The sequence below is a fragment of the Vombatus ursinus genome, unplaced genomic scaffold (assembly GCF_900497805.2).
Source record: "Vombatus ursinus unplaced genomic scaffold, bare-nosed wombat genome assembly UNPS02014813.1, whole genome shotgun sequence".
Lineage (NCBI taxonomy): Eukaryota > Metazoa > Chordata > Mammalia > Diprotodontia > Vombatidae > Vombatus > Vombatus ursinus.
Genome location: NW_020954591.1, coordinates 9,857,223 through 9,929,311, shown reverse-complemented (window position 1 = coordinate 9,929,311; position 72,089 = coordinate 9,857,223). Strand labels below are relative to the sequence as shown.

The following is a 72,089-nucleotide window of genomic DNA, read 5'->3' as shown; positions in this document are numbered from 1 at the left end:
AAGGATATGACAGATGACAGCAGGATCATGGCCCTAAAATTGGAAGGCACTTTGGAGGCTCTCTAATCCAACCCTCTTATTTTACATATGAAGAAACTGAGGCCTAGAGCCCTTAAGTGAGCCTTTGCCTAAAGTTATCCAGGTGATTATGTGACAGAGCTAGGAATTGAAAGCATGTCCTCTGACTCCAAATCTTGGGCTCTTTCTACTGTGCCATTTTTATGTTGGTTTCAACAGTTAACTTCATCTGTATAACTCCCAAGTCTACACAATCTAGCTTTAACTTCTCACCCTTGTATCCATGTTTCCAACCACCTATAACACAGCTATGTTTGATTGACATGCCTGAACTTGACAATGGGAACTTACCATTGTGGACATAGAATTTATCATTGTCCTCTCAAATTCTATTCCGGCTCTTATTTCTTAGATGAGGTCTGTCTGGAGACAAATGACTACCTTTAAAGACATGTAGTCGTGATGTTGGGATAATAATACCTGACATTTATGTAGCACTCTCTCTGGGTTCACTTGTCCAATTCACACACTTGGCAAGGTTGGGTTCCCAGAGAAGCAACTGCTATCTCATGTTTTAAGGGTAACCCTATGGGTGACTACTCCTAATATGGTAGCTCATAAGCCCCTGGATGTAAGGGTGTGCCGTGTTAAGGACTTTAGGAAAGTTGAATGTTGTAAGGCAGTATAGAGACAGTGAAATGCAAGGGTGTTTACCTTTTCAGGTACAAATGAAACATGGGACTGGAAGCTCCAGTAGATCAATTATATATGAATATATGAAAAGGGCAAAGAAGACAATGAATTTGCCCCCCCCGGGGGGGCACAGACTACCTCAATAACTTCTCTCCCTCCACCCCAAGCTCTCTTATTTGCATAGCCCCAGTAGAGATCTGTAACTTTATGGTTACCATAAGTTAGGGTATGGTTCCTCCCTGAACGAAACCAGCTCTGAACCAAGAATTGTTGAGAAAGACAAGCCATACCTCAATCCTTTCTTGGAAGTAATAAATGTCAGATTCTGAGGAAGCCAATCTCTAGAAGGTCCTATCAATCCCAAATTAAAGGTCTTTCTCCTCCTTGAAAGAGCACAGTGACACCCAGGCAAGTTTAAAGTTGGAGGTGATTAGACATGTGCAGAGAGATTCAAGAGAGTACAGGTGAGCCACACCTATCTGGCTGAAATGCCATGCCCTTTAAGGAATAAGTCCAACTGAATACTAAGAAATTCATCCGCCACTGACATCAACACCCTGTTCCACGGTCAACTTTGTGAAAACTCTCTGGATAGAAAGGACATTGAGATCCTGAAGTTCTAGATTTGTAAGTTGCCTTGGCCATGTTCCTTACACATATGCCTTATTTCCAACCCCCACCCTCCTCTTCTATTCTGTTGGGAGAACATGCCCCAAGTTTTTGGAGGGAGTGTTTTGTAACTCCTTTTCTTTTTAAAATCAATCATGTTTATTTTTTTTCAATTTTTTAACATTTTTATTTAAAGTTTTGAGTTCCACATTCTATCTCTCTCTCCCTCTTCTCTCCTGTCCCTGAGACAGTAAGCACTCAGATATAGGTTATACATGTGCAATTATGTAAAACATTTCCATATTAATCATTTTGTACAAGAAGACTTGAAAAAAAAGAATGAAAGAAAGTGAAAAATAGCATGCTTCAGTCTGTATTCAAACAATATCAGTTCTTTCTTTGGAGGTAGATAGCATGCTTCATCATTAATCCTTTGGAATTGTCTTGAATCATATTGCTGAGAACAGCTAAGTCATTCACAATTCTTCATCAAACAATATTGCTGTTACTCTGAACAACGTTCTCCTGGTTCTGTTCACTTCATTTTGCATCAGTTCATGTAAGTCTTTCCAGGTTTTTCTGAAATCATCCTGCTTGTCATTTTTTTTTTTTTTTTTTTTTTTCCTAGGGTTAAGTGACTTGCCCAGGGTCACATGGCTAGTGTCAAGTGTCTGAGGTCGGATTTGAACTCAAGTCCTCCTGACTTCAGGTCGGTGCTCTATCCACTGCACCACCTAGCTGCCCCTGTTTGTCATTTCTTATAGCAGAAATATTCCATTAAAATCATATACCACAGCTTGTTTAGTCATTCTCCAATTGATGGGCATCCCTTTGATTTCTCATTCTTAGCACCACAAAAAAAGTTGCTATAAATATCTTTGTACAAATAGGTCCTTTCCCTTTTTTATGGATGTCTTTGGGATATAGACCTAGCAGTGGTATTGCTGGATCAAAGGGTATGTACAGTTTTGTAGCCCTTTGGGCATAGTTCCAAAGTGCTCTCCAAAATGGTTGGATCTTCACAGTTCTACCAAAAGTGCATTAGTATCCCAGTTTTCCCACATCCCCTCCAACATCCAACATTTTCCTTTTTTGTCATATTAACCAGTCTGACAGGTGTGAGGTGGTACCTCAGTTTAACTCCTATTTTTTTTTTCTTGAGGATTTTTTATTTGTTGCTTTTCCTTTTTTTTATTAATTTATTTTTAGTTATCAGCAATCACTTCCATAAACTTTTGAGTTTTAAATTTTTCTCCCTCTCCCTTCCCACCTCCCTCCCCAAGACAGCACACAATCTGATATAGGCTCTACATATATATTCATATTAAACATATTTTCACATTAGTCATATTGTAAGGAAGAATGAGAACCAATAGGAGGAACCACAAGAAAGAGGAAACAAAACAAAACAGAAGGAAAAAAAGCAAATAGTGTGCTTTTTGATCTGCATTCAAACTCCATAGTTCTTTCTCTGGATGTGGATAGCATTTTCCATCATGAGACTTTTGGAGATGTCTTAGATCCTTGCATTGCTGAGAAGAGCTAAGTCTATCAAAGTTAGTCATCCCGCAATGTGACTGTTACTGTGTACAATGTTCTCCTGATTCTGCTCCCTTTTAACTCCTACTCTTGCTATGAAATTTGAATAAATATCTTTTCTAAGAGCTCATTAAGTCTACTGGCTGATTGTTAATGGAAAATACATCGGTAGGGGCTTATGAGCCACAGGGTTAGGACGAGTCACACACAAGGTTACTTCCAGGACTTGAGGTCTCCTCTCTGATTGGAGGGCTGGAGAGCGAAACACTAAACTCCTATAAAGCTTTCCTTTATAGAGGGCAGGGAGCTGTATTTTCCAGTTCACTCTCCTTCCATCTGCAGCTCTGTTTGGTTTAAATTCCAAGGAACAAGATGCCTTCACGCTGGGTACCCCTGGAGATTCCCCATCCTCTCCACTGTTCAGCTTCCTTCTGTCTGTTGTCTTCCCCATTAGATTATAAACTTGACTGCAGGGACTGTTTTTCTTTTCTTATTTGTGTCCCCAGGGCTTAGCACAGTGCCTGGCTCATGCTAGGCCCTTAATAAATGTTCGCTGAATTGAGGGTAGCTGGGAACTGAGGGGAGAGAGACTGCATTTAGAATAGAATCTGAATTAGGAGGTGGCTGAGGGAGCAGAGAGTCTTTGAAGGTTTGTAAAACCCTTTACACAATCCTAGTTGAGTTTCATAACCACCTTGTGAGGTAGGTAATACAGGCTCTCTGCTGCCTGAATCAGGCGTTTTCTCCATTTTGCAGCTGAGCGATTTTAGAGGCTAAATGATTTGCCCAGGGTCATGTAGCTAGCACGTCTCAGAAGCAGGATTCAAACACAGCTCATCCCAATTCCTACTCTTTATCTCCTATGCCTTGATGCCTCTCAGGCACAGATACTTTGGTGTGAGAGAGTCTTCCATCATTCTTTCTGTAGCCCAGAATCCCCTTGATAAAAATGTAGGAAGTCAAATGCAAAAAGATTTTTGTTATGCCCTCCATTTCCAAAAAATTACATGTCACCCACTCACAAATATAATAATAAAAGAAGAGCTTTTATTTTGGTAGGGTTTCAAAAGATACACAAATAAAAAGCTCGATATAGAACTTGATAACTACTTTGATTTATACTTTATTTATAATATATAATTACATTTTTGTTCCCAAAATCATGTTGTATCATTTTATATCTTGTATGTACCTATCTAAATGTGTGACCTCTCCTACCCCTTGCTCTGAATAACAGAGCCTGAAACAAGAGTGGGGAACCTTCAGCCTCAAGGCCTCAAAGGCCCACACTTGAGGACCTAGAGAGCCACATGTGGCCTCGAGGCCGCAGGTTCCCCACCCCTGGCCTGACGTATTATAGGCACTTAATACATGCTTGTTGATTAAATGACTGACGTAAACTCTCTGAGCTTCAGTTTCCTCATCGGCAAATAATACCTGTAGTACTAATTGCACAGGATTATTGTTAGACTCAAATGAGATAATATAAGTAAAGCACTTAAAATGTCAGTTATTATTAGCTAGACCCCCATGTGGTATTCCAGCAAATTACTTTTGTCACTTTAAAATATAAATATAACAAACCATATAACATAATAAATATAATTATAACTACAATACCGTATTAATAATATAGTATGGATATATAGATATAGATATAGATATAGAATATAGGAGGCAGCTAGCTGGCTCAGTAAAGTGCTGGGCTTGGAGTCAGTAAGACCTGAGTTCAAATCCAGCCTCAGATAGTCACCGGCTGTGTGACTCTGGGCAAGTCACTTAACCTTTGCCAGCCTAATCCGGAGAAGGAAATGGCAAATGACTCTAGTCTTTGCCTAGGAAAGCTCTTATGGGGTCACAAAGAGTTGGACACAACTGAACAACAATGATCTCAATATTATTTACCTTTTTCTTCCTTAGGGAGAGTTGGTTAATTTGGCGGTTCAGGTCATACTGATCTGTCTGATAAGTCAGAAACGAACACAAGGTAGTTAATGGGAGTTAATATTTTCAAGCCTCTAAAAGCACGGGCCCTAGAGTGAGGAAGACCTGAGTTCAAATCCAGTCTCAGACCAGACATTTGACACTTACTAGCTGTGTGACCCTGGGCAAGTCCCTTAATCCCAATTGCCTGGAAAAAAAAAAAAGAATGAGGAGTTGAGGGTGACATTGAGGCTATAAATGGGTCCCTGGAAGGATGGTGGCACCTTCAAAAAAAATAGAGAAGTTTGGAAAAGGACTGGAAATAAAAATGGCACAATGGATAGGAAATCAGACTTGGAGTCAGGAAGACTCATTTTCCTGAGTTCAGATCGCTTCAGACACACTTACTAGCTGTGTAACCCTGGGCAAGTCACTTAATCCTGCTTGCCTCAGTTTCCTCATCTGTAAAATGTGCTGGAAAAGGAAATGGCAAACCACTCCAGTATCTTTGCCAAGAAAACCCCAAATGGGGTCATGGAGAGTTAGGGCCAACTGAAAAGTGACTAAATAACAACAGCAAATAATGTGTTCTATCTGGGCATGTTGAGTTTGAGATACTTACAGGGCATCCAGTTTAAAATATCTAATAGGCACTTGGTGCTAGTTGATTAGAGCTTGCTCAGGATAGAAAATAGAGTTAGATATATAGAGCTGAGGCCATCAGCATAGAGATGATAATTAAACCTTTTGAGTGTAATTGCCTAAAGTGGCACAGCTTGTGTTAGAGGCAGAATTTGAACACAGTCCTCATAAATATGGGTCCAACCCCATCCCCTACACCATGATGCTAGTTTGGCATATATGGTGTAATTAATGGGGAAACCCATAACCCTATAATATTTCAATAGTTGTTTACTAACTGCATTCACTTTACCATGCTAGACATATTCAGCTTCAATATTTTTTGGGGGGGGAGGGGGAAATGATTTACTAGAGCAGTTTTAAAAAATGGCCCAAAGAGAATGTCAAGTTTGAAGGAAGGCTCATAGAGGCTTGAAAATATTAACTCCCATTAACTACCTTGTGTTCGTTTCTGACTTATCAGACAGATCAGCATGACCTGAACCGCCAAATTAACCAACTCTCCCTAAGGAAAAAAAAGGTGAATAATATCGAGATCATTGTTGTCATAAATCTACCTGTCCTTAAAGGCTCCCATAGCCAAGCCAACAGGGTACATTTCTGCCTACACTATCACCATTGCCAGCTGAATGTGGGCCAGCTAGGGTGTAGAACACTGAAAAAGGGGTCTATGCTCTCCAATAGCTTTTACAGTCTAAAAGTTTCAGGTTATAATTGGATTTTGCCCCACAAATTCTACTCCACCTAGGCTGTGCATGAAAAGCTGAGGGATCCATTTTTCCTCCATCGAATTGACCATTTCAGTCAATAACTAATTCCTTTATGAAAGCTTACTTCTTAAATTTATATGCTAAACAGTCCCTGCCCTCAAGAAGCTTTCATTCCTATGGGGAGACTATAGAGTAGTCTGAGAGAAGTGCTTTGATTAGGGAAATCTCTGCGAGTGGAGCCTTGAGGGAGTTGATTGACACTTCCTTGGGTGAGCCAGCCATTAGAGATTTACAAAAACAAGTCAAGGGCCTAGTTATTATTTACTTATTTTTCAGGCAGGATAAAGTGACTTGGCCAGGGTCATACAGCTAGTAAGTCTGGATTTGAACTCAGGAAGATGAGTCTTTCTGACTCCAAGCCTGGCAATCTATCCACTGCACCATCTATCTGCCCTAAAAATATGTCAAACAATGTCACTGTTCTCACTAACTTTATTGTTTTGAAAATATAATTATCTTTCATAAAAAAATTATTTAACATGTGATGTTAATTATTATTTTAAATGAAAAAATATTTAAAATTCTATCTGTTTTAATTTCTAGTATAGTAAATATCAGTAGATACAACCCACATAAACAAAAGCTGTTTGGGGGCCTCAATACATTTTAAGAGTGTAAAGGAGCCCTGAAACCAAAAAGTTTGGGAATCACTGTATAGAGCACAAATGATGTTGGTGTGGCCTCTGAGATCCCAGGCTCATCTCTATATCCCAAAGACCTAAGGGGAGGATAATGTTAGTAAACTTTACTCTCTTGGATACTGTTATGATCTGGCATAATTAGTCACCTAATTTAGTTAAATTCATTTATTAATAATTTTTATTTTCCCTTTTGCACAGAAGAAGGCTACCTCTTACTAGCAATATAAATGTGTACAAGTCACCTCCCTGGGCCCTAGGGAGGACTTTAGCAAGGCACCAACTATATATAGCTACACAGTCTTACTTTAACCTATTGACATTTATCTATCTCTGTGACTCAACTTCATAATATCAGAACAATTTAATGGACCGACTACCTTTTGCATGCAGGTAGAAGGCCAACTGGTAGAAGGAGGAGAATTTGAGAGTTAAGATAACCTAGAAAATCACCCAAGTATATTAAAACACAAGTGACTCTTAAAACTCAATGGGGCTTAAATCTTTGGTCTCTGTTACCTTATTTCTTCCGGGTATTGGTTTATTTGATTCTTTGTTTCTTCAGGCCAAGACCTATCCAGCAGTTCACAGAAACAATTTATGATAGCCCCTGGAGACAGGTAGGGCTACCTTTCTGTATCTACAAGGCTATAGAGTTAATATTCTAAATTAAGATCTTCTCTAGGGAGTGGCTGATTGGCTGAAATAACTCTCAGGCAACAGAAAACTTGAAGTAGGAGATAACCTTGGAGGAAATAGATATATTTGTTAACACTTGTTTGAAATTTAGTTTAAAAAAAAAAAAAGATTTTTGTAAAGATGAAAAGGTAGGTATGTGGGCCAGTATTTATTGATAACCTCACAATCGCCTGTTTTGGTAATACTAACTTGACATTTTTTTCTCATTGTTTGGTATCTTCTCCTTTTTTATATATCTTGAAGGTCCATGAGTACCTGCACAATTGAGTCTCCTTCAATATGAACCTCTTCTCTTCTGCACGTAATCAGCCTGGCCTAGCTACTCTTGTTACTTTTCTTTAGAGAAAACCAGTGGCTAAAGAATGCCTGTTGTCCAAGGAAGGACACATAATTGGATGAAGAGCCCAGAGAGCTGGTCCAGCAGTTCACATATCTTGGCCAGAACCTGGGCTTAGATTTGAATAGAAGGAAGAGAGTGGGCTGAATTGCATTTGGCAAATGGAACAGTATTTTCCAAGACCCCAGACTTCTTCTTGAAATGAAATCTCATCTTTTAAACATCAGTATTCTTCTTGGTGATGCTGTATAATGAATCATGGAACACCAAAGAATAAAAATTGTACCTTCCCCAAAGGGCAATGGAGAGAACCCCTGAGGGGCATAAATAGGCTGTGGTATATTGCCATCAATGAATGAAATCATAACATAAATATCATTGAGGAGATGAAAAGGAGACTCAAAAAAGAGATGGGGCCAGTGTAGAGTGAGAGATAACAGATGAACAACCCAGATGCTACACTGGTACTCTTCTAAGAGATCTCAAGAAACATTTTCCACAATCATTTTGGACTTATTTTGGCTTTTCCATTATGCCCCCAGGTACCTAATCATTTCGGGAAATCTTGTCATCCTGCAGAACAGCCATTTCCTCATTTCCCACCTGATTGCACTTTACTGCTTCATCACACCTTGGAAGCTACCTTCTCCCCTTTTCAGTTTCTTTTTGTGTGTTGTCTTCCCCCATTAGATTATAAACTCCTTGAGGGCAAGGATTGTCTTTCTATTTAGTATTTGTATCTCAGCACTTAGCACAGTGCTGGGCACATAGTAGGTGCTTCATACATGTTTATTGACTGACTGGCAAGAGAGGGGCCACTAACATGCTTGATGAGTTCCCTGGTGAGGATTTAGGGGACAATATAGACACGAATTGTACCACATGAGGAGAGGATGGATTGCCATTTGTGCTATTGGAGGAAATTCCCAGACTGATGAGACCACAGCTACATTGAAATTCTGAAATTGAAGGTTGGGTAATCTCTTGTGAAGCTACCATGTGAAGCTCATACTGAACCATTCTTGGCTAGGTATTGCAAGGTAGGGGGATGAGGAGGGTCGCTAGAAGGGGGCAACTAGACCAATATCACAGCAACTTTCATTTTCCTACCAAACCAGCCACCACAAAGGAAGAATTAGCTTCATTTTAAGAAAGCATATATTTTCTATTTTATAGGAACTACTTAATATAATTGTGAGATGGGAGGATAAACTGGTTCGCCCTTGCTTCATACCACTTATTTGAGGGCTCAAGGTATCATACTACTGTAAAGCAGACCATCTATACATAGGAAACCCATGCTCCCTCCCAACCCCCAGACCATTTTAGGGCAGGTATGAAAGTCAATACGTACCCTTAAGACAACTAATTTTTCCCCAAGCATTGCAGAAGAGTAGAGTTATATTTAGCTAGCTAGCTAGCTATCCACACGTACATATCCATATGTGACAGGGTGTTGGAAGACGCCTACATCACCTGACATGAAGGCACTAGGGGAAGATATCCTGTTCTCCCCTACCATGTGGGAGGGAATAGCCTTTTTCGATTGCATACATAGCCAGAACAGGCTGTATCTTTAATACCACCAGACTGGGACTGTTTTTTTTTTTTTGTTTTTTGTTTTTTGCTGTCTTTCCCGTGAGCTCTTTCTTGCTGGCATCCAGAGAGGGCGAAGGTTTACCCACAGCCCTGGCACCGTGAATTGAGCTGGTGGGAGAGGAAAGGCTATCTTCCCTCTTCCCCTTTTTAGGCCTCGTAGCTCTCAGAAATGAGCCTGGGGTTTCTGTATGTTCTCTTTCATTTGTCCTTCTTAGCTTTTAGGTGCAAGAGGTAATCCCACTGGAGCCAGGATTCCTGGCTGGATATCATAGCCAACAACCTGGCTGGGAAGCTCTGAGAAGCCAGGGTACCTGAGACTACAGCCCAAGGGGACTTTGGGCCTGGAATTTGGGGCTGTGCTATATAGAAACTGAGCTAATGTGATCCCTTTCCCTTCCCCAATAATGAGGTCATGGGGGGAGATTATGCTCCATGTATTGGGAAGTGTTTGTACATTTGTTATTATACCTTTAAAGTAAATACTCTTTTGTAAAAGCTAACCTGACTCATAATTTAACTCGTAAATTAAATGGGACTGAGGTACAGAGGACATCCTACAATGGGGGAACACCATCTTGAGAGCTGGAGCCAATGGCAAAGAGCCTAGATACTGCCAAATCCCCTTAAGGGTATGGGGGAACCTTGGAGAAGTGGGAAGGGGTAATGTAACCTACCTGGCTTTCAGGCAGTGAGGACCAGGGTAATCACACACACGTATGTGTATATATATGATGTATATTTTATATATATACCCATATATACATATAATCTCTATTATATATATACATACATATGTATATATGGAGACTATACATATATACACACATAGAAAAAGTACATGCACACCCATACATATTTGCATGTGTATGTATTCTCTTCTCAGATCTCATTCTTTTTGAGGTCTATCTAGTGTTGGACAGTGTACCCTCCATCTTTTTAGATACTCTACACTGTATCCTTCCTATGTTTTCTTGATTCTGCTCAGTCATGTTTCTCTCCTTAGCCATCTAATCAGTTATCCTCAGCCTCCTTTGTTCTTTCATTGTCCATTCCCTTCCCCCACAGCTCCATCCTCCGTTCTCTCTTTTCTCCTCTCTCTTGCTCCTTGTGAAGCCCTCTCTATGAGCTGCCTGGCCCTTTCGAGGTATTGTGTGCTTTCCATAACCAGTTCTCTGTACCTCCCCAACTTTCCAACCATGGATGATGGCAGAGAAACTACTGAAAAAAATGAATGAGTTCTAATTTCACTTTAGGGATTGTTTCTTGTTTTGTTTTAAAGTCAGCATTACCTGTGATGCTCTATAAATAGCACTAATATTTTGTACTTGGGACCACGGCCAAAGGGGAAAATGGGATTTTTACAATGAGCACTAAACTCAGGAAGGAAGTTCTTAAGGAAACCGTAGGAAAGGCTTGGGAAAAGTATAAGAAAAGGCTATTTCTAAGAGCTTAGAGATGTGGGTTTTACCTGGATCCTAGGATTTAAAGCTATAAAGGATCTTACAGCTTATTTCAATACTTCTCATTTTACAGATGGAGAAACTGAGGCATGGAAAGGTGAAGTGATTTCCCTAAAGTCACATAGAGCAAATAGAGCCAGGATTCTGATACAGTTCCTCTAACCTCAGATCATTATACCATCATTATATGTCAGTTGTCTCCTTGGGCAAATAAAGTTACCTCTCTGTACCTCAATTTTCCCATCTCTAAAGATGGAATAATAATGAACACTTATAGAAGCAGGCTTGATGATAAATACATAACATTTACAGGCAGACACCAACTTTTTCATCAGCCTGTGTTTCCTTACCAATAGTACATAAGTAAGAAAGTAAAATCAATATTTTGTCCTCCTATCCTGGCACAAATCATTACTGGCCTCAGGTAAAGACACTCTCTACCAGGCTATTTACAAGGGAATTTTGAAAACTGTGGCCAGAGGCAGCAGCAACAGGGCTGATGCTGGCTCTTTTCCAGAGAAGTTGCCTCCAGATACAGCTGTCCTGGGCTATTTGCAGCTCCTCACATCCTGCAGGGGCCAAAGCTTTTGAGGCTGTGAATGGAGAGGGAGAGGGAGTTGACTGGAGAAACTGGGAGAGAGGTCAGGGTCTTGACCAGGCCAGGAAATGGCCTGAGGAAGTTATGTTTGTGATTTCAGCTAGTAAAGGCCCTGGGGGAGCCCTGTGATTCGCCTGCCCAAGTGGGCCGCAGAGAATCAGTCAAACTCCAATCTAGTGCTAAAGAAAGAAGTAAACTCAATAAGATAAAAATCACAATAAACCCAGGTTCCTAAATCTAGTCCATTGTCCTACCTACTAATCGGCCAGCTTTTGGGGATCAGAAAACTAGCTAGATCATACAAGGCAGAAAATTAGCTGTCATAAATACACTGTAGGAAATCTGGATTTCCTGGAAGAATTTTCCATAGTTTCGTTCAGTTGTGTTCTTTGTGACCCCATGGACCAAATCACACCAATACTGGCCGTGGGGTTTTCGTGGCAAAGATACTGAAGTGGTTTGCCATTTCCTTCTCCAGTGGATTAAGGCAAACACAGGTTTGTGACTTGCCCAGGGTCACACAGCTAGTAAGTGTCTGAGGCCAGATTTTAATTCAGTTCTTCCTGACTCTATCCACTGAGCTACCTTGCTGCTTCTTCTATAGTTTAGGACAACACAATTTTCTAATGCATAGCTTAGAGATTCAGGCTGAGTACCAGGATTTATTATTTAACTTTAACACCATAACAAATATATGCTGTTGTTGTTTCATGGAATATTTGAAAAGTTTATTTTGAAGAGAAACTGACACGTAGAGAAAGATTGTTATGTGGGAGAATAATGGCATCATGGGTAGGTAGAGTGTTGGCCTTGGGAGTCAGAAACAGCTGGGTTCAAATCCTGCCTCTGACAGTAAAAGGCAAATTATTGAACCTGCAACAATCTGTTTCTCTTTTATAAAACGGGAATAATATTACCTTTCATAACTACTTCATAGGATTATCTTAAGGCTCACATGAGGTGTAAAGGATATCACAAAATTTAAAGTGCTACGTAAATATCACCTGTTGTAATCTGAATCTGAATATATCACTTTAATAAAAATTCACAATAGTGAGCATCAGTTTTTTTTTAGCCTAATCTCTGATTTCATTGATTTGGAAACTCCACTCCAGCTCCATCCAATGATGCAGATTTTTAACTTAGATTTTAGGGAGTTGCCTGGGAGTGCTGGAAAGTTAAATGATTTGCCCATGATAACACAGCAAGTCTTTGTCAGAAGAAGGACTTGAACTCAGCTCTGATGGATTTTACCTCCACAATATACATAGAACCATCTATTACAGCAAATGGAGAAGTTTTGAAAGCTGTGGATAAGTTCACCTAATTTGGTAGCGTACTTTCCAGGGACGTACATATTGATAATGAGGTTGATACATGCATTGCCAGAGCTAGCTCAGTGTTTGGGAGTTTCCAAAGGAAAGTATGTGTGCCGGTCGCGCCGTGCACTCTCCTTCTAACAGGAGCAGGCTGCCAAGGTCATACTTACCAGTCTTCAGAGCCCACCTGGATAAACACAGAGACAAGCCGATCACAAGGTGCAAACACTCGAACTTTATTCAGAGGCCATCACAGCAAGGCCAAGCAGGAAAGCACGAGCAAGAGAGCAGGAGCAAGAGAGAGCGAGCTCCGACCCCTACCGCCCCTATATACCTTCCTAGCCCCTCCTCCTCAGCCCGCCTACTCGTGCTTGATTGTAGGATCAAATACCGGAAGGGGATGTCTGGGGTTAGCACTGCACCAAGGGAGAGGACGTGACAAAGGAAGCTAGGCCCGGATACTGGAAGGAGACGTCTGGGGTTAGCGCTGCACCTAGGGAGAGGACTAGACAAAGGGAGCTCGTTCTCTGCCATCCCACTCCCACATGGCACAGCCCCCTGCCTCAGGAGCACATGCTCCAGCTACTTCCCCGTATCCTGTTCCTATCCCAGTTCCACAACTCCACATGGCACAGCCCCCTGCCTCGGGAGCGTGAGCTCTGGTTACTTCCTAATATCCAGTTCCTGCCCCATCTTGCCACAACTTTCACTTGGCAGTAGTCAACATCAGACAATCTCTCACAAGTATGGGCCAAAAAAAAACATGTATGGGAGAGAAGAAAAGAGACTGACTACCAAACTGAAAGTCTACAAAGCTATTGCGCTGACCTCGTTGTTGTATGCCAATGAAACCTGGACGGTATACCAGTGCCATGCCAGGAATCTGAATCACTTTCATTTGAACTGTCTTAGGAAGATTCTGAAGATGACCTGATCTTCAGGCAGGGTAAGACATCAGACACTGAGGTCTTTTCTTTTCTTTTCTTTTTTCTAATTTAATTTATTTATTTTTAGTTTTCAACATTCACTCCCACAAGATTTTGAGTTTTAAATTTTCTCCCCCTCCCCCTTCTTCCCTCCCACCCCACACCCCAGACAGCATACAATCTGATATAGGCTCTGCATATACATTCATGTTAAGCATATTTTCCCATTAGTCATGATGTAAAGAACAATTAGAACTAATGGGAAGCACCATGAGAATGAAGCAATAAAACAAAACAACAAAGGAAAAGGAGAGCAAATAATATGCTTCCATCTGTATTCAGACTCCATATTTCTTTCTCTGGGTCTAGATAGCAATTTCCATCATGAATCTTTTGCAATTGTCTTAGATTCTTGCACGCTGTGAAGAGCCAAGTCTATCAAAGTCCGTCATCCCATCATGTAGTTGTTACTATATACAATGTTTTCTGGTTCTGCTCATTTCACTCTGCATCAGTTCATGTAAGTCTTTCCAAGTTTTTTTGAAGTCTGCCTGCTTATCATTTCTTATAGCACAATAGCATTCCATTACATTCATATACCACAACTTGTTCAGCCATTCCCCAATTGATGGGCATCTCCTCAATTTCCAATTCTTTGCCACCACAGAAAGAGCTGCTATAAATATTTTTGTACATGTGGGTCCTTTTCCCATTTTTGTGATCTCTTTGGGATACAGCCCTAGAAGTGGTATTGCTGGGTCAAAAGGTATGAACAATTTTATAGCCCTTTGGGTTCCAAATTGCTCTCCAAAATGGTTGGATCATTTCACAACTCCACCAACAATGTATTAGTGTTCCAATTTTCCCACATTTTCTCCAACATTTGTCATTGTCCTATTTTGTCATGAGGTCTTTTCTTGAACTAAACTGCCAAGCATTCAAACCCTGCTTCAGAAAGCTCAGCTCTGGAGAACTCACACGGCAGAAGTGCTCACATGGTGGTCAGAAGAAGTGATACAAGAACACTCTCCAGGTCTCGTTTAACTTTGGAATTGATTGTGTGACATGGGAGACACTGGCACAGGATGGCTCATCACGGCATGCCCACGTCAGGGAAAGTGCTGTGCTCTATGAGCAAAGCAGAATTGAAAGAGCTCAAAGAAAACGCAGGATGTGCAGATTTAGAGATTCTATCCCAAATGTCCACATGGACTACTCGTGCCCTGTGGGAGAGCATTCCAGCCATAGTCAGACACTGAAACTTGACTATAGCATAGTGATGTCATTTTGATCCTCTTTTTGAGAATGAAAGACAACCACCATATTTTTCCTTTTCTTTTTACTCACCTGGCCACCAGCCTAGCTCAAGTTCTTATCAACCTTTTGTTGGAATTGTTGAACTAATTGAACTAATTCCTGTCTCCCCTCTTCACCCTAATCTTCATGTAGATGAGGAAGTGATATTCCTAAAGCATCAGTCTGATCCCTGCTGAAGAAACTACAGAGGCTCCCTATGCCTCTGGAATGAAATACAAATTACTCTGTTTGGCATTTAGAGAGATTCTCAACCTGGTTCAAACCTACTTTTCCAGCCTTATTATACATTATTCACAGTTCATTCCAGTCAAACTGGCCTTGCTTTTACTTATACACACCGTCCATCTCTAGTCTCTGTGCTTTTGTCTCCCATGCCTAAAATGCACTCCCTCCTTATCTCTGATTCCTAGAATACCTGGCTTCCTTTAAAGCTTATCTCTTTCATCGTCAAAGTTTTCCTGATAGAAAGCTGTTAAGATCTGTTTCCCAAATTACTTTGCATTTGTTGTGCATACATTTGTATATATTTCTAAGTATACATGTCTTTCCCAATCCAAGTTCTTTGAGGGCAGGAATTATTTCATTTTTGTCTTTGTATCTGTCCTCAGCACCTAGTACAGCTCCTAGCATATTGTTGTTGTTGACTCTTTGTGACCCCATCTGGGATTTTCTTGGCAGAGATACTTGAGCGGTTTGTCGTTTCCTTCCCTGGCTCATTTTACAGATGAGGAAACTGAGGCAAACAGGGTTAAGTAACTTGCCCATGGTCACACAGCTAGTAAGTGTCTGAGGTTGCATTTAAACTCAGATCTTCCTAACTCCAGACCTAATTCTCTATCCACTGTGCCATCTAGCTGCCCTCTTAACATATAGTAGGAGCTTAATAAGTGCTTGTTGATTGGTTGAAGGATTAATTGATGACTGATTCCAAGGCTGATCTACTATCTACTATGCTATACTGCTTCTCTACATCAATACAAATAAATACAGAAATTCAGAAAAACTCAGTGACAGCACCAACTGTGGTGGCATTGAAAATTCGGTTGGTAAAGGTAGATTTGATATTACTTAATAGGAATATCATTAAGTCTTTAATGAAGTAAGATTTAACTCTGTTGAAGACTGTCCCCTGAATTTGAATGTCTTATCCAGTTCAATTCAGCAAATATTTATTTAGCACCTACTATGTGCAAGGCACAGTGCTAGATTCTGGGTAAATGCAGACAGAAATGAAAAAAGTCCCTGCCCTCAAGAAACTTAGATTCTACTGGGCAGGTAGAACACAGACACAGATAAATAAATACAAGATAATCTGAAAATAAAGAAGGGCTTGAAGAGAAGGAGGCCCCTGACCTGAGCTTCAAAGGAAGAAAAGGATGCTAGTTATTGGATATGAAGAAGGAGTACATTCTAGGTATGAGAGACAGCTTGTGTAAATGCATGGAGGTAGGAGATTGAAAATATCCATTTCAGGGATCAGCCGAGCTAAGAGTCCAATTTGGCTGTTGAAGTTCCAGACTAGGTTGTTGGCTGGTTTTCTTCCTCAGAAGCATATCAGATAGCAAGAAAAACAGCTCGTTCGACATAGTCATTTTTTGTCATTAGTTCCTACATTTGATGGTGTTATGAATATAACAATAAATAGAGAACATACAACAGTGGTCATTTTTAGCTGGAGTTGTGCAAAATGAAATGGCAAACAGTCCTGGCTCTGGAGTATGGAAAGGAAAATGGAGAGGGCATGGGTGCATATCCCTACAGGTGAAAATTGGGCTTAGCAATGGATAATGACTGACCTAAGTTTGAACAATGGAAATTTGTACTGAAGTGGTTCTGGAAGTGTGAAAACTTAAGGGAAGTCCAGAGACAGTGGAGAAATTAATTTCAAACAGAATCTCCAATGTGAACTATAATTCCATGATACAAACTCATGATACTGCGCCAAATGTACACAGGTACATAGCAGAGGGAGAGAGAAAGTACCTCCAAGACAAAGTTTATGTCACAAAATTCAACATTTATGTAATTATGGAAAGAAATTAAAAACTGTCACACAACTGATGTTTGTAGATGTTTTTTACCAGTCTTGAAGATCTTCAAACAAAGTCCCAGGAAATTAGAGAGGTGATGAAACAATTTCTAGAATCACCAAGGAAATGTGTCCGACAAACTACTCCTGAAACAGGAATTGCAAAATTAAGTGCTCATTGCATTTTAAAGAGGGCAAAATTCAAAAGCTTCTTTCCAAGATTAGCATTTGTCCTGAATGAAGATGATTCTGATTGAAGGGTTGAATTTTGTGAATGGTTTTATTAAAAGGACTCACTGTTTGTCAATAAGATCATTTGGAGTGATGAAGCAATGTTTAAGCACAGTAGCATAATTAACTGTCAATTCTACATACTGGTCAACAGAGGATTCACATATTACTGGGGAAGGGCTTATAATTTTACCAAGTCATAAAGTGTTTTCTGGATTAATGTTCAAGGTTTTAATCAGACCGTTCTTTTTGATCAGGAGCAGCTAGGTGATGAAGTGCTAGGCCTGGGGTCAAAAAGACTCATCTTCATGAGTTCATATCTGACCTCAGACACTGTGAACCTGGGGAAATCACTTAACTCTGTTTGCTTAAGTTTCCTCATCTGTAAAATGAGCTGGAGAAGGAAATGGCAAACCACTCCAGTATCTTTGCCAAAAAAAAAAACAAAACTCAAATGGGGTCACGAAGAGTCAGAACACAACTGAAAAGAACAATAACAATTTTTCATCAAAGTTACTAGTCTTCTATACCTCAACAATATTCAGAAATCACTTGTGCCACAACCTTTTCAGCTATTTGAGGATAAGGATAATTTTTGAAGTATTTTAATATTTAATTTTTTCTCAATTACATGTAAAAACAATTTTTAATATTTGTTTTTTAAATTTTTGAGTTCCAAATTCTCTCCTTCCCTCCCTTTCCCTCTTCCTAAGAAGGCAAGCAATTTGATATAAGTTATACATGTGCAGTCATGCAAAACATATTTCCATATTAGTCATGTTGTGAAAGAAAACACAGACCAAAAAAAACCCAAAGAACAATAAAAAGTTTTAAAAAGTATGCTCGATATGTATTCAGATGCCATCAGTTCTTTCTATAAGGAGGATTTTAAATTTCCAGCAATATGAAGCACTTCTCCATTTCCATCTTGATGCCAGGACTTACTTTGATGAAACTCTTCCAAACAGATGGATTGGACCAAGAGGCAAGGTTGAGTACTCTGCACATTCATTTGATCTAACAACACTTAATTATTACTTATAGGAGTAGCTTCAAGACAAAGTTTGTCACAAAGCTCAACATTTGTGTAATTGTGGAAAGAAATGAAAGAGAACTGTCACATAACTGATGTTTGTAGATGTTTCTTACCAATATCAACAATGCCTCAATGAGAATGGAGGACATTTTAAAAACTTGAGATAATACATCATCTAAACAGAAAATATATAATGATTTTATATCCAATCTTTATTACAATATTTACTCTATCATAAAAGTATTAAATTAAAGAAATAAACACAACTGTTATTAACAACAAAAAAAAAGGATTCTCTTTCCCCAAAATAAGATCCTTGAGATCATAGTTCATTTGTACATATTATGATGCAGTTTCCTCATTTTAAAAAAATTAGCCTCAAAAACATGGAAAGGCTTGCATGAAATAATGAAGAGAGAAAGGAGCAGAACCAAGAGAACATTGTATACATTAATAGCAATATTGTTTGAAGAATAACTGTGAACCAACTACCCTATTTTGAATATTACACATATTCAAATTAACTACAAAGGACCTATGAAGGCTATCCACCTCCAGAGAAAGAACTGCTAAATAGAAACGTGTATAGTATGATTTGTATATGTATATGCGTATGTGTATGCATATGTGTATGTATATATATATATGTGCATATACATATATACACACATATATCTCTGTGTATGTTGTGAAGGGAATTATGATTTTCATATTAATATGTATAATGAATATATCAATAATACAGATTTTTCAAAAAATCAATACATACACACAAATATTTGTGTCAAATATTGGTCTTCTCTAGTGTGAGGTGGAGAGGGAGGGAGAGTGTTCAGTACTTAAAAATGTAACAAAAAAGTAAATTAAATCAAATTTTTAAAACTAACCTCATGATATTTCTACTGATTTTGAAGATAATTTGTCAACTGGGGGCAGCTAAGTGGTGCAGTGGATAGAGTACCAGCCCTGGATTCAGGAGGACCTGAGTTCAAATCCGGCCTCAGACACATAACAATTACTAGCTGTGTGACCCTGGGCAAGTCACTTAACCCCATTGCCTAGCCAAAAAAAAAAAAAAAGTAAAGAAAAAGAAAAAAAAGATAATTTGTCAACTTCAGTATTTAGAAGCATGACCAACAGTGCCATATGAAAGCTTCTCTTGAGTAAATCAACTATAGCCTCAGTGAATATCCTTTCCCTGCTCTGAATGTCCTTCCTCTGCTATGGCTAGTAAGCCTCCTTTTGTTAACTGTTAGATGTATTACAAGCATCTCACTTTTCCAATCTCAGACTTGAGCCACCAGACTGACCTGGTCAGCTCTGGTTCATTACAAATGGGATATGAAATGGAAGCCATTGGGCAGGAAGGAATAGGCCCCATTCCCTTAGAACCCTCCCGCAATCCCACTAGAACCCAGTTTAATTGGTTCTGGCTACTTTGGAAGGGATTATGGTCGGGCTGTATGATGTGGACACTACACATTTCATAACTTTCCAGCTCTTCTTGCCAGTGAACTTTTGTTAGAAGAGGAACAAGAATGCCTAAGAGTGCTAAAGAAGAAAGGAGAGATTAGTTATTTCCCTGAGTCCAAACCAACAATTCAGTTAATGGAACAAACTCGTATGTTGGGGATTATCTGTGATTCTCTGATGCCGTAAATGTGGCTCTTTGGATAAAGTTCTGGAACCCTGGGGATTGTATTTTCATGGAGAGTGCCAGAATATGAACTTCTGGCTAAATTTGGTGCCACAAAGTCCCATTTTGGTACAGATGTGATAGAAGAGGTAGAAATGGTGCAAGGATGTGAAGAGAGAAGGAAGAGAAAGAAATGAGGGTTGGAGCTACAACCCTCCTGCAGCCCTGACTATCCTTTTCAACTTGTTCCGGATAGAGTGATGACAATTATGTGGCATTAGCCTTGGGAATACTTAATGAATTCCTCTTTTCAATAGTGGTGTTTCTGAGTTAGACCAATGCACAATTTTGAAACCCTGGAGCTGGAGATTTTGTTGAACCGTGCAGGTGTGACCAAGATCATCACTAAAAGTTCCTGCGTTGAAACCTGTTAAACTGCTTGAGTTTGTCTCCTGCTGGTCTAAGAGATAACAGATTTAAAAGGGGCTGACTTTCTATTTGGTTTTTCCAGAGCACAGGAGATTCAAGAGAGAGGAAACAGATTCCAACCTAGAAAAGGGAGATTTTTCTTGTGGTTAGAGCTGGAAAGTGATGAACATGTTGTATTTTATGATATATGGATGATTTTTCATTTTACTTTGATTTTTGCTAACTTAGTCAAACTTTGTTAAGTATGAACTTGAGGTCTGAGTGAATGCTAATGGCTTGGATCTACCAGAGGGATATGTCAGTGTAGGGGGACAAGATGTACCAATTATTGACAAGTAGTCCTATAAAGAGAGCCTGAAATATATCTGATCTACAAAGTGCCTTGAGCCTGGGTAAATCTTCTGGGGGCATGTTGTATCTACAGGGCTATCTTGTTTACATGTGAGAGATGTTATAATTAAGTGCCTACTATGCAAAAGGTACTGCATTAGATGCTAGAGATGGGATTAAAAATGAAATAGAAATAAAAAGTATTTAAAAAGTCTTTGCTTTCAATGTGCTTATAGTCTACTAGAAGACATTATATTCTAACAAGTCCAAAGTCTATTACATGAAGAATTCAGTAAGTGTGAGCTTGTGTCAACTTACTGATTTTCTTTTTAAAATTTTAAATTCTGCCATGTGAGTTTCTACATAGTAAAGGATACCTGTGTAATGCAAACCCATAAAATGATAGTGCAGTATATAGCTAATTAGTGTAATTTCTCTGATATTTCATAGTATGAGAGTGGGAAGTCCACCCTGTCCAAACATAGAAGGCCTGACTTCTTCATTCCATCAACCATCGCCACCCCAATTAAAGTAACTAACAAGCTGTTCTATGCCCTGGTGCCTTTTCCAAGTGAGAACACCTCTTTGATTGAATTCCATAATCAAAGGTATAAAATAGGTGGAACAACTCCTAGATACTGCTATTGAATCAAAGGCATAAGCTATGTATACTCAACCTGGTTAGTCAAATTGGGAAAGAATGAAGTGCTTTGAATCATTGGATGAAATGAGGCAGAGCCACACAAGAAATGTATTTGGATGAATTGAAGAGATCAAGTCGTGGCCTTGGCGGGGATGGAGAGGGGAGATTGGATAAAACATCAAGACTGTTCACAAACCAGAAGCATGTTCCAGACTTTTGGGAAGACAGTGTTGTACTTTAGTTCTTGCTATACTTGCCCAGGAAATATCCCTTTAAAAAGCTAATTGATGCTAACAGGTTAATTGATATTGGGGGAATCTATAAACTGATTAAATGATATTGGGGAACATATCAGTGGGAATTCACAAATAATAGTACCAGAAAATTCTCAGCAGATTACCCTTAGAATCCTGAAGGGAGAAGTAGTAATCATCATCTGGGGACCCAACCTGATAAAGAGTGGATCTAAAGTTTAGGCCACAATGGGATAATAGATTTAGAGCTGGAAGGGACCTTAGAGGTCATTTAGTTTAATCATATGGACAGCTAGGTAGTACAGAGGATAGAGTACCTAGGCCTGGAGTTAGGAAGGCTTGTCTTCCTGAGTTCAAATCTGGCCTCAGACACTTCCTGGGGTCCTGTGTGATCCTGGGCAAGTCACTTAACCCTATTTGTCTCAGTTTCCTCATCTGTAAAATGGGCTGGAAAAAGAAATGGCAAACCACTTCAGTATCTCCATCAAGAAAACCCTAAATGGGGTCACAGAGTTGGACAAAACTGAAAAAAAGACTAACAACAAAATGTATACAAGCATATAGTATATATACATATACAGTATGTGAACAAAAGAGCCAGAATTCAAATCTTGCTTTTCTAGTCTTAAACTCAGAACTTTTTCCACAATACCAAGTTGCTAAGAATATTTTGGCCCACACATCCTTGAGGATCCTTGTTTGACAGTCTTATCTGCAAGGCTACTATTAGACCAGTAAGATCTTTCCCTTCCTAATGTGTTTCAATAGGATTTCCATTCCCTTACATTAGAAGGGGAGCCTGGGACCAGCAGGAAGATAGACCACTGCCATTGAAGGAAACCATTCCCTTCCCCAGTTAACCCTCACTGCCCCATTATCCCACAGCCACCAGGCATAGGACAGTCCCTGTGGGCAAGAAGTTGTCTGCCATATCCCCACCTGTGTTGCAGGTAGTCCAGAGTCACATTCTAACCAAACCCATGAACCTACTATCCTCTTGTAGAGGACCACCTGTCTTGCCCCAAAAGTCCTCAAGGCTTTGACATCTGCCTTGCCTGAGTGCCACCTGGCCTTTCCCGTTATTCCATTTCTTTCTATTCTATCAATCAGTCACCACATCCATCCCACCAGCATCTGGATGAGCTTTGCTACAGGCTTCACAAAGTACTATGAGGAACCTGGGTCCTATACATTTCCCCTCTTTTTTTCTTTTTTCTTTATTTTTTTGTTGTTGGGTTTTTTGTTTGTTTGTTTTGCTCTCAACTTTTACCTCTAGTTCTTGGTTATTTTGGAGAGAAACAGGAGAGGATTCTTTCTTTATTAAGAAAATTCTTGCTGCTTCTCAGGTCAAGCCCATATAGTATAACTATAAATACCCCTTTCAATGTATGAGACAGCTGCATTCCTGAAAAGTTTACTGGAAAATTAATTCTGTCTAGTGAATCCTATTTCCTTTGACTAGCATTATACAAGGGTAGTAATGTTCCTATAGAAAAACTTTTTGGCTTCAAGAATTTAAGGTCATATTGAAGAATGAAGCAAACTTTTCTTTAAGCACATATTTCAAAGAACAGAATATTCTAAAACACTATTAATAATTCTAAGGTTGTAGGAACAGTGGTGATTGTCGTTCCAAGTGATAGGACCAGGAACCACAGGAAGCAGTGAATTTTAATGGCGGGTATATTACCCTCAGTCAGGAAAGACCAGGGTTCGAATTCTGCCCCTGACTCTTAACTAGCTGAATAACAGAGGTAAAAATACTTAATCTCGGGGCCACTAGGTGGCACGGTGGATAAAGCACCAGGGCTGAAGTCAGGAGTACCAGAGTTCAAATTTGGCCTCAGACACACAATACTCACTAGCTATGAGACTCTGGGCAAGTGACTTAACCCCAAATGCCTCACCAAAAAAACCAACCAAACAAAACAACACAATGTCTCTGAGTCTCAAGTTCTTCACAGCTCTTACTTCACAGAATTGATGGGAGGATCAAATAATAAAATATGTGATCCTAACTGTAGTTGATCGGTGCTTAAATTTCTTCTTTCTGAATACCTGTAGCAGGATTTTTTCCTTCACTTGGACATGCTGGATTTTGTCTGTGACATTCCTGGGATATTTTTCCTTTTGGGGTTTCTTTCAGAAGGTGTTTAGTAGATTTTGTCTTTATTTTGCAGCCTTGGTTCTAATAGATGTGGACAATTTTAAGTTACAATTTCTTGAAATATAATGTTTGGGTTTTTTGTTTTTTTTTTTAAATCATGGTTTCAGGAAATCCAGTGATTCTTAAACAATCTCTCCTCGACCTGTTTTTTTCAGGTTAGTTGTTTTTGTTATAACATATCTTAAACTTTTTTTTTTTTAGTTCTTTGATGCTCCGTATTTCTTGCAATCTCATGTTTCATCTATTCTAGTTTTCAGGGAGCCCCTTTCATGGGTAAGGTTTACTATTTCTCTTTTAAGCTATTTATTCTCCTTCCAATTCTTCCTTTCAGGCCTTTTATTTAATTAAAAAAATCTCTTACTTCATTTATTCTAGGCATTACAGAGAATCCATTTTAGTTATTCTTTGAAGTTATTGAGTTTTTCCTCTTCTGAGGGATTCTTAGAGTTACAATACTTTTTTTTTTTTTAAAAAAAAACACTATTTGGTGGTTTAAAAAATGATTACTCGCATCTCCAGTTTTAGTTCCTAAATTGGGGCTTTGTGCCAGGGGCAGACTCTGCCTCCTGATGCATTTTTGGGTGGCTTCAGAGTTGGCCCTGCCTGGTCTCATCTTGGGTTTGTGTGCTGATGGGGGGCAGGGCCATCTTTGATGTCCAGAGGGCTTGATCTACAGGCCCTCTCTGGCATCTCAGGACAGATTACTAGGAACCTCAGAACCGCTGGACAACTGAGCTGCTCTGGTCACTGCCTCTCCCTGGGCTTTTCCGAGGTCCCCACCCTGGGACTTTCTAACCACTGTAGTGCTTTCTGATCTCCCCTGGGCTTTCTTGGGGCCTTCTAGTTTTGCTGCTTCCAGACACTGCCCTCAAGGCTACACATCTGGTCCCGCTGGGAGCAGAGCTTGTTTGTCTGTGCTGGAATTGGCTTTGCTCATAACCCCCTTTTCCTTTGCCTGTGGGCTTCTGGTTGACTTGTTTGTGCAGTTCTGTGGTGGAAGAATTCACTTAGTTTCTCATTGGATTTCTTGTTCATTTTTTTTAGTCTTGTGTGAATTCCAGGTTATTGCTAGAGTAGGTATGTGGGAACTGGCTTATATTCAATTAGCCGTCTTAGTCTGGAAGTGACTTCCCTATACGTTTTCTCAGTCAAGAGATACTAAAGTCTGCAAATATTTAACATTGAGAAGGGGTGGGTCCTCATACATGTCTCTGGACCCAGACGGCCTCTAATCTTCTCTTTTAGCCCTAAATCCTCTGATCCTATGACCTTAACTCTTAGAAGCTATAAAATGACAAGGGCAGGGAGGAGGGCTCTTGTCCCACTGGATTTCCAGATGTCTCCATAAAATTGTTTTCTTTGAAGGACTTCTTGTCACCTCCTTCCTCCACTCTCTTTTCTCTATTGCTACCAATCCTTTCTGAAGTCACCAACCTCTTAACATTTCCCACTAAGAACCAGGTAGCTTAATGCATATGGTCAGGAAAATTTTTTTTCGGGTAAGTTTCAGGTAGAGTGCATCTACTCTAAATGAAAGGAGGCTATCCGTGATGCTGCATGCCAGTAACTGTAAATCTGAACAGGAGGAGGTGGACATGAAAACAGGGTAAAGGGCCCACATTCTCCAAGTATTACAATGAAATACTGTCTCAAGAAAACTAAGCAAGGCGACCCTGGTGCTCTAAACTTTCAGAATGGCTAGGAAGTGTCCAGCCCAGGGACTTTCTCTCCAGTTTTCTTCACTTCAACTCCAAATGCAGTAGAGGCCTCCCATATGCTTTGTGTTGTTGCTACTCACCTAGGATATCAAACTAAAAACTGAGCAAGGTTGACGGAAGGCCAGAGCTGAGTGAACCTGAGCAATTAATACTCATGAGTCTTTAGGTAATTTGCTCTGAATTCCTTTCCTGCTTCATAAGTCTGACTAATAGAGAATATTCAGTGTAGGGTTCTGTTTTTGTTTTTGAATGAGGGCTATCTGTGCATTTGGTATGCTTCCCTTCAAAACACATGCTTTAATTTACTTGGTGGATATTCAAGATGGGGTTTCCCTTTACGGTTCTTAACAGTAACCAGAAAATCACAGAAGTGACTACCCACAAAATGTACTACAAAATACATAAAACCATCTTCTATATATTTACTCAAATTTCATAACCTTTGACTCAAGCATCTGCTTATTAATATGACCCTTTTTCATTACTGGTTTCATGTATTGCAGTTAGAAAGTTGTTTTTTTTTTTTTTAAAGTTCATTTTAGGAAATGGTGTCATAGCTGAGACTAGAGGCTGAATTTTGATAGTCTGATAATGAAAAAACTCATACAGAAAAGCAAAAACAAAAAGAGGTGGTACCTCTTATCTGAGCAGCATGGTGCGGTGAATGCTGGAGTTTACTATTTAATACCTGAATGATTTGGGGCATCATTTTGCCTCTGGCGTTTTTGATCACCTATAAAATAAGGGAGGGGGAGCTAAATGTTCCCTTCCAAATCTAAAAACTATGATCCTACTACCAGAAGATAGTGCACCAAAATTCTCTCTACCTCAGGAATTTTTAATCTTATGTCAATGGACTCTGGTGAATCCTGTGGACCCCTTGTCAAAATCATGTTACCAATTATATTCAAATGAAGATGTCATTTTATTTTATTTTTTCCAATTGAAGTTCACAGATCCCTGAAATCTCACCCTGGACCCTTTCGAAATCCATGAATTCCAGGTTCAGAATCCCTGCTGCAATGTGAAGTTTCTCCTAGCAGGAAATAGGGCTGCTTGTCCACCTCTTGACCTAGGCTGTAGGGGGGCCTTTGCTCATACCCCACATATTTGTGCCCTTGGTCCAGAAAAGGCTTTTTTTTTGCATTTCCTCTTCTGCACAACACTGGATAGGGGAAGGAATGTAATCTCCTAAAGACACAGAGAGTGAGGACTACCACCACTCCCAGGTTGAACAGTTACTATGTGTTTTCTTAACCTGTGTTCCTCCTATTGACCTGCTGCTCTGCTCCTAGGTGATCCCTGTGACTGAGCTTCAGGCCTTCTCTGCCCCTGGAGGTTTCAGCCAGTTACTTTTTACATTAGGTTTACTAAATCTTCTACTCGTACTGTACTGAATTCCCATTCAGTTTTAGGGAAGTTTAGTTCACTATGTAGAAGTTCTAATCTGGGTTTAAAACATTTCATGACTAGCTGATTAAAACCCAATAAAATGAAAATATAGCAAAGCCCACAATTATACCCTATAATTCAAAGGAGCCCCACTTAATTACACATTAAAGCCTATAAATATAATTGGGGTTATAATGGGGTTACATTTCACCCCAAAGCATCCAAGCAGCAAAGTGATGACCTTTCCTAATGCAGCAAAATTTTAGTCATACTATTCAGAATGTCTTGGAGCCATCCATCCAAATTCACTGGTTCTTTGAACACCCCCGCCAGTGCTTATTGCCAGATTCTCCTTTAGGATTCAAACCACCTCCTATAGAATAATTTGTCCCTCATTGAACTCCCTTACTTCCCCTTGAAATGAAGATAAGATAGTATTTAAGATATTTTTCATAATGAATTACTAAGGATTTTGGCTGTCAGTTCAATACACTACAAATGGCTGTTTGAAATGAATACAGGGTGGCTAGGTGGCACAGTGGATAGAGTACTGGCCCTGGAGTTAGCAGGACCTGAGTTCAAATGCTGCCTCAGACATTTAATACTCACTAGCTGTGTGACTCTGGGCAAGTCACTTAACCCCAACTGCCTCATCAAAAGAGGAAAAAGAAAAAATGAATACATAAGGAGTATAAAAACAAGATATAAATGAAACTAAAACATCACATTAACTATTCCACACACCTTCAGTCTACTGGCATAATAAAACCATTAAGACAGACTTGGGACATTCTGACAAACTTTAAAGACGGTATACTTAACAGCTCTTTATGATGCTCTTCCTCTTTTGATGGCTGGTTTTCTGGCCAAGACTGGATTCTGGTGTCTGTAATAATATTTACATAGCAAATGCACTTTATATACATCACCTAGTCTGAGCTTCACTACCACCCTGTGAGGTAGGTGCTATAATTAGCACCTCTATTTTGCATTTGAGTAAACTAACAGAAGCTAAATGACTGGTCACAGAGTTAAAGTGTTTGAGACTTGATTTCAGTCTGTGGTCTCCTGGAATACCAAACCTAGTACTTTACTAAGTATTCCCCACCCTACAGGTCTAAGTAACTTAGATATTCTATGAAACATAAGCTTACAGACATACACCAGCCTCAAATTACTCCAAATTTCCTTTACTTATTTCCCAATACACAGGTGTTAAATAAATGAGGGCCAAATTTTGGTCCAGTTGAGAAACATTTCCTGGTACTAACTGGTTCTCCACACTGAAAATTATCTGGAAGATTTGATACTAATCTTTATTTTAATGATTGTAGAACAATGTTTTATTTCTAATTTTAGGTTTTGTGCACTTAAAACATTCTGAAAAAGGGGTCCAGAGGCTCCACTAGCTGACCAAAGAATGTCGTGAAAGAAAAAAGGTTAAGAACCTCTGTCTTGTGGGATAGCAGACCTAACATCAGTAGCTGCTTTTGGAAGAGCAGCATTTTACCTCATTCTTCCTCCACTGCATGCTCTTTGGCTTACGCCCAGGTAATTTCCCAAGTTGTATGTAGTAAGTACTAACATTATCATTCACATTTTTGCTGCTGAATGGGGATAAGGAAAAATGAATTTGTTTTCTAGTGAAGACCCAAGGGAAAATAGATGTAAATCTTAAAAAAACAAAAGGCACTTGAAAGGTTGCATGAGAATGGTACAGAGATCCAAACATCTAGAACACATGTATCTTTCATTGATATGGCAAAAAAGCCATTACCAAAAAAAAAAAAAAAATTAAATGTCCTAAATTTTCAGTTAATGGCTTATTTCAAACATTTGCTACAAGAAAACAATGTGCACAGTGCAAGGAGGGATTTAAGTGGTTGTTGGTCTCCTCATTAACATGATTCAGTCTGTTATATTTGAGCAAACCCCAGTGGATGCACTATTTCAATCTGACTGGTTAATTCAGAAACTGAGGTATTTGAATTTTTCATAATGAAGCTGTTTCTGTATCTCAATAGTCAACTACTCAAGTAAATGTAACCCAAGATACTTGGATTTCCTTCTTGTATTTTAATGTCAAGCTGCAGAAACTTGCCAAATAGTATCCCCAATACAGATGGCTAAAGCAAATTACTAGGCAGAGTGACCTCTCATTTGTAACACCTGGGAAATAGGATGTTCTTATTCTGGTCAATGGGAATTGCGTTATTTTCAAAAAGCTGTGTAGTACAATAAAATTACTAAAATGATACTGAACATAATTTAATATTTGGTTCTGAAGACTTTATGATCCTAGTGCCTCAAGGCAATTATGAATGTGTTATCATTGAACTATAGTAATCCCCAAGTGTTAATTATAGATCAAAATTTACGTTATCCAGGCCAGGTGAAAATTCTGCCTAATCAGATTTTTTTCATCTTAAATTATACTCAAGTTAGAGATCAACATAATATTAAGAAGGCCTATTCAATGTTTTGCTCGCTAATCTAAAATGCCAGTTGAACTACAGTGTCAAGAAAAGCTTTGCTCTAAATTCTCATCTCAAATGCTTAGGAATAGTAGTCACATGCCATCTAAAACAATTTACCAGGTCAAATCAAATTCATTTTAACCAGATAAAATATATTGATTAGAGATGCTGAGAAACAAAATTAAGGAAAATATAAATTCATGTTTCTACTCCAAGCAGACCACTACACGCCTAATGTGATAAAAGTCCTACCTCCTTTATAAACCTTGGCCAGCCTCAGAGGTACAACACATAAAGCAAGTGCAGGAATTACCTGATCTACTGACCAAAACAATACTTAAATTTAAGTTATTAGGGAATATCAACCATTCCCAATGATCTCAATATGACTTTGATGGAAAAATTACACTTTTCCATTTTAGTGAAGACCATGTGTTGTAACCTACATTTGGCAGGGAAAGAGGGGGGAATCAGTGCTGATGTTCCTCATTTAAATAAGGACATAATTTCACTTATCAGTTCTGAAGTTCAGAAGAAATCAGTGAAATATGCTTTGAGTTTTTATACTGAACATGTTTCAATTGCAATTTTTTAAAGGCAGAGATTTTAATGTTTTATGTATCCTAACTCTTTTTAAAAACAATTCTTCAGTGGCAAATCTTATTTGAAACAGTATTTAAAATATATTTAATAAAATCTTAGGATATTAAGTGAAAGCGATTTAACTAAATATTTAAAACCTCTGCAATTATTAGTTTATTAGTATCATCCAGGATTCAGATGTTCAGTATTCCTCCTGAAATTATACATAAACAAATGCAAAACTGAAATTAGAATCTGAAAGTCAAAATTGTATAACAAAACAGTACTCCATCACAAAAGCGTGTAAAATTACAAGAATGCTATTTTAAAACACTGGCACTTAAGAGAATCATAATTTCAAAACCACAAAATTGCCAAATTGTCCCCCAAAATGGTAAGCAGGTAAACATATAAATGGTCAGTTTTAATGAATACATTGTTAGCTTTAGTTTTGGAAGGGAAAAAATATTTTGATCAAATCAGACACTTGGTCTACATTTTAACTTAATGCCAAATTTTAAGTGTTATTTCCCATCAAGGTCTATTTTATTTATACAGGGTCAAATACTACAATTTTAATATAAACCTTAATGGGAAGATCATGCCTCAGTTTATAAACGAGACTATTATAATTTTATCTTGGACTGACAAATCAAATCTAGATTTACATAGTCATAAACGGTACCATATAGAATCTCAAGTTTCCCAAGGGGCCATTCACTGCCAGCTCTTCATACTATAAGCCTACTTAGCCTTCAGTTAGTCTGCTGCCAAAGATTAATGTGGCAGTCTTGTATTTTCAACTCACGCTTTTGGGGTACATTCTCAGCTCTTCTGAAGGATGGGAACCATAAACATAACTTCAGTTACATAGTAATGAAATTATGAACGTATATTCCCCACATAAAGATTAGAATATACCCTTCTGCTGGTCCTTCAAGGACAGAATTTTAGTATGTTTCACTCAAATAGTTCCATGCTGCAAATTTCTATATTCTCCACTTGGTAAATGTTGTAATTGGATAGAATACTGTACTATATGAAATTTGAGTTTATTAACTGGTAACTTTTGATTTCCAGTTATGGAAGAAAATTGTTTCTATACAACTTTTATTACCCCATCACAATTATGCAGGGTGTGTAGATCAAAGCTTTTTATCGGCTAACTATTATGAAAAGATGAAAACTGTAATAATTCATGTGATCCCAAATGGGCATACAAAAGCAAAGACGAGCTTCCCCTCAAAAAGAAAAGTTATGATTTAAGGGCACCTATGAAAAGGACAACAATACTAATAAAAAAAATTGTATTTACTTAGAAGCATTCAGAATGTCAACAAAACAGCTGCAACTTTTTTTTTTGTTTTTGCAATTACAGAGTGGTATTCAGTTAACAGAACAACAATTATTTCATATGCTGCATCAAAGACAACTGAAGATGAAAATGAACTACATCCCCATATATACTAATTTGTGCTGTGCACCAACAAGAACCTGCTTTAAATTTCCATGCCAATTTACAACCCCCATACTGTACCAGGCAAGGTTAGTGGCTATTGAAAATACCACTAAAGGACAGGGCTATCTAAAGACACATTCGGTAGTGTGTTAACTATACAAAAAAAGACACTGTACAGTTTAAAAACAAATCTTACACAGCCTTACATTTCAATTTTTTTTTCTTTAAAAGGAGTGAGTTGTGTACAGGGGGGTTAAATGCTTTATAGACAAGAAAAAAACTGCTCTAGAACCAACTTATTCATCGTCATCATCATCTTCTTCATCTTCCTCATCATCTTCTTCATCCTCCTCCTCGTCTTCTTCATCTTCCTCATCTTCTTCCTCCTCCTTCTTTTTCTTGCTCTTCTCAGCCTTGACAACTCCTCCCTTTTTACCAACATCAGGTTTTCCTTTAGCCCGGTATGCAGCAATATCCTGTAAAGTGTCGTTTTTTTTGGGGGGGGTAGGGGGGCGTAGGTGGGGGAATAATAGAAATAGGAGAGAAAGGGGAAAGAAAAAGGTTCATAACCATTACTCCTAGTTTGGTATTTAGAGATACATTGCAACTCTATAAATAACCAAGCCCTCAAGAAATGAATGCAAAAAATACATATTTGAGATAATTATAATTAGCCATCCACAACCCATCAGAATGACATGGTCTAATATTTGCAATTGCTATGCCTCACTGAAGTGCAATTATGTAAGCATTCTAACTGCAGTTTATTAAAAACAAGAAATGCATAGGGACTTTGATTAAAGGGTAGACACTGCCACCTTCTGAATGCAAAAAAATTACTCTTCTGGTCTCTATAACTCCAAGACCCTAATCTATAGAACCAGACCATTCAAAACTTGAAATGTTTTAAGACAAATTAACAAATACATCGATTATTAAGCAGGCCAAACCAGACTCCAGAATAAAAAATATTTCCTTTAACACGCATACACAAAAGGGTGAAAAAAAAAATCCCCAGGCTTTATATCAATATATGACTTTCATATCTGAAACTTTAGGTTGCACCTATTACAGGCACTTTCTGAGTTCTAATATTTGATAATATAAATTAGATATTGGGCCGTCAAACTTTGGGAAACTATAGCACTTCGTCAACATTATAACCAGGGCTTGACAACTCTAACTAACTCTAGAAAATTGATTTTCTGAGTTTTTTCTAATTTCAGGTAACTAATCAGAAATCAGATTTATAGCATAATTTTTAATGAGACCTGGTACTAATGAATGTTTGCTCCAAACAGAAAATTGGATATAAAAACTATGCCATACCTTTAAGTTCTTTTAATTTGAAGAGCAATTTAACCATGAGGTGAATATGAAATATCCTAAATCTAATTATCTTTATTATACCCCCAAATTACACCAGGAAACTGCTTCTAACACTTATAACTCATTACCTTTTCGTATTTTTCCTTCAGTTTAGCTGCCTTCTTTTCATAAGGTTGCTTGTCATCTGCAGCAGTATTATTCCACATTTCTCCCAATTTTTTTGCCACATCTCCAATAGAAAGACCAGGATGCTCCCCTTTGATTTTTGGACGATACTCAGAACAGAATAAGAAAAATGCCGAACTAAAAAGAGAAGTTCAATGTTAAAATTAGAAATTCAAAGATTATAAGTTCACATGGTAACAAAATATATGTGGTATTATTGCAAATCAAAAAATTTTTGAAGTTCTTTTAAAGTTCATAATCAAGCAAGGCATAAGACATCAAGTCTTATATTCTGCCAAGCAGCCTTCATAATCAAATGCCCAATGGTCTTTAACTTCTGTGACAGTCAGGAACGGAGAGACCATGGCTAATTTATCTGTCACCTGCTTTGCATAAGTGTTTAAGGTTTGTCAGACAAAAACAAAAATCTCAAAATGCCATGCAAACCACTATTGGTCTGGAAATATGACTAACACTTTGAACTTACAACTTGAACTCTTTAAAAAAAGGCTAACCTGAAGGCACCAAGCTAGCTATTTCTTCAAGGAGAAAAAAATCGGGAGTAGTACTTACGGAGGCCTCTTCGGTGCATTGGGATCCTTAAACTTCTTTTTTGTTTCTCCTTTAGGTGGTATGTAGGTTTTCATTTCTCTTTCATAACGAACCTTATCAGCTTTTGCCATGTCCTCAAATTTCCCCTTCTCTTTAGCAGACATTGTCTATTAAAGAATATACTGGTTTAACCAAACAGCAAATACTAGCTTTCAAACCATATTAAATTGAGTAGGTATACCCATAATTAACTTTATTAATCACCCAGACTAGTAGCAGACTCATGCATGACCCCCACAATAACCAAACTCAAAATCCCCATTATACTACATATACAAAAAGTACTTTTCAAAGGTCTGTTAGCAATCAAATCAGTCTTCCCTAGTACCAGTCTGCCATAAAACACAGTACTACAAGCAGGGATGGATGACATTTTGGATTTTGCTACTGAACTCTTATAATTTCTTAATTCATCAGCTGCTCTTACCTTCCACCTTTCTGAGCATTTTTTAGAAAATTCTGAGAAGTTCACAGAAGCATCTGGGTGCTTCTTCTTGTGTTCCTCTCGGCAAGTTTGCACGAAGAAGGCATATGAAGACATTTTCCCTCTCGGCTTCTTAGGATCACCTTTGCCCATTTTGGATTACTTCCCTTAAAAACACAAAAGACACAATCATCTAAAATCTTCAGTTACCTCTTTTTGAAAAGTCAATAAATAAAATGATTAAAACCAGCTATGGGCTTGTATATTCAATTTTCTTTCTGAAAAAGCTAGGCAGATTGTGGATCAACTTGTTTTCAGAATACCTGATGCTGAAAGTTAACACAAGAAAGCCAAAGAATGCAGCATCTTAACTACTCAGGAAGCACAAGTATTTGAAACGGTTGTATGCACTATCCTAAGGGGATTCCATTCTCAAAGTCCCAGCTTCGCTGCTGACAGTTAATCCATGTAGGGGTTCTCACACCTTAAGTGTCGACAAAGTGAATATACTCTCTCTATAATGCATATAGAGCCAAGCATACTATTTTGTAGATATTAGCTACACTTCATATTCACTTTGGGGATTTTTTATCTTAAACACAAATTAAGGCAATCTTGGACAAAGTACAAATCTAATGGTTCGGAAACAACCCGTTTTACTGGGACTGCAGCAAAGAAATATAAGACAGTGCATGGGAAGTCCTTTGCCTCGATTCCGTCCAGGATTTCTCAATCCCTATTTAACCACACTGACTTCTCCTCCCATTTGCGTTAAACTTTGCTCCCGGACGGAGGAGTGCACACACAGCGTGCACAACGCACGAAGCCGGGGCGCCGCGGGGCAGGCGGCTTCATCTGCCCAAGAGGCGGATTTCTGCTCTGACTAAACGCGTCCGGTTTGAAGTTTCTGAGTAAACAAGGTTTAGGGGCTGACGAACCATTCCAGCCAGTAGTGCAGGGTTTTTTTTTTTTAAACTTCCCCCCATCTAAACTAGTGACTATATAAATATCTTTGTACAACTAATTAGAGGGGAGGAGGGGAGGGCACGAGGGGCACACAGGTTTCCCGCCACTTTGCACTTGCCCCCACACCTCTTCTAAACTTTGCTGGGAAGTACTGGCAAGGGGGGGCGAGGGCAGAGTAACCGGAGGCATCAAAGAGCTCTAACACATTATCTCATTTCTTAAAGAAGCCAGGGAAGGCAGGGCTGCCCCGGCGCCACGTGTGGCCTCCCCCCCCCCCCGGGGAGGGTGACGGGACCCCGGCCCAGGCCCCCCGCGCTGCCGCTCCACTCAGCCCGGCCGCCGGCCCAGCTCCGGGCTCGCTCCGCGTGCGCGCGGCGGCCCGAGCAGGCCCCGGGGGGTGGGCGGCCACTCTCCTCCCTCCTCCCCGCCCCCCCATTTTGTATGAAGCGTCCATCGTGCGCCAGAGAGCAAAAGTCCCCACTCGAAATGGGGTCTGGCTCCGCCCGAAGCCCGCGCTTTAAGCGGGGGCGGGGAAAAGGAGGGGGGGTGGGGGGCTGGGATGGAACGACTCGGGCCGCGGGGCCCCGCGTGGCGTGTGAGGGTGCGTGTGTACCCGGCGGCGCAGCGCAGCGCGCACGGAATGGCCGCTGCTCGTCTTCCTCGCCTGCGCCGCCGAGAGGGCGAGAGAGAGAGCGAGAATATGGCTCCTTCCCTTTGTGTGTGCGTGCGTGTGTGTGTTGAGTGTGGGAGACCGAGAGTGAGAGAGGGAGGGGAGAGGAGGGGAGGGGGAGGAGTGCGCGGTGCGCTCTGGCGCACACTCAGCCATTACAGGCAGGGGGAGGGGGGAAGGACGAGAGGGAGGGGGAGGAGCGTGGGGGGGGGCGCGGCCCCTCCAGACCCACAGCTAGCGCCTGGGGTGGGGGGGGGCTTCGCACCCCGGGAAAGGGCGCCTACCCCCCCCCGCCGGGGCCGCCGCCCGCCTGCCGCCCCCCAATCCCGCGCTCCCCGGGCCGCCCCCGCACGGAAAACACGGGGCTGTGAAAAGGGGGGGAGGGAAAAAAAAGTTGCCTCGGACCTGGTGCGCCCAGCCAGCTCCTCCTAGCTCTGGCTCTCGCCCGCCTTGTTTTCTCTCCAGCCAGCAGCGCCGAGCTGGAGTCAGCCATATTACAGCGAGCGCAGCGGCGCCTCTCCCCCCCGCGCCGCGCCGCGCCCCGGGGAGAAGGGGGCGCGGGGAGGGGGATCCCCGCATCGCCGTCACCCCCCCCCCGCAACCGCCCTTGCTGCCCCCCCCCAAGCCCGGCCGAGCCCCGGCCGCCCCCGCCCCGCCAGGCTGGGGAGCTCGCTCGGCGGCGGCGGCGGCGTCTGGGGCTCTATCTGCAGCAATGGCTAATGCAATGCACTGTAAGCAGCTTAGGCTGAGCCTCCCGAGCCCCGCGCCCTCGCCACCTCAAGCGCGGTCTTCCCGTCCCTACCCCGCGCTCCGCGCACACCGGCCACAACCCCCCACACCAAAAAATACGGATATTTAAATTTTTTTTAAATTGAAAAAAAATTTCTTCCGCGCTGAGATTAAAAAAAAAACTCGTGGGGTTCGGGGTCCCCAGCAGCCCGAGGGGGCCATGGGTCCGCGGGCTCCCGTCGCCGGGCAGGGTTCAAGTGCCCAGGAAAAAGGCTCCTGTCCGTACGCAGTTCCCCCCACGATCCCCCCTCATTTGCCTTTGTGTGAATCCTGACCCGCCGGCTCCGGGCCGCGGGGATCCGGCTGCCGCGCGGGGTTCCGAGCTGCTCGGGGCGCTCTCCCCGCCGCGGCGCTGCCCCAGACTCACCCTCAGCGCCGCACAGAGTAGCCCAGTGCCCGTCCGGCTCTTACTTGCCCCGGCGCTGTCTCTATGGAGCTCAATGTACTGCAATGGCTGTGAGAGCGCGAGCCAGACGCAGCCTCCTCACTCTCTCCGTTCTGTAACATTACTCTCCAGGCAGCGCTGCTCCCATTGGCTACCGCCAACTCACCGCGTTCGCTCATTGGCGGGCTCCCTCCCATTGTCCTGACCAGAGCCCGCTTGCTATTGGCTCGTAACGGAGACACGTCATCGAGGATTGAAACAGCGCGCAAATCTGAACCTGTGTGTGTGCCGGGCAGAGAGGCTGAGGCGGGAGAGGCAGAGGCAGAGGCAGCAGCTGCTACGGGAAAGCAGAGCTCTATGGTGTGTGTATGCATGTGTCTAACCCAAGCTAGCCCCACGCCGGAGTGGCCGCCGGAGCGAAAATGGCCTGGCTTTTCTGCAAGCACCTCCAACTCCTCAGGCAAGAGAGACACCCACAGGCCTCCCCCCCCCTTCCCCACACTCACTCCCTTTCAAAGCCTTTCAGATAGGAGGTCCCCAGGCTTTTTAGGGAACATTCCAATGTGAAGGCAAGGGTGTGGGATCGCCTCCTTGAGAACTGGGGGCCCTGCTGCTGCAGACAGCGAAGGGCGGGCGACTGCTCGCCCCCTCCACTGCGCAGGGTTGCATTACGCTTGAGTCTTCCATAAAGGCATGGCTTCTCTCCTGCCTGAAAGTGACATGATCCAGTAAGCCAGTATTTAAAACCCCCTTTTCTAGGCCGAACTGCCCACACTGCAGGTCAAGCGGAGCAGCTGGAATCCTGGTTCACCAAACACTGAGCAAGGCATTCAATTTCACCTTTTCTCTTGGTTTGCTCGTGTTTCCCAGCATGTCTAGAACTTTTTTTTTTTTAAAGTCTCAATACAAAGCAGCGTCTTAACTTCCTGGAAATCAAATAATTATATCACGTAATTAAAGCATAGCCACTTAGTTTTGATAAGGTATACTCACAGGTAGGAAATATTTATGAAGGCCTGCTAGAATTAGCAAATTCATTAAAGGCTACGTTTTTAGCTGTTGGGCTATTTTATTTGACTTGGTGTGGATTACTGTTATAATCAAACGAATCCTTGTGATACTATCATTTGCTCCCATCACACCACTTAGTCCATCCATGTAACTGCTCTAGGATTACAGTAGTTGTGGGTATATTGTTACCCGGAGGATTAGACCGATGCAGAGAGTGCATATACCCAAATCTACCGCCTGTGGTTCTTCTAGCACACCAAGCTGGTTAAAATTTCTACCACACCAAAATATACTTAATAGAGTAGCTTTCAGCTACAAGGAAAATCTAAGACCTCCAAGCATGAATTGGCTATAATGGCCAGGTTATAAAAAAATCCATTCTGCTATATCAGTCTTTTATGAAACTGAGTTTTTTTTTTTATCTATTCCCTCTTCCTTGAGCAGACCACACCCCTATTCAGTTAAAACAGACTTCCCCTTCCCCCCAACAAGGATATATTTACACACTTTAAAATTTGCTAAGCTTTGCCTTCAGAAGTATTGACTAAATATTCAAATGTGTATGGATTAAAGTTGTAGTAAAGTCACTTATTTGTCTGCTTATATTGTATTCTATTAATTACCTTCTATCAGAACCACCTAATTAGCCAAACAATTGGTTTAAGTTTACTAACCTTTTTTGGGGAAAGACCAGATAATTTCTTCAATATCCTTTGCAGTCATATGACTATGATCTTTTAAAAAGTGTTTGATTCTCATGACAGTAGTGTAGTTTGGGGGTCAGAATATACCATTTAAATGTGAAAAAGACTAAAGCATATAACAAAGCAACATATGATCTAATTAGTACAGTACTGAGCTGCCCTCTCAATGCCTTTAACTTTTTCACTTAAACCCCCTCCTCTCTACTAATAAATCAAGTTTTTGACACTTGATTGCAATCTACTCATTTATTTCCATCTTGTTTTTATTACTCTGTGCCCTATTGTACAAAATATTTATGAGAGTGCCTTCAAGGCACTTATAATTTATACTCAGGGCAGAGACATAAACTGTCTTTTTTTTAATACAAAGATGACACCACCCAGCCACTGTACTCAGGGTAGAAATTTTCAGTTGCTTTTTCCCCTAGTACTTATGGATTTGCTCTCACCTGACACAAAGTGATGTCTTGGCCCTGTTGATAACAAACACTTTTGTTTGAACAACAACTGGTAAAGAATTCAGTCATTGGTGGGGAAAAAGCAAACCTGCCAGGCCCACACTGAGTTGGACCCTCAGCCACATAACAAAGGGGTTTTCAAATTTCGTGCTGCATAACCCTGAGATTGTGTGGAAACTTCCTAGTGTTCCATGTAGTTTCATAAGGGAAATTGACTTTGGGTGTATAGTATTTGTGAAATTACACACACAGACACACACACACACTTTAAGTCTGTGTGAAGTTATTTATGACTCTTAATTCCTGATTTTCCAAATTTCAAATTATAAAGAACAAATGTGATTCGGTGTTAGGCTTGAGTCTGAAAGACATGGACAGCTAAATGGCTCAGAGGTCAGAGCAATGAGCTCGGAGTTGGGAAGATTTGAGTTCAAATCCAGCATCAGATACTGCCTAGCTGTGTGACCCTGGACAAGTCACTTAACCTCCGTCTGCCTCAGTTTCTTCACCTGTGAAATGGGGATAATAATAGCACCTACTTCCCAGGGTATGTTGTAATGTTGTGAGGATAAAATGAGATATTCATAAAGCATTTTTAAAACTTTACAATACTATATAAATCCTTGTTGTTGTCACTAAAATTCTACCTCTAATGTGTACTAGCAGTGTGACTCTGGACAAGTTACTTAACCTCTATGTACTTATAAAATCTTCTTAGGATATATCTACATAGTCACAGAAGTCTAGCTGATGAAATTTATCTGTATATCTTCGAATTATATTTTCTCTACTTTCAATTTTGGGGTGGTGGTGGTGGTGTTTATTTCCTCCAAACTATATTTTCTCCTTCACCTTGGGGGTGGTGGTGATTTTGTTCCCAAGTGTCATCAAGAATCCTGCCAGAAAAAGCAAAGTACAAATATTGAGATCCATGGCCAAAAAATGATTTTGCCCAGACAAGAAACAACATTTAAAAAAAAAAATCTAAACCTTTATCCCCAGCTTTATAACTCTGCTACTTACTTACCTATCATTTATTCTTTTGCTGAAATTCTCTTCTGATGCCTCATCAAAGTGATCCTAGGTTCTTGAAGGCAGAGGAAAGTTTTGGGAAGAGTTAAAAAGCTGGAAAAATTTTGAGCAGGGAATAAGCATTTATCATGTCAGACATTGTGTACTTCACAAATATTTATCTCATTGAATCCTCTCAACAACTTTGCAAGGTAGGTGCTATTGTTTATTCTCATTTTAGGTTTGAGGAAACTGAGGCAGACTTGCCCAGGGTTGCACAGCTAGTAAGTATCTGAGGCCACATTTGAACTCAATTCTTTCTGATTCCAGGCCAAGCTCTCTATACACTGTTTTACCTAGCCAGCTTGTGTGGAGGCCTGGTGATACACTCCATGTGTTTTCTGAAGGCTGATTTTGCTGAATAATGTGGGTTCATCACCAGAACTTTGGCCACCAGCTGATGAATGTTTTTTTGATCATAGCAACTTTAGGCTATGTACTAAGGGCAGTAGTTGGGGTAAGGGTGGGGGAGGGAGTTGTGCTCTATGTCAATGGAGGAAGTGACTATGCTAATGAAATATTAATAACTGGCAGTTGTACAGTGCTCTAAAATCTGCAGAGCCTTTACATACACTATCTCATTTGGACCTCATAATAAACCTGTGAGTTTTTCCCATCTTACAGATGAGAGAACTAAGTTAAGGTAAGCAACATCCCCAAGGTCATACAATTAGTAAGTTTCAGAGCTGGATTTTTAACCCAAGTCATCCTGATTCCAAGTTTACTTGGTATTCTAGCCACCAGACAACATTCTCCTCCATTAAAACATGAACTTTTTGAAGGAATAAAGAGACATTCTTAGTAAGAATATTTCAGCTCTTTTTTTCAACATAGAAAACTGAGTATAAAACAGTATAAATTTCTTTTTAAAGTAGCATTTGCCTTAGAACTGAGGAGGAAGGTTGTGGTGTTGGTACGTGATTACATGATTTCACATTAACTCCCAATGTGGAAACTCCCTCCTGTGGATGCAGATTGACAATTTTTGGTAGCTTACTGTTTTAGAAGGGAGTTGTCTGTGGCACTGAAAAGTGAAGTGATTTCCCCATGGTCACACAGCTAGTGAGTATTAGCTACAGGGCTTGACCATTGGCCTTTGTGATTCCAACACTAGTCGTCTATCCATTAGGCCACGCTTTGTCTTTTACCATATACACACATACGTATATCCACAAACTATATGCATATAGCACATGTGTATGTATAGCACACATGCATTATTACATGTGCATAATTTGCTGTGTATAACACTGATATATGTTCTACATATACATGTTATATAAAATATGTTGCATAGATAGACATGTAACATATATGCATGTTACATACATATATATGTTCATGCACGTCCTTAAATTTACCATTTCACAAACATTTCCATTTTTTTGTTCCTTTTAATCAAAAAGTTCTATGGCTTCAAAAGTTTGAAATCCCTCGCTTTAGCCAATAATGATAGTCCATCATATGCCTGGAAGATATTTTTTACCTGTGCTAAGGAGACAGAGATGTGTAGTTCAGGCCACATTTAATTCATCTACTGTAGTCTTCCTCTTCCTTCATCTTCACACATCAGTTTGTAAGTTCCCATTATCTATGGAAAGCAGGAAAGTAGAATAAGAAAAGGAAAGGGGAAGTGTTACTAAAGGTATTTGTTCAACTCCTCCCACTTCATTCAGAAGCAAAGCAGAATGAATCCTGATTGTGGATAAATGATATATCCAGTTTGAGAAGTTGCCACTTAACAAATAAGTCCTTCAGAAAGGTAGGGAAGTAGAAGAATTTCTCGGTGGATAGAGTGAACTGTGGAAAGCCAAGAGAAGATTTATCACAGAAAACGGTAAGAATGTCTGCCCAAAGGTTGCTTCCAATGGGCTTTTGAAATCCAACTCTAATGTGAAAAAATGAAACCCACACAGGGGCCTTTAAGACTTTGCTTGGCCAAGGGATAGCGATATCCTTCCTAATGCAATGAATCCCAAAGTCAAGCTATGTGAATTCCATTGTTGTCTCCTGAGCAAAAAGGGCTGCTTTCTGGAGAGGAGTAGTAATAGTACACCAGAATGTCTGACAAGGTCATTTGCACTAAAGATCACGTACACTTAAATCGTTTTGGGGGCAGGAAGAGTCGTGAAGGGAATTCAGGAGAGGGATGGTAGTTTAATGTTGTAGTTTAATGAAATCTAATGGGTTCAATTTCAAATTTCACCAACTGACTGAAAGTAAATCCCATAATTTCTTTCTCAGTTTTCCCGTCTGGATAATGGGAATAATCATACTATGCTTGTTTTCTGCCAGCTTTGCAAAAATATTTCTAAATTGAATGAAGTAACCAAGAGTATTCTAAATTCTTTGACAGAATCATGCTGTATGAAATATTACTATTATTATTCTCACTAATAATTTCTTTAAAACATGAGTTTTCAAAAGATGGGAGGAAGAAAATATAAAAAATTCTTTTGCCAAGATGTGTACACTTCTGGTCAATAGATGAGGGATATAGGGAAAGGAAACATTTTAATGGTAAATGCAAAAGATGTAATTTCGAAAGCACAAAGATTTTTGGATGTAATTTTCAAGAATCCTCTTGAAATTTCAGTGAAACTTCAGAATAAAATGTAACATCCTACAAGAAGTAACCAGAAGCTGAGTAGAGAGAAAAAAAGGGAGAAGTAAGGTGCTTAAAATAACCTTTTCTTCATAGTAGAATGGAACTAGTCCTGGATTTAGGAACACAGTTTGAAACCCGTATTTGTTCCTTAATAACTGTTTGTTCAAGTCATTTAATTTCTTTCCGCCTTAGTTTCCTTATCTGTGAAATGAGGACACCCTCTCACCCAATATACTTTTTTCTTTATTGTTATATGTATAAATGTCTCCCCCACAGAATATAAGCTTCTTGAGGGCAAGAAATTTTATTTATATCTTTCTTTCCCATCACAGTGCTCAGTATTTATAATAAATGCTTATTGGTTAATTGATTACTGCTGCATAAGTTTGTTGTAAGGAAAGTACTTTGTAAAACTTAAAAGTGCTATATAGTAAATTATTATTATTTACCAACTTTGACCAATGCCTGTCTCTATCCTTACCTTGCTAGTTATCTCAAAACCTGCTTACTTTAGGAAAACCTCACATGCAACGAAGGCGGGGAAGTAAGAAGAGGAAAGTTTTATGTGAAAGATGACAAGCAAGTTTGGATGGTTAGTCAGGGTTAAGCAAAGTGACCAGAAGAAAGTTAAGTCAGGGGCAGCTAGGTGGTGAAGTGGATAGAGTACCTGCCTTGGAGTCAGGAGGACCTGAGTTCAAATGTGGCACCAAACACTTACTAGCTGTGTGACCCTAGGCAAGTCACTTACGTCCCATTGCCTCAAAAAAAGAAAGGAAGAAAGATGAGTGAGTCCTGCCTGCTCTGTTGATCCATGACCTCTCAGAAAACCACAACCCTACAGTGTCCACCTTCCCTTTCCCTCCCTTCACAAGCTGAGCTCTGTTTGGAATCATAGAATTTGGAGAATTGGAAGGGATCTAAGCAATTAACTGATCCAACCCACTCATGAAAGGAATCCCCAGCAAGTGCTCACCCACCCTCTTATTGAAGACCTTCCACAGCGGGGAGTCTACCACCTCTTGAGGCTCCCCATTCCACTTTTGGGCAGCTCTAATTTTTAGGAAGTTTTCTCCTGATGTTGAGCCTAAATTGGCTTCTTTTCAATTTCTACCCATTGCTCCGTATTTTGACCTCTGTGCAAACAGGATAAGTCTAATCTCCCCTTCACAAGACAGCTCCTCTAATACTTGAAGACAGCTACCATGTCCTCTCTCAATCTTATTTTCTACAGGCTAAACATGCTCAATTCCTTCCAACAAACCTGGAATGTCTCTTGGCTCATGCGTTTTCTCTGTCTGTCCCTCATGCCTGGAATGTTCCCCCTCCTCTGCTCTGACTACCGACCTTCCTGGCTTCCTTTAAGTCCCAACTAAAACCCCACCTTCCACAGGAAGCCTTCCTCAACCCCTCTTAATTCCAGTGCATTCTATTTCTTAATTATTTCCTGTTTATCCTGTATATAACTTGCTTTCTACATATTTGTTTGCATGTTGTCTCTTCCATTAGATTGTAAGCTCCTTGAGGGCAGGGACTATCTTTTGCCTTTTTTTGTAAACCTAGTGCTTAGCACAGTGCCTGGCACATAAGTAGGTGCTTAATACATGTTTATTGAATGGATGAATGAATGAATGTCATGGATTCAGGGCCTTTCATCATCCTAGTTGCCCTCCCCTGGACATAACAAGGACTGAGTACCTCTGTCTTCTCTCTGTTGCCAGTTATCATTATTCCATTCTCCCCAGCAAAAATTCTCTGTTGTCTCTTAATGTAACTGGAAAAAAATTCCTTTTGGTTGAATTTGGCTTTTCTGATCATCCTCAGCTCATTCTGAGCTTTAGCATTCCTAACAGTTTTTTCCTTCTACATAATAAGAACTTGGTAATGGTAACTTGAATTGGATTAAATTTAATTTCCCTTTTGGCTGACATTTGGCAGGGACTTCCCAGGCCCTTCAGATAAAGAGCCAGAAATTCTGGCCAAGGTGGGATGTTTCCCAGTAGATACATCCAGCCTATAGAGAGATAGTGTAAAATCATTGGCATTGTCTATATTTTGGGTACCAGATTTTCTAGTGAGAAATACTGCAGATAAAATGGGGTGTAAGGATAGATGAGATGTTAAAGGATTGGTGATTGTGCTGAAAGTCAGGCAGAGAAGTTTTGATTCTATACACAACATTCAATTAGAAGCCCATGGCCAGTGAAGTGAAATTATGTCAGTAGTGTTTGAGAAAAATGTATTTTATCAACTGTGTAGAAAGGAGTAACTCAGGCATAACTCAAGTAGAACCAGACTTCTGAAACAGGACAAACAAGGAGAAAATGTAATGATGGCATTCTCCTTCTCAGCTGCATATGGAACTCATGACTTCTTTTTTTTTTGAATGAGGTGGTAAAAAGGGTGATTTTTTTTTTTTGGCTGTGAAAAGACTATTGAAGTGAAAAAAATCTGGATCATTGGACTAAACTGCAGAGCATCTTGGCGAGTTAGTGTCCATCTTAACATATCTGGCTAACTCATCTAAAGTAAATGCAGAAGACATAAACAGAACCTAATTCAGGAATGGGCATAGAATCCCTAAAGAGTGTGACTGTATGGGTTACATACAAAGAAAGAAAAATGAATGCCTCATTAAAGCTATACCCTATTTAGTATTTTAATCCCCAACTTCCATTCTTAGTACAGATTTATAAACAAGGCCTCTCTGATAGTAATGCAGTTATCCCTTCCACATACCAGGGGTTAGGGGATGGTACCCCAAGATCTGGAAAATCCATGTAAAATTTTTTGGTGTTCCCTTTGTAATATAGAAGTCTGAATTATTATGTTATTAAAAGATAAAATATGTTGATTTTATGCAATACTTATATATATTTTACACATTTCTGAGCTTCTAAACTTTTTCTGTGTCATTTGCTGGTGTTTGCGTGTCTTCTGTGGCTTCCCCAAAACTCCCCCAAAATTCCCAATTAATTTTTTATGCCAACCAGAAATATATCAAAACCGCCACAGGGAAAGTTGAGATGTGGAAGGGATAACTGTACATCTTGAACACAGAAAAAATTATAACTGACATTTTCATACTGTTTTCAGGTTTCTTAAGAGCTTTCCACACACTCTTGAGGGTGGTGGCTTTTTTTTTTAATTTTTATTTATTTTTTAATGTCTAAACCCATGGTATAGGACAGGGATGGGGAAGCTGTGGTCTGGAGGCCACATATGGCTTTCTAGGTCCTTGGGTGTGGCCTTTTGACAGTCCAAGTTTTACAGAGAAAATTCTTCTATTAAGGGGATTTGTTCTGTGAAGTTTGGAAGGAAAAAATTGTTAGGAATGCTAAAGCTCAGAATGAGCTGAGGATGATCAGGAAAGCTAAATTTCAACCACAAGGACATTTTTTTTTCAGTTACATTGAGAAACAACAGAGAATTTTTGTTTGGGGAGAATGGGATAATGATAACTGGCAACAGAGAGAAGACAGAGGTACTCAGTTCTTGTTATGTCCAGGGGAGGGCAACTAGGATGATGAAAGGCCCTGAATCTGTGACATTCATTCATTCATTCATCTATTCAATAAACATGTATTAAGCACCGACTTGTGTGCCAGGCACTGTGCTAAGCACTGGGGATACAAAAAAAAGGCAAAAGACAGTCCCTGCCTTCTAGGAGCTTACAATCTAATGGACCTCAAGATGGCAGGTTCCCCATCCCTGGTATAGGAATTCCCTTTACCAGTGCAGATCTGGCAACTGTTTTGCAACTTACAGTCTGCAAACACCTAGAGGTGAAGTGACTTGTCAGAACTTGACCTCAGATCTTCCTGACTCCGTACTTGCACAATGGCCACAACTCAGACAGGAAGGTAGTGTCAATGTTTTGCCCATTTTATAGATAAGTGGTAGGCAAACTGAGTGTCAAATCCAGCCCTACCAGTTTTTGTAAGGCATGCAAGCTAAGAATAGTTTTTACATTCCAAAATAGATAAAACTTCATTTAAAAATATAAAAAGTAGGGGCAGGTAGGTGGTGCAGTAGATAAAGTTCTGGCCTTGGAGTCAGGAAGATCTGAGTTCAAATGTGACCTCAGACACTTGACACTTACTAGCTGTGTGACCTTGAGCAAGTCACTTAACCCTGATTGTCTCACCCCAATATATATATATATATATATATATATATATATATATATATATATATATATAAACTATTCTTACCTTGCCAGCTGCAAACCCAGTTATAGAGGAACCAACAAGATTGGAGAGTTTAAGTGATTTGCTCATCATTATAGAGTTAGTAATTAATGGAGCTGTAATTTGAACTTGGGTCTCCTTGACCAAAAGTGCAGCATTCTACCAAACCACATTGCTTCATAAAAGTACTTTATCTATTAGACCAAAAATTTGTGTCATGATTGTGAAGGGCAGCGGTTGGGGTTATGGAGAAAAACATATGACCCTGTCCTGCCATCCTGTCCCAACTGACTAATTCCATGGAAGGAACTCTAGGCATCTGGATTTGACTTACTCCTTAGTCTGGAGCCCAAGGCTCAGGTATCATGCTCTCTGTTGGCCTCCAATTGTGCCCCCAATTGATAATGAGTTCAATTTGAACTAGTTAAGCAAGCTGCCCTCACACTTTGGGGTACAAGTTAAAAGATATTAGAAGTTCAAAATGGTTTTCTGGGGACAAGGGAGTGAGTGCAATAACCTACAAGTGACTGTTCTCCCACCCCTGCAATTTAGTAAAGCACCTTCCCGGGGTGGGTTATCCCCAGTTTATCTAATCTATGTCTTGTTTGAATACAGTGTTTTGCATTTTGTCTCTCATTAGGCTGTGGAGATCCCTGAGAGCAGGGACAGTTTTTTTAACCTTTCTTTGTATCCTCTGCAATTAGCATAGTGCTTGGCCAGATAGTAAGCTTAATACAGGCAAACCTTGGAGATAGTGTGGGTTTGCTTCCAGACCACAGCAGTAAAGCAAGTCACATGAATTTTTTGGTTTCCCAGTACATATAAAAGTTATGCTTACATTATGCTCTACTCTATTAAGTGTGCAATAGTATTATGTCTAAAAAAAAGTACAGAACTTAATTAAAAATACGTTATTGCTAAAAAATGCTAACCATCCTCTGAGCTTTCGGGGAGTCCTCATTTTTTTTTGCTGGTAGAAGGTCTTGCCTCAATGCTGATGGCTGCTGACTGATCAGGATGGTGGTTGCTGAAGGGTGGGGTGGTTGTGGCAATTTTTTTTTCCCTGAGACAATCAGGGTTAAGTGACTTGCCCAGGGTCACACAGCTAGTATGTGACAATTTCTTAAAATAAGACAACAATGAAGTTTGCCATATCAAATGACTTTTCCTTTCTGTAGCAAGCTATGCTGTTTGATAGCATTTTACGTACAGTAGAACTTATTTCAAAATTGAATTCAATCCTCTCAAACTCTGCTGCTGTTTTACCAGCTAAATTTATGCAATATTCTTCAATATTGTTGTGTCTCAGGTAATAGGGAGGCAGTAGGAGAGGGAGACAGAGACAGAGATAGAGCGAGAGACAGTGAGAGAGAGACAGAGACAGACAGACACCGAGGAATGGTAGGTTGAGCAGTCAGAACACATATAACATTTATGTATCAAGTTCAGTCAAAGTTTTATATGGGCTTGGTTTGTGGCTCCCAAAACAATTACAATAGTAACATCAAAGATCATTGATCAAAGATCATTGATCACAGATCACCATAACAGATGTAATAATAAATACAAATTGGAAATATTGTGTGAATTACCAAAATTTGACAGGGAGACGTGATGTGAGCGCATGATGTTGGAAAAATGGTGCCAATAGACTTGCTCGATGTAAGGTTTCCACAAACTTTAAATTTGTAAAAAACACAATATCTGTGAAGCGCAATAAAGGGAAAATAAAATGAGGTATGCCTGTAAATACTTTGATTGGCTGAATAAATGAAACCTTGGTGATTTTGCTTCTGTGAGGCTAATGATTTGATGCTCCAACCTAATCTTTGGAACCTGAAGAGGAGCAGGAGGAAACCTCTCCTGGTATACTTTCATACTGTAATGGATTTATGATCTCATCAACTTTTCTACTTCCTTCACTGGTTCAGCTTGAAACTTTTTTTTTTAATGTTCTCGCTTTGTGTGATTCTTATATCCAAGTCCTTCAAGGAAGAGCAAGGAGGTCTGTGTCATTGGATTACTGAGTAAGTAGAGGGGAATAAGATATAGAAAGACTAGAGTGGATAGAGCACTGGCCCTGGAGTCAGGAGGACCTGAGTTCAAATCCGGCCTCAGACCAAACACTTGACACTTACTAGCTGTGTGACCCTGGGCAAGTCACTTAACCCCAACTGCCTTAAAAAAAAAAAGACTAGAAAGGTGGGCGGGTGGGTTGATGGGAGGCTAAGTGATGAAGGGCTTTGAGAACCAAACAGAAGATTTGATCCTTGAGGTAATAGGGAGCCATAAAAGTTTATTGAATAGGGGAGTGATATGGTCAGATCTGCATCTTAGGATGATCAATTGACAGCTAAATGGAGGATGGGTGGAAAGGATGGCACCTAGATTGTGAGCCTGAGTGACTGGGAGAAAGGTGGTACCCTTGATAGCAAGAGGAAAGTTAAGAAGAGGGAAGGGTTTGGGGGAGAAAGATAATGAGTTAAGTTTTGGCTATGTTGTGTTTAAGATGTTTACTGGACATCCAGTTCAAGATGTCTGAAAAGTAGTTGGAAATGGGAAACTAATTGGAAGTAAGCAGAGAGATTAGGGCTAGATAAGTAGATCGGAGAGTCATGTATACAGACATGGTAATTAAATCCACTGGAGCTGATGCAATCACCAAGTGAAACAGTATAGAGGGAGAAGAGAAGAGATGTTCCAGGACAGAGCCAGGGGACCCCAGTGGTAGCAGTTGGTTGTGAAGTGAATGAAGATCTATCAAAGGAAACAGAGAAAGCATGGTCAGGTAGGTAGGAAGAGAAGCAGGAGACCATGGTGTCATGAAAACCTTAGGGAGAAGAGAGCATCAAGGAAGAACGCTACGTATATTTGTTTGTTTGTAACATGCTAGGTGGCACAGTGAATAGCATGTTGGGCCTGGATTCAGGAAGATCTGAGTTCAAATCTAGCCTCACATACTGTGACCCTGGGCAAATCACTTAACCCTGTTTGCCTCAGTTTCCTCATCTGTAAAATGAGCTGGAGAAAAAAGTAGCAAACCGCTCCAGTATCTTTTGCCAAGAAAACCCCAAATGGGGTTATAGAGGGTCGGACATGACTGAAAAACAACCAAAAAACTCAATCCCTAGCAATCCCTCTGTTTCTTTAGCCATTGCTAGAGGAAAGCTGTTCTCTTTAGGATTGTTAATGATCCCTTAATTGCTAAATCTGATGGCCTTTTCTCAATACTCATCCTTTTGACAGTTAATGCTCTTCCTCTCTTCCTATATACTCTCTTCTCCCTTTAGGTTTTTGGATGTCATCTTCTCCTGGTTCTCCTCCTGAGTGTTCCTTCTTAATAGAGCTTTCCCTTAATTATGGGTGTACCCCAAGGCTCCATCTTCATAGGGCTCACGTCCCCCTGGTGACAGATACCATCAGCAAATATGGTTCAATTATCATTTCCATTACAGATGAATCTATACATTCTAGCCCTAACCCCTCTTCTGAGTTCCGGTCCTTCTCATTAGCTGCCTACTGGAGGTCTCATAGGCATCTCAACTTTAATGGCTCCAAAATGGAACTCATATTTACTACCCTTCCCACTGAAACTGGCCCTCCTTCAAACTTCTCTGTTTCTGATGGGGACATCATCTTTTTTCCAGTAATAAAAGTTTGTGACCTTGGAGTCATCCTCGAATCTTAACCTTCCCATATTCATTAGTTAGCAAGTGTAGTAAATTTTACATCTATAGGAGCTCTTTTATCTCTCCCCTTTTTAATACTTACATGGCTACCTCCCTAGTTCCTGTCCTCATCATTTCTTGCCTAGACTATTGCAAGAGTATCCTAATTGGTCTATCTGCTTCCAGTGCTGTCCCTCTCCATTCCATCCTCCACATAGCTACCAAACTGATATTTACAAAGGACAACTCTAACCATGTCACTCCCCTGCTCAATAATAATAGTGCATGACTTTTCTCTTTAGGACTGGAGTTTTTATTTGATCTTTTTAAGAAATAGGTGGTGCAAAAAAAGAAGAAAAGAAATAGGTAGTACAGTGCCTATACTTTTAAGACTTGGAGTCAGAAGGTTTAGTGTTCAGATCTGCAGTCAAGAAAAATCACTGTGGACAAGTCACTTGAACCTCTCTGAGTCACAATTTGGCTTTTGTTGTTTAGTTGTTTTTCAGTCCTGTCCAACTCTTCATGACCCCATTTGGGTTTTCTTGGCAAAGATACTGGAGTGGTTTGCCACTTCCTTTTCCAGCTCATTTTACAGATAAGGAAACTGAGGCAAACAGGGTAAAGTGACTTGCCCAGGGTCACAAAGCCAGTAAGTGTCTGAGGCCAGATTTGAACTCAGGAAGATGAGTCTTCCTGACCCCAGGCCTGGCACTGGATCCACTGAGCCACCTGATTGTCCCAGAGTCAGGAGGACCTGCGTTCAAACTGAGTCTAAGACACTTACTTTATGACCCCAGGCAAGTCACTTTACCTCAGTCTACATCATTTGACTCCTCAGTAAAAGTGAGGATAAGAAAAACACTTACCTCCCAGAGTTGTAATGATCTGATAAGCTAATATTTATAAAGAACTTTGCACACTGCAAAATAAACATTAATATGAGTAGTAGTAGTAGTAGTAGTAGTAGTAGTAGTAGTGTTAGAGGCCCCATTGAAGATCTAGTGAAGTCTATGGACTTCTTTTCAGAATAATGCTTTTGATGCAGTTTGGGGTTGTGAGGGTAAGGCAGCTTCTTCCTGGAATGAATTCACACACTCTTCCAGTCAAGTGACAAGGTTTATTGTAGCCAATAGAAGAGGGCAGGGTTCCTGGTGAACCTGCACCTTACAGAGGATGAGACTGATGCTTATGTACAAAATCACAGTGAAGGATCTGGATAGGATTAAGGAGTGGTAACTAGTTGGTGGCTTGCAACAGTGAAAGGAATGTCAACTAAGCTAATTAGGTGATCTAGATGGGCTGGAGTGGGCCAGATGCCTTGGGTGGAGGTACCAGTGATCTCATCCAGGTCCCATCACCCCATCACTTTTAAATGTATAATATACTTAAAATACATAAGATTACAAAGAAACTATTATATTGAAATGTGCTTATCAAAAATATTTTAAAGAAATTCATCAATATCGGGTTAAGAATGTCTACTCTAGGCTTAAACTCTTTTAAATGCTCTGAGTTTGGCATTTAAAGCCCTTCACAACCTTTTTTTTTTTTTCCTAGCCAAAGACAAGGTTTATTAGAATACTGATCGAGTCGGTCTAGATAGTCTAGACCACCAATAAATTGTAAGAATCTGAGCACCTTAATGGAGACAAGGTGGACCTTATATACAGAAAGACTGTGGGAGGGATCTAGGAGTGGCCAAGTAGTTTGTGAGTAGAGGTCTAGGGAGGCTTTTGATGGGAGTGACTGGGAGGTGGAGAGTGGGGTCTAGATAGGATCAAGGGTGGGAAGTAACAGACAATAAAGCCCTTTGCAATCTTGCTGTAGCTTATCTTTGTAGACTAATTTTCTATCATTTTCTTGATGCACTTATATTTCAGCCAAATTGTCAACTTCTCTTTCTTAAATTTGACATTCCATCTTCCACTTTTTTGATTTTGCTCTAGCTGTCCTAGACGAACCCCCAACCCAGTTCAGCCTTTTAGAATTCTTTCATTCCCAGTGCTCCCTCCTGCCTCAAATTACCTTTTATTTTCTTATCTTAAAAATTGTATCGTCTATTGGAATGTAAACTCCTTAAGATCTAGGAATTTTTGTTTGTTTGTTTTTTCTTTCTATTCCCTGGGCCAGCCAAGCATTTAGTAGGTATTTAATAAATGCTTATTGAATTGAATTAAATTGAAAGCACCACCCAATTTCCCTAATCTAATCAAGCCAGATCTCATTGTTCTTTTCAGTTCAAAGTCCAGTTTGTCCATTGCAAAAACTTCTTCCAGATATAAATGAATCTTCCTATGAAGGACAGCCTCCCAGATTGAGGCCTTATACCGGAGCCCCTTGTTTAGGGGACACAAGGAATTCCACTGATTCCTTGTCCTGACTGCTAATGCTCAGAATGAGCTATGGCTTGGCCACGGCCTTTTTTAAAAGTTATACTAGGAGACAAAGAAGTTTCAAAGGAAGCCCAGTGCCTTTGCTGGGATGGATAGAGTAAAGATAACTGACAACAGAGAGAAAGGCCAGCTGCCCGATTCTTATATTATTTTTGTATTCTCTGCAAGATAGAATGAACTTTCACATTAGAGATGACAGAATAAAAATGACTAACAGGGAACTGATACCTGAGATAAATAAGGAGGTATTTAGAGATATTTTGCTGCTCAGTCACCTATTTTAAAAGACCTAGAACCTCAGATGCTGAAAAACTGGCAGGTGTTATTACTGAGTCACTGTTAGTGATATTTGAAAGGCCATGTTACACGAATAAAGACAAATCTAAATTATTGGAGAAATATTAATTGTTCATGGATAGGCCAAACTAATATAATAAAAATGACAGTAATACCTAAATTATTCAGTTGGTGCCACGTCAATGAAATTGCCAAATGATTACCTTATTGAGCTAGAAAAATAATAACAATTCATCTGGAGGAACACAAGGTCAAGAATCTCAAGGGAAATAATGAAAAAAAAAAGTGGGAAGAAAAGGGGCTTGGCTGTTGGTAGTACCAATTTGTTACTGGTTAAGAAATAGAGAACGGTGGATCAGATACACAAATATACCCAAAAGAAATGAACACGGTAGCCTATTTGTGAATCCTCTAAATGTAGTTTAATCTGTTACCTGACTTAGTTTACCTATAGAGTTTGTTTGATGAGGTTTGTTTCCTTAGGGGATGTATGAGACTATGACTGTTTAAAACTGTTCAACTTTTTTGACATTGAGGAAAGTATGGAATTATAGCTTTATCTTCTCTTTAACTTTTATTGCCTAAGAGGCATGTACAAGATTGCAATATGCAAATATATTATTTCTTTGTCACTCTGATGTAATTTTGCCCATAAGAAGCCTTGTCAGAATCTTCATGATTGTTCAGGTTTTCTCTGAGGCCTGAACTTATGCTTGAGCATAATTTTTTTGAGCATAGGTTTTTACCTCCATAATTTCTATGTTATAGTACATACACATTTGGCAGCAGTTACCCACCACATGAACTCAGAGAGAAGATATTTTTCCAATAACACCTCCAATTTGTTCTGTATATACCTATTTATTTTGCGTATGTGTGTGTATATATACATACAAGATATATATGTATGTACGTGTATGTGTATGTGTATATATGTATGTTTGTACACATATAGATATACATATATCTATAGCTATATATGTGGGTGAGTGTGTGTGTGTGTGTGTGTGTGTGTAGTTGTTAACATGTTATCTCCCCCTATTAGAATGTGAGGTCCTTGAATGGGATTTGTTTTCCCTCCCTTGCCAGGGTTGTGCTATAGGAAAGGAGGGAAGGGAACAACTATTTATATAGACCTACTATGTGCTGGGCTAAGTAAGCTCTTTACAAATCTTATCTCATTTAATCCTCACAGTAACTCTGGGAAGTAGGTGCTGTTATTTTTTCCATTTTACAGTTTTCAAGTTTTAGCTTTTCTTTGAATCCTTGGTACTTAGCACAATGCCTGGCAAATAGTAAATGCTTAATAGATGCTTGCTGACTGACTCATCATATCAAGGAATTCATGCTGAGTTCCCAAAGGTTATGCCAACAGAACTCAGGTTCTGGCAGATTCTACCAAGCTGGAAAGGCTATGCCCATGTGCCCAAGGTTAGATTGTAAGCTGTTGGAGAGCCAGCCTAGGTAGGTTTGGAAAGCTTTATCTTTATGAAGTTTGACCACTAGATGATGAATGTTTTGTCCACAGAAATCCCAGAAACAGATAAAAAATTCAAAGTGAATCCAATTTGTTCAGTCTCCTACTGCCTCCTCAGTGACAGTGGTGGAAAGGGGGTCAGAGGGTATGAAGAATCACACAATTTTTATATTACTTCCAAAACTTAGCTGTTGATGTTTTTCATGTATGGTTTATCATCAATGACCAAACAGAAGCTTGCACCATTAGAGAAACTGATTTACATCTGTCTTTTAAAGTCTTCCTATAAAGGAAACCAAGTTTCAGCCACGTGGAAGGATGCTCTGCCGATTCTCTCTAGAGAGGTGCATAATAGTAGAAATAGGTTTCATCATGTACCCAAAGGCATCACGAAACATAATTTCATGGGAAACTTGTTCATCTTGCCTTGCGGTGCTCATGATGAACATAAGCGAATAGACCTCCAAGAAGATAACTGCAGTTCATGTGTCTGGTGCGGGGAAGGGACCTCAGAGAAGACCATGCAGTCTTTGAAAATTTGACAACATCCCCCAGATAAAATCAACATAAATGAAAAAACTACTCATAAGCACCACCCTCCCATATACCACTAAAGCTTTCTTTCAAGAAAAGTGTCAGGAGGTACTTTCTGGGTGTGGCAATTACTGAACTACATAACTATATAACCCAAAACTTTAGCAGACAGGAAACAACAATTTGCTTATGCAGAGGTCATTTCAAAACCAGCTGTCTGTGCAACAGATAGCTGATTTTTGAAATGACAGCTACATCAGACAGATCTTGGACTGGTTACAGCAACTGTCAAAATCAATAGTTATTGTTGTTCAGTTGTGTTCTACTCTTCAGGACCACATTTGGGGTTTTCTTGGCAAAGATACTGGAGTGGTTTGCCATTTCCTTTTCCAGCTCATTTCACATATAAGGAAATTGAAGCAAACAGGGTTAAGTGGCTTGCCCAGGGTCCCATAGCTAGTTAGTGTCTGAGGCTGGATTTGAACTCAGGTCTTCCTGACTACAGGTCCAGTGCTCTATCCACTGTGCCAAGTGAATAGTAGAGAAGAAGAAAGCATCAAGATGAGAAGAAGACCTTGTGTTTGCCTATAGAAGCTATTAAAAATGGAAAACAGAAGATCAATCAATCAATAAACATTTATTAAGTGCCTGCTATGTGCTAGGTACTGTGCTAAGTGCTGGGATACAAAAAGAGGCAAAAGATATTTCTTGTCCTCAAGGAACTTACAATCTACTAGAGGAGACAACATACAAATTTCTATAAAGCAAGCTATATATAGGATAAATAGGAAACAATTAACAGAGATAGCACTAGAATTAAGAGGGATTGGGAAAAATTTCATGTAGAAGATGGGATTTTAGTTGGAACTTAGAGGAAACAGAGGAGGGAGAGTGTTCCAGACATGGGGGACAACCAGAGAAAATGCCCAGAGCCAAGAGAATGGAGTGTCTTCTTGATGGAACAGCCAGGAGGCCAGTGTTACTGGATTGAAGAGAGGTACCAAGAGGAAGGTGTAAGAAGACTGAAAAGGTAGGAGGGGGCTAGGTTATGAAGGGCTTTGGAGGCCAAACAGAGCATTTGATCCTAGAGGTGATAAGAAGCCACTGGAGTTTATTGAATGGGGGGGAGGGGTGACATGCTTTAGGAAAATCACTTCAGTGGCTGAATGGAGGATGCATTGGAGTGGGGGGAGACTTGAGGCAGGCAGATCTACCAGCAGGTTATTGCAATAATCCAGCCCGAGGTGATGAGGGCCTGCCTTGGAGTGGTGGGGGTATCAGAGAAGACCTTGACTCTGATTATCATCATTTCTTTGAGAAGCTTAACCACTGCAAAACTATTGCCACTGTGAAAAGCCCAGAAACTGCTTCAGCCAGCAAACATTTGATTTCCAAGCAGAGAGACATGGAAATCCAGGACCTCAAATGCTTATAAAGTACAAACTCCTGTGTAAAATATTATAGAAAGAGATGACAAAAGAATATGAACAGCATCATCTCAGATAGGAAAAAGAGTTGCAGGGAACATGTGGCTTTAGAAACCTTGCCTTGAGACCTAGTTAAGCCAAGTCATCCTAAGAGCATTTGTAAATCCTGGAAGGAGCAGCACAATTAAACGCAAAATGGAATGTGTGTTTGTGGGGCGTCCTGTGACAGTGGGACGACCATATTTTGATCCCAGCACCTCGGTACCTGATAAAATGTGAAGTGACAATGGCCCTTAAGAAGTAGGGAAGAGTCACTGGACTGTCCCAAAAATGTACAGAAAATATTAATACTAAAAGTGAAATGAGTTTTAAAGCTTTCTAAGATTAATTTTCAAGCTATCTCAAAGAGAAGATTTCAAAAGAATGGAAACAAACTTTTGTAATCAACCCAAACAAATGTTGCTCACAGATTGAAGATTCCTATTTTTAAAAAAAGCTGTGATTGTAGAAAACTAATAGCTTCAGAAAACTTGACCAAAAAAGTTCAAACCTCTTCAGTTAGTCAAACATGCATTTATTAAGTGTTTACAAGGCACTGTGATAAATGCTAGGGACACAAAGAAAGGCAAAAATCAGTTACTGCTCTCAAGAAGCTCATAGTCTAATGGGAACACATCGTGTAAACAACTCTGTTTATATGTGGGGTAAATTGGAGGTAATATGAGAGGGAAGGCACTAGCATCAAGAGGGGACTAGGAAAGGCTTTTTGCAGAAGGTGGGATTTTGGTTGGTTGTTGTCCTTCATTCTCAGAGAGGACCAAAATGACATCACTATGTTAGAGCCAAGTTACAATGCTTCCGACTGTGGTTGCTCAGAATGCCCTACGTGGCAGATTGGGCACAAATAGTTCATGTGAACATTTGGAGTAGATCCTCTAAATTTTCATATCTCACGTTTCTTTTGAGCTACTTCAATTCTGTCATTCTGGGCAGTCCTGCGCCAGTGTCTCACTTGTCACACAATCAATTCCAAAATTCTCCAGAGACACCTTGAGAGTTTCCTTGTATCGCTTCTTCTGACCACCATGTAAGTGCTTGACTTGTATGAGTTCTCCATAAAATAGTCTCTTAGGCAAAACTCATATTTGGCATTCAAACAACGTGGCCAGCCCATCATAGTTGCGCTCTTTGCAGTAGAGTTTGATTTTAGTTGGATTTAGTGGGATTTTAGTTGAGCCTTGAAGGAAGCCAAGGAAGCTAGGAGGCAGAGATGAGGAGGGAGAGCATATCAGGGTGAGAAGATAACCAGTGAAAATGTAGACTTGGGAGATGAAGTGTCTTGGGCAAGGAACAAAGAGGTCAGTGTCAGAACGTGGAGGAGAGTTAAAATGGAAGAAGACTGGAAAGAAAGGAATTGGCCATGGTTTTGAAGGGCTTTAAAAGTCAAACAGAAGATTTTGACTTTGATCTTGGAGGTAACAGGGACCAGCGGAGTTTATTGAGTAGGGGAATGACATGGTCAGACCTGTGCTTTTGGAATATCACTTTGATAGCAGATGGGACCGTAGTGGGAAAAGATTAGAAGGGACACATAACAGCAGGTTATTGCAATAGTACAGTTGGGAGGTAATGAGGGCCTTCACCAGGGAGTGGGCGGTGTCAGAGGAGAGATGGAGGCATATAAAAGGGATGTTGTGAAGGTAGAATTGACAGGGCTTGGCAACAGAAAAAATTTGGGGGGTGAGACTGACAAGTCGAGGATGACACCAAGGTTGTGAGCCTATGTGACTGAAAGGATAGTGGTACCCTTGACAGTGACAGGAAAGTTTGGAAGGGGGAAGGATTTTGGACATGTCAAGTTTAAGATGTTTATGGGACATTCAGTTTAAGATGTGAGACTGGATGTGAGAAGAGAGGTAAGGGCTGGAAAAATGGATCTAAGAATCAACTGAATAGGGAAGATAATTGAATCTATGAGAACTAATGAGATTAGAAAGGAGAAGAAAAGGCCCAAGATAGGATCTTGGGGTGCCTCACTACCCTAGGAAGGATTTCTGAATTGTACAACCAATCTGCAGAGATTTGAAAAGATTAACATAATCTACAGCCTAGAACCCCAGGCTCTGTGTTTATATGGGACAGGTTTAATCTTAGGAAGCTTCTCACAAATCATTTTTAGGAACCTCAAAATTTGGTTTATACAGATTAAGAAAAAAAGGCCCTAAGTTCCACATGCAAGCTTTCAGTCTGTCTCTCTATCCATCCATCTTTCTATCTATCTATTCATCTATCCATCTCCAATATCTATTGATACCTATCTACCATTTACTATCTACATATGCACTGAGGACAGCCTTTATTTTGCCTCATAGAAAAAATTAAACATACAGAGGATTCATAGGAGCCCATAAATAGTTAAGAATTCTCTTTTTAAATTGAATATCACCTTCCCCAGAAACTTACAAAATCCTCCAAACTTATTATCACAATGGTTTTCAAAAGGAAACCTCAAAACTTCTTCCTACACCCTGAAACTTCCTTATTCCCTGGCCCATGCCTACCAGCTTCAGTTTGCTGCCTGTTCTTCCTGGTCTATCATCAGGAAGACAAAACTAGTAGTTCTTTATCTGTTGATGTTCAAAACTACCCTCTTTGCTTGGATTTGTGGGAGAGTTGAGAAAGAAGTGGGTCAGGGGATGGAGAAGTGCAAAAAGTGACAGAAAAACTCCATGGCCTTGGGACTGGAGACTCAACTACCTAGGACCCTTTCTTCTCCACCGTATCCCCTTGTTACTGTTTAGTGGAGTCTGACTCTTTGTGATCCCATGGACCACAGCACCAGGCCCTTCTATCCTACACTATCTCTTGAAGTCTCTCCAAGCTCATGTTCATTGTTTCCATGATACTATCTATCTATCTCATCCTCTGCCAGCCCCTTTTCCTTTTGTGTTCAATCTTTCCCAACATCAGGGTCTTTTCCAATGAGTCCTGTCTTCTCCTTATGTGGCCAAAGTATTTAAGTTTCAGTTTCAGCATTTGACCTTCCAGTGAATAGCCTGAATTAATTTCTTTAAATATTGACTAATTTGATCTCTTTGATATCCAAGAGACTCTCAAAAGTCTTTTCCATCACCACAGCTCAAAAGTGTTGATTCTGTGGCACTCAGCTTTCCTTATAGTACAACTCTCACAGCCATACACTGTTACTGGAAAAAAACATAGCTTTGACTATTCAAACCTTTATTGGGAAGGTAATGTCTCTGCTTTTTAGTATGCGGTCTAGATTTGCCATAGCTTTCCTTCCAAGTGCTAAGCTTCTTTTAATTTCATGGCTGCAGTCACTGTCTGCAGTGATCTTTGAGCCCAAGAATATAAAATCTGACACTGCTTCCATTTCTTCTCCCTCTATTTGTCAGAAAGAGATAGGACCAGTTGCCAAGATCTTATTTTTTTTTAATGTTAAGTTTCAAGCCAATTTTTATAATTTCCTCTTTCATCCTCATCAAGAGGCTTCTTAATTCCTCTTCACTTTCTGCCATCAGAGTGCTATCATCTGCATCTGTGAGATTGTTGATATTTCTCCTGGCAACCTTAATTCCATCTTTTGATTCATCCAGTCTGGCATTTCACACAATGTACTCTGCATACAAGTTAAACAAGGTGACATACTTGTCATACTCTTTTTTCCAATTTTAAACCAATTAGTTGTTCCATGTTTGGTTCTAACTATTGCTTCTTGACCCAAATACAAGCTGGTCTGGTATTTGGTATCTCTTTGAGGACTTGCCACATTTTGATCCACGTAGTCAAAGGCTTGAGTGTAGAAGTAGATATTTTTCTGGAACTCCCTTGCTTTTTCCATAATCTAGTGAATGTTGGCAATTTGGTCTCTAGTTCCTCTGCCTCTTTGAAAACCAGCCTGCTTTTCTAGTGATTCTTGGTTCACATATAGCTGAAAGCTAGCTTGCAGAGTCTTAAGTATAACCTTGCTGGCATGTGAAGTGAGTATAATTGTTTGGTAATTTGAACATTCCGTGGCATTTTATTTCTTCAGAATTGGAATGTAAACTCATCTTTTCCAATCTAGTGACCACTGCTGAGTTTTCCAAATTCGCTGGCATATTGGGTACAGCATTTTAACATCATCTTTCAGGATTTTCAATAGCTCAGCTGGAATTTAATCCACTAGCCTTATTTTGAGCAATGCTTCCTAAGGCCCACCTGACTTCATTCTCCAGGATGTCTGACTCTAGATCAGTAACCACACCTTACTGGTGATGTTAAGATCTTTCTCATATAGTCCTTTTGTGTATTCTTGCCACTTCTTCTTCTTCTTCTTCTTCTTCTTCTTCTTCTTCTTCTTCTTTTTGTGCTTTGGTTAAGTCCCTATCATTTTATCATGGTCTTTTATCATGCCTATTTTTGCATGAAAAGTTCCCTTGATAACTCTAATTTTCTTGAAGAGATCTCTTGTCTTTCCCATTCTATTGTTTTCTTCTATTTCTTAGCATGGCTCCTTTAAGAAAACCTCATATCCCCTTACTACTCTCTGGAATTCTGCATTCATTTGGATATATCTTTCCCTTTCTCCTGTCCCTTTTTCTTTCCTTCTTTCCTCAGCTATTTGTAAAGCTTCATCAGATAGCCATTGTGCTTTCTTGCTCTTTTTCTTTGGAATTTTTTTATTGCTGCCTCCAATACTATAAGTATGATATCACACCCCAGGAAGCTCGTTAAGGAGAGCCTTATCATCCTGCAAGATCTCAGGAGCCTTAGTTCACCACCATCTCATCACCACTCTCTATGGTGCCAAAAACTCTAAAACCTGCATTTAAGGAGAGAATTCAGCCCATTTTTTTCACCTGAATGTACTACTGGGGACATCTCTTTTTTTTTCTGCTATGCCCTCAGTCTTCCATAATGGCTCCCCCCCTTTCTGTTTCCTTTTGTGTTGTATTCCTCAATTTGATTGTAAGCTCCTTGAGGGCAGGAACTATCTTTATTTGTATTTGTATTCCCAGCACTTAGTTTGGTGCCTGGTCTTAATAAATATTTATTCACTATTGACTTAAATGAGAATGTCCTCTCCAAACCCATCAAAGAAATCCAAAGTTGGAACTTTATCCCTTTACCTTTAGAGGTGGATAAGGTTACTTCTGAGTACACCCTTGACATAGTTTTTTGGTAGCCTCTTATTTAAAACAACTTTTAGTTTGTTCACTCTTACTGTGAACACCAATACTAGATCATAATAAAATTAGACCTAAGAATTAATATGGTTATCTGAATTACAATAAAAACCTTTTTTTTCTTCCTGAAAACTACAGATTGGAAGATCAATACCAGGACCCACAAGAAAGGTAGGTCTCAGGCAACAAACATTGATTAAGCACCTACTATGTGCTGCACTCTTCTAAGTACTAGGAATAGATACAAAGACAAGAAAAAAAAATGTCCCTGCTCTCAAGGAGTTCATAATCTTGAGGAGCACATAACTAGACAGTATCTAATTTTCTGTGTAACACCTAACATATTGCTGGTGCTCAATGTGAGTAAACCAGTCTGTTTGGAATTTCCACACTATTTAGATCTGACGGCCTTGAGGCCACATATTTAGCTTATTCAGAGGCTATTGGGCAATATTCTTCTAGACTAATAATTTAATGGGTTTTATTTTTTGTTTCTCTCAAGGTGATAATTTGCCATTATTTATAGGGATAGAGATAGGGAAGGGGGTTGAGTCTGGATCTGTGATTTCACTGATATTGGGAACTCCTGGGTGAAGAAACTTTCTCCGGCACCTTTTCTCTCTGGTTCCATTTCTGACTCTACCATGTCTGCCATGCCACAGTAGCCTTCTCACCCTGGGAATGGCCCCTGGCCTTCTCATCTACAGCTCGTTCCTCTGATTGGCTGGTTTCTCCCATAACCTCCATTTTAAGGAAAGCCCTCAGGCTAGTCATATCTTCATTCCTCTTGGGAGATCCTCTCCTGACTCCCAACTGTTTCTACCTTGACCCTATACAGGTACCTTTTCTCCATCCCTCCCCTTTTATGCTTCCTTTTATGTATTGTCTTCCCTTCATTGGAATGTAAGACTTAGAATGCTCTCCTTGAGAGCAGGGGCTCTTTCTTTCCACTTCTGTTTGTATTACCATCACTTAGCACGGTGTCTTGTATATGGTAAGTGTTTAATAAATGCTTGTTGACTTTTCTCTGCAATTTTTAGTTTTAACCAAACTTCCTGGAGCACTGAGGAATTAAGGAACTTATCCAACAACATACAGTTATTGTGTGCCAGTCTCAAACCCAGGTCCTTTCTAGTTACAACACTGCCTCTCTATCCACTATGCCAAATGGCCTCTCCTACTGTCATTTATAAACATGTAAAAATACTTGTATTTAATTTATTGTTATTTTTCATAGTAATTTTTTTTTGCCATTTATTTTATTTCCACCATTTTTTACCAAAAGATTGCAAAACCACCACTATTGGACTCAACAGCACAGTTCTGGGGAAGGTAGAAATAGCACTAAAGAGAACAAAGACAGGAAAAGCAAATGAACAGCATAGTTGGGAGTACACTCAGTACACTCAAATTAATTGGGATTAATTTACCAAATAGCTGAAGAAATTAAAGGCATGGAAAAAGATGTCAGACTAAATAGTTATTAAGAAAACATCAGTAACTACTGGCCTATATCTCTACTTAATAATAACACAGGCTTTAATTTTAATTATTTATTATCACTTAAATAATTAATTAAATTTATATAGACCAAAAGATTTGCAAAACATCTTATAAATATTATATTATTTGATCCTCACAACAACTCTGTGAGATAAGTAAAATTATTATCCCCATTTTACAGATGAGGAAGTGTCCCAACTGAAGTTGGACTCCAAATGTTTCTGTTTGTAAATGGCATTGTACTGATGGCATCCAGCTACAGAATAAATAGTATTTTTAATTAGTGCCACAGTTTCTCAAAAGATTTTGACCTTGCCTTTCACAATGGAAAAACAAAGTGGATGAAAAATTCATATTACCTAGGTTACAGAGTGAATAGATCTGCCAATATAGACTGCCCATTGATTTACTTCAGCTGTACCTAGACTTCAGCTGAAGGATGTGTCATTGCTAGAATTGAATTGGAAAAGGAGGTCAGGTTGGTTGTATTTGGGAAACTATACTGTGCAGATTTTAAACTCTCTGCTCCCATAAAACCCCTAATAGTGTTTTACTATCAAGCATATACCTCAAAGAGGTCATTGGATAAAAAGAAATTCCCATATATACCAAAATATTTATAGCTGCTCTTTTTGTGGTAGCAAAAGAACTAGAAACAAAATAGATGCTCATTGATTGGGAATAAATAAACAAATTGTGGTACATTCATGTAATAGAATATTGCTGTGCTTTAAGAAATGAAATATGTTGAATAAAGGAGAAAACAGAAAGACAGGAACTGTTGCAAAATGAAATAGGAAGAGACAAGAAAACAATATAGATGATGGCTACATCATAAATGGAAAGAACAGCAACCCACAAAGCAATAAAAATGAATGTTGTAAAATTACAAAGAACAAACATGGCCACAAAGAAGAGATTATGAGAAAACGCCTTCCTCCAACTCTTCTGTGGAGGTGGGAGGTCCATGAGTATAGGGCATTACATATAGCTTCAGGTTTTTTTCCTGTATTGATTAATAATGTTGATTTTTTTTTCTCCTCTTTTAAAAAAATTATTCATTATATGAAAGGACTCTCTGGGAGGAGGAAGGGAAGGGTTAAGGGGTGAAATCCAGGCAAAGTTAAAACAGAGATAGTATTCTGTAGCTGGATGTCATCAGCATAATGTCATTTACAAACCTAAACAACTGGAGGACAACTTCATTGATAGGGTTCTTTGTCCATTTGCAATTTGCATAGGATATTTTCCATTACACTGGTAAAAACCTTAGACAGGTATGCCTCCCTATCTCACATGTACTTTGAGTTTCTTTGCCTAAGAGTACAAGCTTCTTGCAGGCAGAGACCATTCCTACTACAATGCCTTGCAAATATAGTAGATGTTGCATGAGTTTGATAAATTGAATTTAATCATATTGTCCCCAGTAATCTCTGAAGGAAAAGTATTTATTAGTGAGACCAGGGTGATAATTATTGGCAAACTTTTGTTTTAGTTTTTGTTTTTTAAATTTTTTTTTTTTTTGGCTAGGCAATGGGGTTAAATGACTTACCCAGGGTCACACAGTTAGTAAGTGTTATGTGTCTAAGGCCAGATTTGAACTCAGGTACTCCTAACTTCAGGGCTGGTGCTCTATCTACTGCACCACCTAGCTGCCCCCAATTGGCAAACTTGTATGGAAAGTATTTTTATTTCCAAAAGGTTGTAAGAACTTCATTAACTAACAATCAAGCGATTTTTTTTCCTTGAAAGGATCTTTTGATGGATTAAAAAATGCCAAGTGAGACTAGACCTCCTACTAGAGCAGCAGATAAAAAGAATGCTGAGGAGAGACAATTATCAGAAGCTGTGAAGGCCAAAAATTCTACCAAAAAATTTTCCTCAGCTTCTTCCAACATCTTAGGTGACTCTAAGGAGGTTTCAGATGCTGAAATGAGATCCACTCCTATAAGTAGGGAAGAATTTATGTGAATATCTTTGAAAGTTAAACAGTTCAGGCAGAACCAAAGCTCAGCATACTAACACTTAGTGAGAAATCTTACGTGAGAACCTGATCCTACACATCACATCTTAGAACCATAAAAGTTTAGGGAAAAAAATCAAGACCAAGATCCATCGTGGGAATTAAAATTCATCTACATCTTGATAAATATAAGTAACTTAGTGGCTCTTCCTGAGGGCTCTCCCCTGGGCCTTTTTCTCTTTCCTCTTTATGCTATTTCGTGATCATTCAGATAACTAGATGGTACAGTGGATACAGTCAGGAAGGAACTGAGTTCAAATTCAGCCTCAGATGCTGACTAGCTGTGTGACCCTAGGCAAGTCACTTAACCCTGTTTGCCTCAGTTTCCTCATCTACAAAATGAGCTGGAGAAGGAGATGACAAAGTAATCCAGTATCTTTACCAAGAAAACCCCAATGGGGTCACAAAGAGTCAGACATGACTAAAATGACTGAAAAGATGATCCTCTGATCTATTTATCCAGCCGTAACCTCTCTTTTAACCTCCAGATTTACATCTCCAATTATCTACTAGGCATCTCAAACTGAATGTCTTACAGACGTGTTAAACTTAACATACCCTAAACTGAGCTCATTATATTTCCCCCCAAACTCCTCTCCTTCTGAACTCCCCTATTACTGCCTTGGAGACCACCATCTTCCCGGTCACCTGGACTCACAACTTAGGCGTCATCCTTGACTCCTCACTCTCTCACCATCCATATTTAATCTGTTGCCAAGTGCTGTAGATTTTATCTTCATAAAATTTCTTGTGTATTCTCCTTTTTTCTTCTCTGGCATTGCCATTACTCTAGTGCCAGTCTTTATCACACCACACCTCTCATGGCACTTTCATGGTTCATAGAATTTCAGAATTGAAAGGGAACTCAAAGTTCATTTAGCCCAACCCATACCTGAGTAAGAAGTCTGTCAACAACATCCCAAAACAAGTGGTCATCCAACCTTTACTTTAAAGACCTCTAGGGAGGGGGAATTTACTGCCTGTTTCACTTTTGGAAAACTCTAATTATTAGAATGGTTTTCCTTATGTTAAGCCTAACCTCTCTACTGTATACACTTAATTCTGAAATTCTGTGAACTATGAAAGTTCAATGAGAGGTTGAAAGAAGGATAATTAGAAAGAGAATATAAGGAAGTAGTAATTGTATATCACTCCATTCCTAACCTCCCTGAAATTCATTAGTTCTGATCAGGGTTTGTCTTAGGTGCAGCAGATTCCATTTTTTTTTTTTTTTGCTAGGCAATAGGATTAAGTGACTTGTCCAGAGTCACACAGCTAGTAAGTGTCAAGTGTCTGAAGTCACATTTGAACTCAGGTCCTTTGACTCTAGGGCCAGTGCTCTATCCACTGTGCCACCTAGCTGCCCCAGTGGATTGCATTTCTAGAAAAGCTCGGGAAACTGTCCTAGTTCCAGATCAATCTTCTCCACTTAAGGTGGGTCTGGATATGACTTGCTGGGGCAAAAGCAGGATAATTTCTACAAGGGGAAATCATGCTTGATTACTTTACCAGATTTCTTTGACGAGAGAAATAAGTGTAATTGGGTTTGCCTTTTGGAGTATGCCCAGATAGCCTAACATGGAGGTAACTCTAAGGGGCTTTGCCTGGGCATGCTCATATCTACTAAGATGGTGGCATTCTGTTTCTCTGACCACATGGGAAGGGGTAGCCTCCTTTGATTGGTTCTGTAACCAAAACAGGCTGTATCTTTAAAACTGGGGAAACTGAGACAATCTCTTTCTGGTTGCTCGCTCTGGCCTGCTGCATGCAGAGGCAAATGTCATGAAATGAACCATGGAGAAGGGAAGGACTTCCTTCTCTCATTCAGCATCTCTTACTGTGGCTCTAAGAAGTTAGTCTTTATTTGTTTTTTTAGGTGTTTATTAGGTGACTTTGGAGCCAAGATTCCAGGTAGAATGGTGCAGCCGGTCAATCTGGCAGAGAAGCCTGGAGTAGCCACAGTGTCTGGGACTCAAGTCTAAAGGGAGTTTTGGACTTGGAATTGGGGGCTGTGTGCTCCATAGAAAATGAGCAAAACTATGAACTTAATCCCCTTCTCCTCCCTGAAGACTAAGCTGGTGCAAAGGGGGAGGAATATTAAGTCTCAAGCGTTGGGGAGTATGTTTATATATTTGTGATTTTATATGTGTGATTGATTATACCTTTTGAAGTAAATATTCCTTTGTAAAAGCTAATCTGAGTGGTAGTGGCTAAATGGAACTGGGGTACAGAGGGCCACACCCTCTACAATTGAGGGAGCACCATTGGTTGGGCTAGAGCCATTTGCAGAGAATCTATCAACCCCTTTAAGGGGAAAACCCTGGGGGAATGGTGAAATGTAACATACCTGGCCTATGGGCAGCAAGGGCCATGGTGGTTAGGGGTTATATAAGTATATTAATGGAAGAGGAGGGGAAAAAAGAGAAGGGGTGGACCTTAGTTATGTGGATTTTTTTTTTTTAAGACTAGTTCTCCCCTAGTAGGCTATAAATACAGGGACTACTGACTGGCCTAGTCCCACTGATTGACACAGGCTGACCAGGGCTGGTTTAGGGAATCATCATATTACTGTTGAATTTAGTACAGACCCTTGATTGGCTTAAGTCATGGAGCTAGAACTCCCAAGTCCAAGAGATCCTCCCGTCTCAGCCTCTCAGTATCAGGGATTATTGGCCTTCAGCACCACACAGTGTATTTAGATTTTCAAAAATTCTTTGATAGAATTTCATGCTAAAAGCTAAACTAACACAGTATTAGGAGATTTTTTTTAACGGATAGGAAACTGACTCAGAGACAGGAAACAAAGGCTAGGAATAAATAGGCACTTCTCTGGGTAAAGAATTGCTAACTGTATGAACAACCAAGGGATCAGTGCTAGACCTAGTCTTATTTAATATTTTAATAACTTTTCTGGAAGTGGAATAGGCAGTCAGATCTTCAAGTTTATAGATGGCATTAACCTCTTCAAGAGGTAAAATACCAAGCCAAAGAGGAGAACCTGGAGGGGAATCTCACATGAATATTCAAGAAAATATTATAGTGCAGTGTTCCGTTGTGGACCGAGGGGCAAATAACACAAAATGAAAGATCCCATATGTATGTAACCTGGGTTTTTGAGCATGCCCAGTTAGCCTAGCATGGAGCCCATTGCATCCACTATCACATAGTTGGGGGTAACCTCCTTTGACAGCTGCCTTTGTAGTGAACTTTTAAAGATGGAGATAGCTCATCAAAGCAGATTATCCCTACTCACATACTAAGGGATGCATCAGGCTCCACAGAAGGCAAACTGGGCATGCCCAAAAGCCTGAGTTACACATTTCCCATTTGAAATTTGCTGTTCCTGGCAAATAGGGGCATTTTGAAAAAAATATATTTATAGCAACACTTTTTATTGAGCAAAGAATTGGAGACAAAGTAGAAGCCTATTGGATTGGGGACTATGTGGAATATGAATGTGTAATGGGGGGGCTGGTATAATCCACCATTTAGAATAAGCTGGGAGTCTGCTTCTGGAAAGCCATGATGACATGTAAGGGAAGGTTCCTGTTCCCGGATAGGGAGAATGCACAGGTGTTCTGTTGCTGGTTCTGGACTGCTAACCACATGATAAGAATATTGACTGTTTTTGGCTGTATAATCAGAACTGGGGTACATTCAAAAGGTGTTAGAAAGTTAGGACATGGTCTGAGGTTGGCTCCCCCCCCCCAAATAGCTACAGTTCAGGTGAGAAAGAAAATGATGTGAGGGGAGAAGCTTTGTCCCCTTCCCTTTCTAGGCTGTGTGGCTCATGAATACAATCCTCTGTTCTTTGCCTCTTTGCATTTGTTTATTCTTGTGTTAGTTGAAGGAGGTTGGAGATAGCTATAACCTTGTGAGCTTTGAACAATCAGGAGATCAAGCCTTCAGTGTCCAAAGATAGATGTCTTCCTGAGATTTGCCAGAATCCAGATGTTGAGGGGCAAAGTCTTGAGCCACTCACTGAGTCCCAACCAACAGTACCAGAGATGTAGATTCATTCACCTGTAAGCTATGCCTCATTTGAAAGTGTACTCAATGGAGTGAATGTTATGTAGAGACTGAATTAAATTTGAGCCCACTCTCTCCAGGGACCAAAGTAGTATAGGGGAGAGTATGCCCTCAGGTATTGTGAGGAAATGTTTTTTTACTAGTTTTGCTTTATCTCCTTGGTAAACATCCCTTGGTAAAAGCTAATTGATGTTCTTGGTTAAATGAATGATGTATTTTAATTAAAGGGCTGGGGGCAGGGGATAGAGTGCTGGCCCATTTAGTCAGGAAGATTCATCTTCCTAGTTCAAATCTGGCTTCAGATACTGACTAGCTGTGTGACCCTGGGCAAGTTACTTAACCCTGTTTGCCTCAGTTTCCTCACCTGTAACGTGAACTGAAGGCAAACCACTCCAGTGTCTTTACCAAAAAAACTCCAAATGGGGTCATAAAGAATTGGTTATGACTGAAATGACTGAATAACAACAATAAAAATTAGTTAAACTGGTTAAAAAAAAGAGCCTTAATCACTGGTTGCTCTCAGTTGGGGGAATATACTAGAATGGGGGCTTTAGCCATTAGCATTAGAGAAGAGACCCCAATGCACCTCCCTCCAGACCTCTCAGGGGTAACTCTAGAATCACGAAAGGTAATGTAGCCTTGGTGATGCTTTAGGGGAGTGAGTCCACTTTATCATTATTAGTGAAATGGACTTGTATTGTGACATAAGAAATGACAAATATGGAATATTCAAAGAAACTCAGAACTACTTGTATGAACTTGTGAGGGATTGTCTGATGTTGGCTACGTGCCACATGGGGGTTGTGGCAAGATGGGGCAGGGACAAGATATTAGGAAGTAACCGGAGCTCACGCTCCCGAGGCAGGGGGCTGTGCCATGTGGAGTTGTGGTGAACTGGGGTAGGAACAGGATACGGGGAAGTAGCTGGAGCATGTGCTCCTGAGGCAGGGAGCTGTGCCACATGGGAGTGGGACGGCAGAGAACGAGCTCCCTTTGTCTAGTCCTCTCTCTAGGTGCAGCGCTAACCCCAGACGTCTCCTTCCAGTATCCGGGCCTAGCCTCCTGTGTCACATCCTCTCCCTAGGTGCAGCGCTAACCCCAGACGTCTCCTTCCGGTATCCGGGCCTAGCTCCCTTTGTCACGTCCTCTCCCTTGGTGCAGCGCTAACCCCAGACATCCCCTTCCGGTATCTGATCCTACAATCATTCACTGGTAGGCAGGCTGAGGAGGAGGGGCTAGGAAGGTATATAGGGGCGATAGGGGTCGGAGCTCGCTCTCTCTTGATCCTGCTCTCTTGCTCTTGCTTTCCTGCTTGGCCTTGCTGTGATGGCCTCTGAATAAAGTTCGAGTGTTTGCACCTTGTGATCGGCTTGTCTCTGTGTTTATCCGGGTGGGCTCCGAAGACTGGTAAGTATGACCTTGGCAGCCTGCTCCTTATAGGAGGAGACTGCACGGCGCGACCGGCACATGAACTGATTCAGAGCACTCTGGAGAACACAGTACACAATGAATGTAAGGGAAAATGGCATTGAAAGACTGAAATTCTGATCAATGCAGTGTCTTATCCTGACTTTACTGATGGTGAAGCATGACTCCCACCACTCAGCACAAAGGTGGAGAATTAGAGGTGTAGAATGAGGTACGTGTTTTTAGACATGGCCAATATACTGATTTATTTTGCTTGACTATACTGGTCATAAGGTGGGGGTTCTATTAGGGGAGAAGTCAGAAATGACAATGATGTAGAAAAAAACAAAAGAACATCAAGAAAACACTTTTAAAAAAAGAACATAACCTGAGCTCTCCTTATAGCCGGACTGCCTAATTTTTGTAGGGCAGTTTGGTGAAGCCTATGGACTCTTCCTAATATTTTGAAGTATATAAAATACAAATTACAAAGAAAACAAATTATTTAGAATATATTTATCAAAATTTTTAAAATAAAAATGTGTAGACCTCTAATTTATAGGATCATAGACCTAGAAGGTACCTCAGAGGCCATCAAATCTGCCTCCTTTAATTTAGAGATGAGGTAATGGAGGCCTAGGAATGTTGAGTAACTTGCTGAAAGTCACATAAATAGTAGGAATCAGAAGTGGGATTTGAACCCAGGTCTTCTGACCCAATGCTTTCTCCATTGTGCTATACCGCTTCATATTTATGTGATAATGGACTCAGAGCCATCAGTTATGATTCAAAGAGAGGATCTAGGGAGTCACTGGGCTGAACTGAACTGGACTCTAGGAATAGTTGAGAATAGCTTGTTTGTCTTCCTCCAACAGCTGCAAAGGTAGATTTCTAAAGTGACATGAAAGAAAGAGAGACAGAGACAGAAGCAGAGAGAGGGAGAGAGGGAAGAAGGGAGGAAGAAGAAAAGAGAGAGGGAATATGTGTATGTGTGAGAGAAAGAGGGAAAGAGAAAAATGTGTGTATTTTTTAATTTTTTAAAATTAATTAATTAATTAGTTAATTTTTAGTTTTCAATAATCACTTCCATAAGCTTTTGAGTTTTGAATTTTCTCCCCCTCTCTCCCCTCCTCCCTCCCCAAGACAGCATGCAATCTGATATAGGCTCTACATATACATTCCCATTAAACATATTTTCACATTAGTCATGTTGTAAAGAAGAATTAGAACCAATAGGAGGAACCACAAGAAAGAAGAAATAAAACAAAACAGAAAAAAAAAAGAGCAAATAGT

The 72,089-nt window shown here is 40.0% G+C and overlaps 1 protein-coding gene and 1 long non-coding RNA gene across 2 annotated transcripts; both read right to left on the bottom strand.

Moving 5' to 3' along the window:
* Window positions 1–30,161: 30,161 nt before the first annotated feature.
* On the bottom strand, window positions 30,162–36,933 carry HMGB1 (high mobility group box 1). The gene is made up of 5 exons (XM_027835108.1): window positions 36,793–36,933; window positions 34,004–34,167; window positions 33,538–33,683; window positions 32,928–33,102; window positions 30,162–31,946 (listed from the first exon to the last, which is right to left on the bottom strand). The coding sequence occupies exons 2-5, from the start codon at window positions 34,151–34,153 to the stop codon at window positions 31,767–31,769; spliced, it is 651 nt and encodes a 216-aa protein (XP_027690909.1). The 5' UTR covers window positions 34,154–34,167; window positions 36,793–36,933; the 3' UTR covers window positions 30,162–31,766.
* Window positions 36,934–39,580: 2,647 nt separating this feature from the next.
* Window positions 39,581–43,728, bottom strand: LOC114022763. Its single transcript, XR_003566690.1, has 4 exons — window positions 43,640–43,728; window positions 41,541–41,645; window positions 40,011–40,108; window positions 39,581–39,879 (listed from the first exon to the last, which is right to left on the bottom strand). It is a non-coding gene; the product is annotated as an uncharacterized LOC114022763 (long non-coding RNA).
* Window positions 43,729–72,089: the final 28,361 nt, after the last annotated feature.

What these genes read in the sequence shown, in the direction of transcription:
- HMGB1 (XM_027835108.1), bottom strand. Translation starts at nt 34,153, where the DNA reads ATGGGCAAAGGTGATCCTAAGAAGCCGAGAGGGAAAATGTCTTCATAT. An exon ending in AATGCTCAGAAAGGTGGAAG is followed by an intron (nt 33,684 to 34,003) that starts GTAAGAGCAGCT and finishes ATTCTTTAATAG; the next exon opens with ACAATGTCTGCTAAAGAGAA. An exon ending in AATGCACCGAAGAGGCCTCC is followed by an intron (nt 33,103 to 33,537) that starts GTAAGTACTACT and finishes TTCTCTTTTTAG; the next exon opens with TTCGGCATTTTTCTTATTCT.